Here is a 63,859-nt window from a genome sequence, read left to right as displayed (position 1 = left end):
GCAGAGCTGCGGGGCCGGGAGCGAGCGCCGGGCACACACCTAGGCGGGCGGGACGGCTGGGCCAGCGCGTGGTCGCCTTTGGTCTTCGCCACATTCTCGAAGGGAACCGGTTTGCCGATGCGGACGTTGAGGTTCAGAGAACGGAATCGATTTTCCAGGTCTCTCACTCAAGGCTCCGAGCTCCTGAGAGCTGTTGAAGGGGGGCTTACAGGAAACCGTGGCCTGTTACTACACCAAGCACTTCGCACGAATAGGCGTGCAATCCCAGTTGATTTACTTTTAGTAAAGAGCGTCTAGACAACGCGATTTCAAGGGAGGGACTTTTCAAAGAGACAAAGTCCCCTAGGTGTGTTCTGGGCAACTAGTGCGCTCTATTGACCCGTAACAAAGTTGCCAGAATCGCAGGAAGTGCCATATATGGACAAGGTAAACAAGATGCGAGAGACGGATAAAGAGGTAGATAAGATGTTTGTCATTATCCAATCTGCATACAGTTTAGGCAAACAAAAATGCAGCTTTACGGCCTGTGTTTCCCTGCCTTCTGTTAACACTTCTCCCACAGTCGCAGGGTAGAGCTAAAAGCTCATTATGCTTTCTCCAGCAAACTCCTCTGTTTGTTAACCCGTTACAGAGAGGAAATACTGTGTTGATAGAGAGGGAAAGCTGGGTCTGTTTATCAGACTTGTTTTTGACCAACTACCTGATTCTTTGAATGCCTTTTTTGGTTTGTGTCCTAAGGAAGCCAGGCTCTGAGCCCTTGCAGCCATCCCTTGCGGCCAGAGACCTTTCTTGGGGTCACAGTCTTCAGAATAGATCCCTCTTCCTAGAGCCCCTTGACATGTCCACCTGCTCAGGCTGAGCTCAAGACTCTCTCCTGGGCTGGATTCAAGGCTGCCTCTCCCAGCCTTAGTCAGTGACATAAAAGGACAGGCCTAGATCGTTTCTATGGCCCCTTGCAGCTCAGACTTTGATTCTAGTGAAATATCCAAGAATACAAACTATGTTGAGTCAACAGAGCAGTAGATCCTGAATCCAGCTCTGTTTCTCTTTGAGGCGATTGTCACTGAGTTCCTGGATCTGAATCAATCCATTCAGAGGCTGCAATGCCTTGAGTAATCCCCATTCTTCTTTCAGGCCAGTCAGTATTTCTCCCTCTGCTTTGTTCCCATATTCAAGAAGTCTCTTCTCTGTAAACCAGACTAAACGTCTTTCTTTCTCTGCTTACCTGAGTGCCGGCCCCTGTTCTTACCTCAGCTGTTTCTTACCTGAAAATCTTTCATTTCTTAACCTCGTTGTTTTCTTACCTTCCTAGATGTCTGGGCCTTTTCTTGTTTCCTCAACACCTGAGTCAGGCCACTTCTGGAGGTTACTGGATTGCATTTCATTTATCATTAACAAGTAATACGTGGCTAGGGACGAGGAACATAAATAAGTCAGAGCTCCAGCACTTCCAAGGCTCTGTTGGTTGGATGAAGCAGACAAGAGCTGATAATGATACAGTGATGGAGATGTGCACAGAGGCTAGGAATAGGACCATTCTACCTGGGAGGAGAGAGATGGGAAGAGCTTAGAAGAGTCACAGAATATCTTGATCTAGGGCTTTAGAGGCAAGTTTAAGTTCAAGTTTGTTGGGCAAAGAGGTGGGGAAGGGCATTGTAGACAGAGGGAACAGCATGTGCAAAGGCAGGAAAGTGAATGCATTTCCTAGTGCAGTTTTCAGTGTAAGTGCAGTCATGTAGCTGCTGGATCTTCTCTCCTTACACCCTACTCCATTAAAAGTTGACAGAGATGATAAAAGATATTTGCCCACTTAAAAATCATCACCCACAATTTTGTGCTAAGGCTGTAGGCAAGCCCTTATATTGAACTTAAGATGTATCTTGATACCCTTTCATTCTGTATCAGATGTGTCAAAAATTCTGTCAGCCCTCTGTATCCATGGGTTCTGCATCCGTGGATTCAACCAATCTCTGATCGAAAATACCATAATTCAAAAAGAGTCATGTACCACAATGTTCATTGCAGCTCTATTTACAATAGCCAGGACATGGAAGCAACCTCAGTGTCCATAGACAGATGAATGGATAAAGAAGATATGGCACATATACGCAATGGAATATTACTCAGCCATAAAAAGAAACGAAATTGAGTTATTTGTAGTGAGGTGGATGGACCTAGAGTCTGTCATACAGAGTGAAGTAAGTCAGAAAGGGAAAAACAAATACCGTATGCTAACACATAGATATGGAATCTTAAAAAAAAAAAAAAAAATGGTTCTGAAGAACCAAGGGGCAGGACAGGAATAAAGACACAGACGTAGAGAATGGACTTGAGGACACAGGGAGGGGGAAGGGTAAACTGGGACAAAGTGAGAGAGTGGCATAGACATATATACACTACCAAATGTAAAACAGATAGCTAGTGGGAAGCAGCCGCATAGCACAGGGAGATCAGTTCGGTGCTCTGTGACCACCGAGAGGGGTGGGATAGGGAGGGTGGGAGGGAGACGCAAGAGGGAGGAGATATGGGGATATATGTATATGTATAGCTGATTCACTGTGTTATAAAGCAGAAACTAACACACCATTGTAAAGCAATTATACTCCAATAAAGATGTTAAAAAATAAATAAAGTATACGGGAGGATATGCGTAGATTATATGCAAATACTACGTCATTTTATATAAGGGACTTGAGCATCTGAAAATTTTGGTATCTGCAGGAGGTCCTGGAACCGATCACCCACAGATAGGGAGGGATGACTATACTAAAGATATCTGGAACAAATAGATGGGAAATGTCAGACAATTCTGCTGAGGCAGAGATGAAATTCAGTGTCTCTGCAAGTATCCTCTTTTTGCGATGACTTTACAAAATGTAGTTTTGACCCTGCTTTCTGTGTAGGATTTAGTAGCTGATTTTATTGCCCCCAGATGTATCACTTCCCTGAGTCAGTGTTATTGGGCATTTGAAAGGTTTTCCAGTGGGGGAAAAAAATCTCTTTGGATCTGGCTGCAGCAGTTCTTAACCTCTTCTTGAGTCCCAAACCTCTTTGGGAATCTGTTGGCAGCAATGGAGCCTTTCGCCAGAAAATTTCATATAGGCAAATACACACCGAATTTTGCATCCCATTTCAGTGGGTTCATGATCTCCTGAAGCCAATTTGTGGATCCTGTAAGGTCCCGTCACCCCTAGATTAAGAACTCCTAACCTAAAGGCAACGACCAAGCAAACAGCATTGGGACTATCCAATATGTATGTGTTCAGCAGAGCAGTAGCTCCTTTTGAAGGCAGTGGGTGTGCTGAAAAGAGGACAGCTATAATCCACACAGACCTACAATTTACCCTAGCTTCATCCTATTACCAGCTGGTGCCAGAGCAAGTTAATTAAATCCTCCAAATCTCACTTTGCTCATCTGTAAAATGGAGATAAAAATACCTTTCACTCAAAGTTATCATGAGGCTTAAATTAAATCTTGGGTGTAGATTTAGCAGTCTAATACAGCAGGCACTCGGTAAATGGTAGTTCTTATTAGTACATGTAAAATGCATGTGCTAGTCTTTGCTCCAAAACCTGCAAGTTCTATTACCCTAGGGAAATCTGTTTGGAATACTGTGCAGGGGATCCCTTGTGGGAGAAGAGACAGCTATAAAAAATGCCTCTTGAGGACACGTCTGGACCTGAGCTGTTGCCTCTGAGGCCAGTGGCTAGATCAGACTAGACTTTAAGGTCTTTCGTAGATCTGGCATCTAGTATTCTTTCACTTTTCACCTAAACATCAGATTTTTAAAACAACTGGGTGTATAAAATCATGTTTAATTAGCACATTTATTTATTCTTTTATGCCCAGAAGCCTTTAGGATCTTTCTCTAAATCACAACCTAAACTTGATGCAAGTCTTAGTACATTATTATCATTGGTAAGGTTTTTTACTTGTTTTTTCTAATTGAAATTTTTATTGAGATAATTGTAGATTCACATGCAGTTGTAAGAAAAAATACAGAGAGATCCTTTGGACACTTTGCCAGTTTCCCCTGATGGTAACATTTTGCAAAATCGTAGTATTCAATATAATATCACCACCGGGGTACTGACATTGATACAATCCAGTGATATTTAGATTTTCCCAGTTTTACTTATACTGATGTGTGTGTGTGTGTGTATTAAATTCTATATAGTTTTAACATGTGTAGGTTCAAGTATCCACCACCATGGTCAAAATGCTGAACAGTTCCAATGCCACATGAATCCCTCATGTTGCCCTTTTATACCCACACCTTTTGTCCCACTCTCAACACCTGGCAACCACTAATCTGTCCTCCATTTTTAAATGTTGTCAATTTTAAAACGTTACATAAATGGAATCATATAGATTGTAATCTTCAGGGATAGTTTCTTTTCATGCAGCATAATTCCCTGGGGAGTCATCCAGGTAGTTCCGTGTATCAATAGTTCCCTCCTTTTTATTACTATGTAGTGTTCTACAGTACGGATGTATCACAGTTTGTTTAACCAATCACCCTTTGAAGGACACCTGAGCCAACTCCAATTTTTGGCCATTACAAATAAACTACTATGAACATTTGTGTACAGGTATTTATGTGAACAGAAGTTTTCATTCCTCTGGGATAGCTACCCTAGAGTATAATTGCTGAGTGATAAAGAAATTACATGTTCAGTTTTATAAGAAACTGCCAAACTCTTTTCCAGAGTGGCTGTAGCATTTCACTTACCTACCAGCAATGCTACTCAGCAGTTTTGCCAGCATTTGGTGTTATTTTTCCTTTTAGCCATCCTGATAGGTGTGTAGTTGTTTTATGGCTGTGGAATTATCTGAGATATAGATTATTTCTTCAAATAGATGCAGCCAAGTAATTAGGGGCAACTGCAGAAAAATAATTCCAAAGTCTTTCTTTAAAGATCATAGCTGAACCCCACAGTCTGTGTTCAGAAACAGGTAAGGTCATGAGTGAAAAGGAGAAAATAATTGAACTGCTATTATTCATTTAAAAAGGTAATTTTGTTTATAGAGTAGCTCCCACTTAGATGAGCAATGTTCTAATCAATTAAATTGATTACCCAAATAAAAGTAATTAAGACACTATTAAGAATATAATAAGCTCAATTAAAAAAATTCAGACATGACAATTTTATTAGAAATAAAAGAGATGTCCAAGGTTCTGGACTACTACTCCTTCAAGATTTTATGATTTCTATTGGTCCAGAAAAATAAGATTAAAAATTCTCTAAATTTGTTGTATCTCATCTATAATATACAGGCAACAATAACCAGAGAAATCAGCAAACCAAAGGAAATCCCAAGTAAGACCCTGAATCACTGTTTATTGGCTAAATATTTTTGCTTGTCTTATGACAAGCTTGGGGGAAGCTCTACTATATTCTAGGCCAGTCTTTCTCAAAAGTGTGGTCACCCGAGCAGCAGGGTCACCTGGGGACTGTTAGAAATGCAAACTCTCAGGCACCACCCGCCTTAAATGGCATCAAACTCAGGAGGTGAGCCCAACAGTCTGTGTTTGAACAAGTTCTCCAGGTGATCCTGATGCAAGCTCTTGTTTGAGAACCGCTGTGAAAGGCATCCGTTTACTTTCTATTGTCCTAACTAAAGGTAGAGGGCAGTGAGGTGCAAAAGTCCAAAACAGAGGTATGTTGGCCAGAATGTCCAAAACAACGCTAGGTAACATAAGCAAAAATGAGATTTATTACAAGAACTTCAGGGAGTCATAAAATCCTTGCTAGATTTTGTGATTAAACAATGGGCCATGATCAACGCATCTGAGCAGCCAAGGAGCAGATTCTTTTGTCAGAAACAGTGTGGCCAGCATGCCAGCCCTGCTCCCCTAGGAATTAATGCCATCTGTCCTTATTCTCAAGAATATGCGCTCTAAGAGAGTAACAGATGCAGAAAGCAAATGTATGGTTACCAGGGGGCAGGGATAAATTGGGAGATTAGGATTGAAATATACACACTACTATATGTAAAATAGATAACTAATAAGGACCTACTGTATAGCACAGGGAACTCTACTCAATACTCCGTAATGGCCTATATGGGAAAAGAATCTTAAAAAGAGGAGATATATGTATGTGTATAATGGATTCACTTTGCTGCACACCTGAAACTAACATAACATTGTAAATCAACCATACTCCAATAAAAAATTTTTTAAAAAGATGATAAGCTCTAGAAGGAGTTCCCAACTGGTTGAGTCTAAAGCAGGCCCCCTGCCCTGACTGTCTGGGGACAGTGAGAAGGAAAAACGAAGCCCGTTTTACCTGCATAGTGGGAACTGGAGTGCTGCCTCCTGCCCAAACTATACACAGTAGGTTCTTTCTCCCTAATAGGAAGAGAACTGAACAGCCCCCAAAAGCCTAATGTCTGCCTCAGGAACACGAGGGGGAAGGAGAGCCAAAGATTAACATTCCCTCTTATTTGATTAAACGGATACCAATAATTTAGAGTTCGCTTTTTGATTCCCCAAGCACACACTGACTCATGGGAAGATGGAGACAGCCTAACAAGAAGAAAGGAAGTCCGTGATTTAAAACAAACTGGAGGGCTTCCCTGGTGGCGCGGTGGTTAAGAATCCCCCTGCCAGTACAGGGGACACGGGTTCGAGCCCTGGTCCGGGAAGTTGCTGCAGGGCAACTAAGCCCATGCGCCACAACTACTGAGCCCGCGAGCCACAACAATTGAAGCCCGCGCGCCTAGAGCCTGTGCTCCGCAACAAGAGAAGCCACCACAATGAGAAGCCCGCGCAGCGCAACGAAGAGTAGCCCCCGCTCTCCGCAACTAGAGAAAGCCTGCGTGCAGCAACAAAGACTCAACACAGCCAAAAATAAATAAATAAATTTATTTTTTAAAAAAACTGGAAAATTCACGAATCACAGACTCTTGTGCTAATTATCAAAAAAGAGCTATAGCGGTGCCCTTCTGTGGCAAATATTAACCACATTTTCTGCTGGCAAGGAGGTGACCCAGTTCCCCAGTCCTACAGATGTGCTTGACCAGTCACCAGATCATTGCTGTGTCCATTCTACACAGTGTTTAAATGAAACTCATCGGGAGATCTGGCGAGCCTCTAATGTTACCCTGATTGGGCAAAAATAGAAACAAGTGCAGATGAATGTGAGAAAGATTCCCTGAGTACCAAGAAAGGGGTGGGAGCTCTGCCTCATTATTTAAAGGCATTAATATAAACAAATTAAGTTAATTTAGGGTTCTGGTTTGTGTGAGAGAGGGATGCTATATAATTACTAGCTCCTATTCCTGCTTAGCGAACGTGATAAAGATTTTCAAGGATCGATATTTCAAACCCAGCTTCATCCCTTTTCGGGTGCCTGTCACAGCACTGTAGTATGCTGCAAACCAATACTGCATCCATCTACCTGTGCCTCAAGCCTACATCAAGCCTCTATCTGCCTAAGACCTCCCTGGATGAATGGGGCTTAGCCCACATAATTGTTGTAAGACTTCCATTTTTCCTTCCCCGGAACTATATTTTAAAAACACTCTTGTCACTTGTATGCATCAATTTATAATTTTAGTTCACTTTTCCTCTTTATTGTACTGTAGAATTGTAAGCATTTTTGTTTTATTTTTTAATTTTTTTACAATGTGTTGATTTCTACTGTACAGCAAAGTGACTCAGTTATAAATATATATATTCTTTTTCATATTCTTTTCGATTATGGTTTAGCACAAGATATTGAATATAGTTCCCTGTGCTATACAGTAGGCCCTTGTTTATCCATTCTATATCTTATAGTTTAAGCAAACATTTATTAAGCCCCTCAGTGTACTAGGAAATGTGGTAATGTGCAAGGAATTTCTTTTTTTTTTTTTTTTGCTGTTAAAAACATTTCTACTGTGAAATATGACACATTTATGGAAAAATGAAACTCCTATGTCATCACCACTAAATGAAGAAATAGAACATTGCCAGGCCCCAGAAGACACCTGAATTCACCCTCCCAATCCCAATCTCTCCCAGGCCCACTCCCCAGCTAACCACTCTCATGACTCTTAGGGTAATCATTTCTTTTTTTTCTTTTATTCAGTTTTATCAATTAAGTATGAATCCCTCAGCATACAGTTTTCTTTTGCCTCTTTTTGGCCTTTCTGTAAATGGAATCATCCAGTATGTACTATTTTGCATCTGTTTTTTTAATTCAACATCATGTTTTTGAGATTAATCCATCTTATTGTGTTATGGCTATAGTTCATTTATCTTTAGTGTTTGTATAGTATTTTGTTAGATGACTATATCTCAATTTATCCATTCATGGACATTCGGATTGTTTTAAGTTGGGGCTAATATGAACATTATGTTAAATTGCATTTTGACTAATATGAACATTATATTAAATTGCACTTCCTGATTACTAATAGGTATTTCTTTGGCTATTTGGAATCCCTTTAGTGATGGGCATATTCAAGGTTGCGGGGGATTGGGGGGGGTTTGTCCATTTTTTCTTTGGGATTTTCTGTCTTTCTTACTGATTTATAGGCATTCTTTATGTTATTTGGATATGAGTTCTCTGTCAGTTTTCTTTTTTCCAATCTTTTTGTTGTGGCAAAATACACATAAGATGTACCATCTTAACCACTTTTAAGTGTGAAGTCAGAATATTGTGTTACATCACCATCCGCCATCTCTGGGGATCTTTTCATCTTGGAAAACTGAAACTGTATCCATTAAACAGTAAGTCCCTCATTTCCTCCCTCTCCCCCAGCTCGGCACCCACCATTCTACTTTCTGTCTCTGCGAATTTGACTATTCTAGTTATCTCATTTAAGTGGAATCATACAATATTTGTCTTTTTGTATTTAGCCTATTTCACTTAATGTCCTCAAGAAGGAGAACAGTATGGAGGTTCCTCAAAAAACTAAAAATAGAGCTACCATATGATCCTGCAATCTCACTCCTGGGCATGTATCTGGAGAAAACCATAATTGGAAAAGATACATGCACCCCAAGGTTCATAGCAGCACTATTGACAATAGCCAAGACATGGAAGTAACCTAAATGTCCATCAACAGAGGAATGGATAAAGAAGATGTGGTATATATATACATACATACAATGGAACATTGCTCAGCCATAAAAAAAGAATGAAATAATGCCATTTGCAGCAACATGGATAGTAAGTCAGACAGAGAAAGACAAATATCATATGATATCACTTATAGGTGGAATCTAAAAAAATGATACAAATGAACTTATTTACTAAACGGAAACAGACTCACAGACATAGAAAACAAACTTACAGTTACCGAAGGGGAAAGGTGGGGAGGGGAGAGGGACAAACTAGGAATGTGGGAGTAACATATACACACTACTATATATAAAATAGATAAACAAGGACCTACTGTATAGCACAGGGAACTATACTCAATATTTTGTAATAACATATATATCTGTAAATAACTGAATCACTTTGCTGTACACCTGAAGTTAATACATTGTAAATCAATTATACTTCAATCAATCAATCAATAAAAAACAAAAAAAATTCATCTATGTTGTAGCATGTGCTGGAATTTCCTTCCTTTTTAAGGCTGAATCATATTCCATTGTATGGATAGACCACACTTTGCTTATCCATTCATTTGTCCGTGGACACTTGGGTTGCTTCCACGTTTTAGCTACTGTGAATAATGCTGCTATGAACATGGGTGTACAAATATCTCTTCAAGATCCTTTTTTCAATTCTTTTGGGTAGATACCCAGAAGGGGAATTGCTGGATCATATGATAATTCTATTTTTAATTTTTGAGGAACCACCATACTGTTTTCTGTAGCAGCTGTACCTTTTTACATTACCACCAACAGTGCCCAAGGGTTTCAATTTCTCTACATCCTGGCCATCACTTGTTATTTTCTGGGTTTTTGATAGGAGCCATCCTAGTGGGTGTGATGTGGTATCTCAGTGTGGTTTTGATTTGCATTTCCCTGGTGACTCATGACATTTACCATCTTTCCATGTGCTTGTTGACCATTTGTATATCTTCTTTGGAGAAATGTCTATTCAAGTCCTTTGTCTGTTTTTGAATCGGGTTGTTTGGCAAGGGATTTTAAAAGGTCCATTAGCTATGGTCCCTGCATTTTGTGGCTCACCTCTAGTAGTGGAGACCGTCACAGAAGCGAATCATTCCAACAATGTATAAATGAGACAGAAGAGCCAGACTGAAGGCTTCCCTTTCTCGAGGACACCAGTATGCTGTGGTTTTCAGTGGGGAAAGGGAAAGGTCAGCTGCTTCACCTGGATGCACGTGGAGGGTGACTTGTGTGTTTTTACCTCGTATCTTAAGTAGCAAGTTTCTAAAGAGGCTCAAAAATTGTCAGTGATTAATTCAGAAGCATCATCAATTTAAATAAACTTGGGAGGTATGGTTGGTAACTTTCTCATAACGCAGCCCCCCAACATTTGCTTCTTTTTAAAAGGCTTGAGCAGCTTTCTCAACAAGCCACATCTATTTCTGCCGTGAATTTTCATCTCAGGTTGTTGCTTAGAGGTATAATCAATGTAGACGTTGCAATTTGCTCAGAGAGCAAAGTCTGTGATGTCTTAACTGAGCACAGGACAAGGCTGTCATACTTCTCTTTTAAAAGTGAGAGTCCTTGGAATCAAATGGGAAAACAGTTTGATTTTCGCTCTGGAAAGTACTCGCTGCAAAGAAAACAGACTGCCCTTACTGCAGTTGAATTTATGGATTCTGGTTAGATTCTCAACTCATGGATGAAAATTAAGAGACTTGAATGTTATCCTAAATAAACCACATTGCATCCAGATGGAATGTTTTGATAATAATGGGCTGGTCTTAGGAGAAGCTTGTGTTGGAAAAAGGGTGAGGCTAAGTATCATTAGAGATGTTTCATGGAACCCATCTGGCTGACACATCCTTTCCCTGAAGGAGTTTCCACCCCATGAATGCAATCCTTTGCAGAATACTTCGTATCTAAGTGGGTGGGATAAGAGGGTGAGAGGGGATGGGTGCCAACAGTGAATGACTTAGGAAAGCTATGAACCTGCCATTGGCCTGGAATATGGTATTTGGGTAGCACTAGATTGTTTTGCCAAAGAGCTATTTCTCTTCTACTGGGAAGACCTGGTCTGGAAGCTCAAAGAAAGAGCTACTGCTTTGGCCCCTGATCACTCAGATGAGAAAACTCCTGTGTTTTTTTTTGTTGTTGTTGCTGTTTTGGTTTTTTGTTTGTTCGTTTGGCTGCACACAGCTTGCGGGATCTTAGTTCCCTGATCAGGTATTGAACCCGGGCCCTCAGCAGTGAAAGAGCCAAGTTCTAACCACTGGATCGCCAGGGAATTCCCACTCCTCGGGTTTTGATAGAAGAGTACTTTTAGTTCAGAAGCCAGATTTATGGCCATGGGCAAAGAGAAAGCCCATGTCTACAGTCTACCAGGGTTATTAGGGTGGCTATGCTCCTCAGAAATCCTTCTAGAGAAGTCCCATGAAAATCACTTTCTAGCCTCCTTTGGATTCTAATTTCTTGATCACCCCAACATTTCTTTCCCCACCTTTCCTCAAAACTAGAGACTTGCCACGAATTGTTTAACAATCATCAGAGTTTCCTTCCCTCAAAATGCGTGGAGAACTAAAAACCCAAGGCATATAAGAACCAGGATAAACCCCAGGGCAATTAAGTCCCTGGCAATCACCACGTTAGGCAGATGAGCTGGATCAGACTTGGTATCAGCAGAGTGGGTTTAAATATTCCCCTGTTTGCTGGCTGTGGGATCCTGGGTGATTCCCTTAAATCTCTGAGCTTCAACTTCTTCATCTATAAAATAGATATAACACCAATATCATACTGTTATTATCAGCATTACCGGTATGGAAGATGTCTATAAAAATACTCTGTTAAGGTGTCCTGTGATTGTTCTTAATCTAGGGGTATTTGTGTCTAAACCTGCAAGCTTCCAGAGAGGGGTTTTGGTTTCCTAAGTGTATTTATTTAACTGAATGTGCAGGTAATGACCAGGACTTTATAAACAATAAAAATTCCCCTAATTTTTAATAATTGTTAAATGTTATGATTCTCTGCCCCCTCCCCCCACCACACACAAAGAAAACCATTTTAAAGGTTTTCTAAACAATCACATTTTTCAAAGACAAGCAAATCAGGGATTTGGAATATTTTCCCAATTATGATTCACCCAAACTGAGTGAAAGGGTGTTTACTTTGGAGGAGAGACGCTTACACTCTAAAGTGCCTTTTTATTACTGGTAACTCCCAACTTGTTCATCAGGCTTTCGTTGTATGTAGTTGTGCCTCAGGAATCTAGGACTCAAATCCATATTCATGCGACACACCAGGAGATCACACAATTCTAATGTCTTTGAGGTTTTTAAATTTTTAATTATTACTAAAAAAACTGCCCATGACAAAATTGGGACTCCTGTCTATCTCCCACCAGAGGTTAGCAGTTTGGTGACTAGTCTCCCAGAATTTTTTTCTATACTTATGCTACCAGATATATAATATTCTTACAAATAATAACATATATATATATATATATATATATATATATATATATATATACACACACTGGTATTTCTTGATTCACCACCAGTTTAAGACTTCATCTTGTCCATCAACAGATGAATGGATAAAGAAGATGTAGTACACACAGGCATGCGTGCGCGTGTGTGTGCTCGCAATGGAATACTACTCAGCCATAAAAAATGAAATTTTGCCATTTGCAGAAACACAGATGGACTTGGAGGGCATTATGCTAAGTGAAATAAGTTAGCCAGAGAAAGAAAAATACTGTACGACATCACTTATATGTAGAATCTAAAAAATACAACAAACTAGTGAATATAACAAAAAAGAAGCAGACTCACAGATACAGAGAACAAACTGGGGGGGGGAGGGGGCAAATAGGGGTGGGGGAGTCAGAGGTGTAAACTACTGGGTGTAAGATAGGCTACAAGGATGTGTTGTACAACATGGGGAACAGAGCCAATATTTTGTAATAACTGTAAATGGAGTATAACCTTTAAAAATTGTACAAAAAATTTTAAAATTTTTTTAAAAAGACTTCATCTGTTGACTCCCGATCATGAAAGATGAGGAGCTAGGTAGCTAGCACTTCCCTCCTCCTGCCCCCACTTTTGTAGTTACTGTTTTCAGTTCTTCTATTTGTCCTTTGAAATATATTTTTTTGAACCTGTCTTTGCTTTTCAATCAGTCAGCCTGAAACACGTGATCCCTCCAAGTTAGATGAAGGAAGATGTTGGTACTCTACCGTATGCTCCACTCCTCTACATCCCCACCTGCATCTTTTTTTAAAAATTAATTAATTAATTTATTTTTGGCCACACCCCGCAGCATGTGGAACTTCCCACGACAAGGGATCGAACCCCTGTCCCCTGCACTGGAAGCACAAAGTCTTAACCACTGGACCACCAGGGAAGTCCCCCAACTGCATCTTTTGTCTCCTGAACTTTGATAGTGTCAAGGACAACATTCACCATCTCTTCTGCATGCAGAGTTACTTGCCTGTTTTGTCTGTTGGTTTCATGAGTTGTTTCAGAATCAAGATCAAAATCACACCACATCTTGTTTGCTTCACATTTGGCCATGAGTTTCTTACACAATTTTTCCCCTGTTGTTTCTAACTGCCTTACTTACTTTCTTCTTATTGATGAGAAACAGACATATTTTCTTCATCATGTCATTAACATCATCTGGCTTCTTAGTCATCCTGTCTATTACGTGGATCTATTTCATTCCTCTTGTTGAAGCCATTCTACCTGAAGGTCTCTGCCTTTCTGTTCTAATATGGCACAAAGAGCTTTCCAGCTTCACTCCATTAACTCTTATCCTGGGATTCCTTTTAATTGGAATTCTGGGTTGGTTCCACCATTTTTTTGTATCTTATGTCTTGCTCTTTTTCTGGTGGGGGTTGGAGATAGATTGTTTTCATCCTTTTCTGAAAGAGTACATTCTCAAACAGCTTTGTTAGTATTTGAAAGGTAATCCCGAGACAGATTGTTTTCATCCTTCTCTGAAAGAGTACATTCTCAAATAGCTTTGTTAGTATTTGAAAGGTAATCCCTCTGAGTTTATATCTGAAAATATGATTATGCTTTATATGGCTACAGAATTCTCGATTCTAAGTAATTTTCCCTCAGAACTTTGAAGGCATTTTCCCATAATCTTCTAGCATTCTGTGTTCCCAGAGAGAAATCTGATGTTAGTCTGATTCTCATTCTTTTGAAGGTAACATTTTTCCTTTCTGGAAATTTTTAGGATCTTCTGTTTATTCTCGGCGCTCTGAAATTTCACAGCATTGAATGGAGGTATTTGGTCTTTTTCTTATTTATTCTGCTTGGCATCCAATGAGCCCTTCAACCTAGAGATTCCTTCAATTCTGATAAGTTTTCTTTTATGATATCTCTGGTAATGTCTTTCCGTGTGTTTTCTCCTTTGTCTTTTTTTTTGGAACTCCAGGTACTCAGATGATGGGCCTCCTGAATTGATCCTGTCTCTTATTTTTCTGCCAACTTTTTCATCTCTCTGTAACTTTCTGGTCAGTATTCTGAAAGATTTCCTTATCTTTATCTTCAAACCATTCTCTTGAATTTTTTTTCCTGGCAATCATTCAATTTCTCAGATTGTTCCTGGTTCATAGCATCTTCTTGTTTTATGGCTGCAATATCTAGCTTCTCAAACCTGTTGAGAATATAAATTAGAGATTTAATTCCCCCTACCTTCTCTGAATTATATGTCTTCTAGCAAAAGTTGTTGTTTCATTCACCTTGGCCTTTCTCTTTCATCATGCTGATTTTCTTCTTGTGCTTGATCATGCAAATTTAAGAACAGGAGCCTGGGTTAATTTTTCTGAAGAGTTGGTTCAGATTTCTTATATATATACATCTATGTGTTCCCATTAGGATTCTCCCATGAATAGATTAGCTGACTGGGTGTGATAAAAGGGTTCATGACCAGCAGGTGAGTAAGAAGAAAGTCATTCTGATTCTTGATCTTTTGTACATGATTTATTTTTACTCTCTGGAAATTTGTAGGATCTTTTCTTTTACCAGAGTTTTGAAATTTCACAGTGATGTGCTTTAGGCATAGGTTAGTTTTCATGCATTTTTCTGGACCCCTCGCTGGATCCTTTAAGTTTGGAAATGTTTTCTTCTGCTTTGGGAAATACTCGAATTATTTCTGTGATAATTTTCTTTTCTCTATTTTTTCATTCTCTACTTCTGGAATAGCTCTATTCAGATTTTGGACCTCCTGGATTCCAAGATTTATATAACCTTTTTTATTTTATCTTCATCATTTTGCCCTACTTTATGAGAGATTTCCTCAACTTCATCTTCCAACCCTACTGTTGAGTTTTTCATTTCTACTATGTATTTTTAATTTCTAAGAGTACTTTTTGTTCTTGGGTTTTTAAAAATAGCATCCTATTTTTGCTTCTTGGAAGCAATAGCTAATCTCTTGAGTATACTAATGATACCAGGATTGTTTAATTTTTTTTCTTTGTATGACTTTTCTTCCAAATCTCCTACCAGTGCTATTTGTTTTGCCTCTATTATGTCAAAGACCTTCCTCAAATGTTTGATGATTCCTGGTGGCCCTTGGCCTGTTCATTTAAGAGTGAGGTACTAAAAAGCTGATCGGAAGCTCTGAGACCCTGGGATAATCTGACTGGTTGTTTCCTTGTGGAGCCCCCAACATCAGTGTCTTTAGGTCTTTTCTCTTGGGGTGGTCAGATTTCCCAGAGAAGGATCTTCTAGTCTCCTACCTGGAGGATCTACACCTGGCTGAGAGCATTCCATTTACCCAGTGGGGTGTGGGGATGAGGGGGTGCTCACTGTTCCCTATGTAATTTATTTAATTCCCCTGCATTCAGCATGATAAATCTGCTTTCAACATTGCCCAGTGTATTCTAGTACAAAGACCTTTTTTACCCAATTGAGAAAACTTCCAATTTACTGCCAGGGGAAGGGGCAGATGATCAGCCCCCTGGAGTAAGAGGACATAATGGTTTCTTTTTAACTTTTAATTATGGAGAACTTCAAATATCCACACAGGGCAAAAAAAACCCAGAATAGTATAATAACTACCCTTACCATGGACCCATCACCAGCCATCACCACATTGCCAGATGCACAAAATATATTTCTTTTCTACTTCCCTTATCCCATATTACTTTGAAACAAATTCCAAAAATCATTGCATCTGTAATCATTCAGTACATATCTCTTTAAAATGACATTTTAAATTAACATAACCCTAATATTAAACCTAAAAAATTAACAATTCTTTAATATCAAACCTCAATTCAATGTTCAAGTTTCCAATGTCTCAAATGTCCAATGTGTTTTATTTTTGCATTTGTTGTAATCAGAATACAAATAATACAAATACACATTCCAGCTGGTCAATATGTCTTTTATAGGTTCCCTCAACGTGCAATTTTTTTTTTAATAAATTTATTTATTTTTTATTTATTTATTTATGGCTGCGTTGGGTCTTCGTTGCTGCACGCAGGCTCTAGTTGCGGCGAGCGGGGGCTGCTCTTCATTGCGGTGCGCGGGCTTCTCATTGCAGTGGCTCCTCTTGTTGCAGAGCACGGGCTCTAGGCACACGGGCTTCAGTAGTTGCAACATGCGGGCTCAGTAGTTGTGGCTCGCGGGCTCTAGAGCGCATGCTCAGTGGTTGTGGCGCACGGGCTTAGTTGCTCCGCGGCATGTGGGATCTTCCTGGACCAGGGCTCGAACCCGTGTCCCCTGCACTGGCAGGCGGATTCTTAACCACTGCGCCACCAGGGAAGCCCTCAATGTGCAATTTTTTATTTGAAATTTATTAAATGAGGAAACTGAGTTGTCTGTCCTGCAGAGTTTCTTCCAGTCTGGATTTTGCCGATGGCATATCTGAAGTGCAGCTTCACATTTTCCTCTGTCCTCTGGATTTCCTGTAAATTGGTAGTTGGATCTAGATGCTTCTTTCTAATGTTCTCTCTTCAAGTCTACCGGTTCTTTTCTCTGTCTCCTCCATTCTGCTGTTGAGCCCATCGAGTAAAGTTTTAGTTTCAGTTATCGTATTTTTCAGTTCTAAAATTTCCATTTGGTTCTTCTTCATCTCTTCTATTTCTTTGCTGAGACTTCATGGGCTCTAGGCTATCATCTAAATGAGGTCTTTTAAAATGCGAACACATGGTAGCGTGGCAGAGCGTGGTAGCCAGCCTCCAAGGTGGCATCTGGTGATCCCTGTCTCCTGGTCTTCACACACCTGTGTAGCCCCTCCCACTTTCTATGAGGGTTCGTTTGTATAACCAACAGCAGATGGCAGGAGGGATGCTATATCCCTTCTGAGATTAGGTTATAGAGGTCTGTAGCTTCTGTCTTGGGCATTCTCTCTTTTTTTCTCCCATGCACACACCCTCAGATCACTTGTTCTGGAAGAAGCAAGCTGCCCTGCGGTCAGGTGGTACCCGAGGCCCTGCTCTGCCCCTTACTAAAAGATGCAAGACAAATTAGATAACCTTGTGAGCTCCAGTTTCTTTACTTGGAAATTGATCATTTTTGCCTCACCTACTTCTCAGGTCATGAGTCTCATGTAAAATAAAATACATGAAAACATTATATGACTATTAACTTATCTAATCCTTATTTCACAGATGAAAACATGAAGACCAAAGGAACGAGAAGAATTGACGGGTGAGGCACAAAGAGAGCAGAGGATTTAGAAAAGGAGCCAGGTCTGGAGTCCAGAGCTTGTGACTTCAAGTCCAGTTATCGTCTCTGCTATGCCTAAAGGGTCACGTGCTATTATGGTTAAACAGTCACTCCACGTGTCAGAAAAACAGCAGATGAATTATGGATTGTACGTGGTTAACCACGAGACTGACATTTCTTCTACGGTATATAACAAATTGGGGGTAAATGCATGAGGGTCAGAGTTTTTCCGTTTAGCTTTTACATCGTGAAATTGACAGAGCCAGTTACTCCTTCCTTCCTGTCTGTTTCTCTGCCAGTCACCGCAACATGCCTAGTCCAAGCATGCGGGCATCCAGCCGGAAGGTGACTAACACCATCTCTTTGCACCCAAACCATGTACAATAGGCAAATAACTCCTGTATTTAAAACCCTGCTAGACAAGTTGGTATCAGTATCTTTAAATTATAAATACTCCTTTGTTGTGCAATTTTAGTAAAGAATAGCTGAGAGAAAAGAGGCTAACAGTTAAGAGCCAGCAAGGCCAGACCCTTTGGGCCACAGTGACTAACCTTGACAGGGCTTCAAACTATTTTTAATTAAATTTTTTTTCTCTCAAAGAAGTATTTTTGTAAGCCACCTCACCTTCTGCCTTCCTCTCTGATAGGGGGAAAAAGTGATGTTTTAAAATGCTGAAAAAATCTGATCCAAATCAGGTTAAAAAAAAAAAAAAAGGGAGGGGTATGTTGACTCAAACTGGAAGGGAAACCGCAAACATAAAACTAGTTGTGCTGGGGACCCTGGTCGGGGAACTAAGATCCCACATGCCGCGTGGTGTGGCAAAAAAAAAAAAGTTGTGCTGGAGTGGAAGGATTATCTTTTTTCCCATTCTTAGTTTTGTCTTTCATTTTTTAAAGTATATTTATATATAATAGATAAGATATTATATATACACTAGTACTATATTTGATATATAATTTATATATTTTTTGCATATTTTTAACTTAAAAATTCAAATTTTATACACTATCTTGACAGAATGAGATGTAATAGAGCTTTTGGATTTAAATAATAACTAGTTATGGTTTAGTTTTTCACTCTTCATGTGTGTCAGTTAAGATTCTTTCAGTTGCAAGCAACAGAAACTAACTATAGCTACTTTAAAAAAGACAATCTAGGGAATTCCCTGGTGATCCAGTGGTTAGGACTCAGCGTTTTCACTGCCGTGGCCGGGGTTCAATCCCTGGTCAGGGAACTAAGATCCTGAAAGCCGCGTGGCGCAGCCAAGATATATATCTCTCTCTATACAAGACAATCTATGGGAGGAATATGGGAGAATGTATAGGACCAAAGGGCGGCCTTGGAGAAGCAGGAAGCAGGCAACCACTGAGGACATCCACTCCACTGAGTGTGAAGCCTGGCCGCTGAAGCAAACACTTCCCAACTCTCTGTTTCTTCTGGGCTCAATCCCTGGGTCTCAGATTCAAGGTCCTCAGAGAGTGAGATTCTGCTTAGCCAAAGACGTGCCCAACTAGGAGGTCCTGAGCTGATGAACAAAAGAGGGAGTTGAGAGGAATCTCCCAGGTCCCCTCCATTTCCATGTGGGAGAGCAGAACCCTTAGAGGATCCCATCCCCCCAACACGGCCCTCAGCAGCTGGCGGAGTCACCCCAAAAGGAGACGAGGATACTGAGTGGAAAGCCCAGTGTCCACTGAATCATAGATTTGTTCTCACCACTGGATGAGAAGCTGGTGAGACCACGAACTGCCTTCCAGCCATATTTTGGATGGACACCCACACATCTTTCCTCCTTACCTCTCAAGGACCAGCAAAGGCCATGCTTTGGGCATGACATTTCCGTGTGACGCTTCAGAGCAAAATATAACTTGATTTAATCTCTACACTCACATCATACAGATCGAGTCCAATCCTCCTTTAAACATACCCCACATCCATTCCCACACCACCTAGTACTGTGTTTCTAGGTCTTTCCCATCCCAGTCACTCTCTCCCTTTGACCACTGCCCACCCAGCTCTCCTTGAAGAATGTCCTATATTAACAGGCATTACATGACAAGGAAAAGGGAAGGGGGCCCACAGTCAAATAAATATAAGAAATACTGGTTAAACTGCAACTCAAAGTTTGTCTAGGTAGCTATAGACCATCCTACTCTGAAGATTTTCCTTGAAGATCCTGAAAGGCAACCACTAAACCACATGTTCTTAGGAGATGGAGTCCACGTGGCTTTAAAGTACAAGTGGTTTAACTGCATTTTTGATAGATGGAGGTGAAAGTGTGGAAAATTTTATTATCATTCAAGTTTTAAAAGCTTTATACCTGTGGTACACCAAGGGGAAGGGGTTCTTAAAGAAGTGACTCTTTGGGTCTGGTCCCTGGTTTAGGAGTTGTGGAGCTTTGGTATGTGTTTGTTAAGTGCTTTAAGAATTCATGATCTTCGTCCCGGACTGGTAAGGTTGTGCCAGTTTCTTCTTCCTTCAGGGGAGAAGAGACACTGTTATACCTCCAGGCTCTCAGCACATTATTCCTGCACAATTGACTCCTTCACATCTTCTGTGGATTAGAATTTGCTCTGTTAGACTTGAGGCTCCCTCAGAGAAGAGATCAAAGGAGAGAAGCATTGAACTATTGCTCAGGATGGACCTTAAATGCAGTTTGTGCGTGTGGTGAAACATACATCCCGTAAAATTTACCCTTTTTCACCACGAAGTAGACAATTCAGTGGCATTACTTCGCCACCACCACCATCTGTCTCCAGAGCTTTATCATCATTTCAAACCAAAACTCTGTACCCATTAAACAACTCCCCGTTCCCATCTCCCTCCCAGCCTCTGGCAACCACCCTTTTACTTCCTGTCTCTATGAATTTGACCACTCCAGGTCCCTCATGTAAGTGGAATCATACAGTATTTGTCCTTTTATGTCTGGCTTTTTTTTTTTGGCCACACCGCGTGGCATGTGGGATCCAGTTCCCCCAACCAGGGATCAAACCTGCGCCCCTTGCCTTGGAAGGGCAGAGTCTTAACCACTGGACCTCCAGGGAAGTCCCCTGTGTCTGGCTTATTTTTAAAAGCAGTTTCGCTATAGAGAACATTAACCTTACATTGAGTTAAGGGTATGATAGGTGTAGCAATTGCTTCTAGATCAGAAGTCTTTAACTTGGAGCCCTTGGAGGAGTCCTCAGGAGCCGTCTCCCTTTTAAGGGATGAGTTTCCTAATTACAAGGTTTTCTTAGGAGCCTTTAATCCAGAAGATGCTAATCACTGTTCTGGGTCTCCTCTGCTCTGAGAGCCTCCTCTTGGTCCCAAACTAAGATTAGCTGCCGCTCACTAGGAAGAGCTACCAATCTGGTCATATTTACTGTATGGCTCTGGATTTTGCTAATGACTCAAGTTTGATACCTAACAGAGTGTAAACCCCTAGTCCCATGTTTACCTGGCCACTTAGGAACTTTGATCTCACCTTCCTCATATGAAAAATATCTAATGGAAAACTACAAAGAGTCAATGAATCTACGACAAAGGAGGCGAGACTATACAATGGGGAAAAGACAGCCTCTTCAATAAATGGTGTTGGGAAAACTGGACAGTTACATACAAAAGAATCAAACTGTACTACTTTCTCAAACCATATACAAAAATAAACTCAAAATGGATTAAAGACTTAAATATAAAACCTGAAACCATAAAACTTCTGGAAGAAAACATAGACACCAGTCTTAGTAATATTTTTTTTGGATAGGTCTCCTCCGGCAAGGGCAACAAAAGCAAAAATAAACAAATGGTACTATAGAAAATGAAAAAGCTTTTTGCGTAGCAAAGAAAACTACCAACAAAATGAAAAGGTCTGCCTACTGGATGGGAAAAGATATTTGTAAATGATATATCTGATATGGGGTTAATATCCAAAATATACAAAGAACTCATACAACTCAGCATCAAAAAAAAAAACCTGATTAAAAATGGGCAGAGGAACTGAGCAGACATTTTCCCAAAGAAGACATACAGATGGGCAACAGGCACACGAAAAGATGCTCAGCATCACCAATCATCAAGGAAGTGCAAATCAAAACCACAGTGAGGTATCACCTCACACCTGTCACAGTGACTATTACTAAAAATACAACAAATAAAAAGTGTTGGCGAGGGTGTGGAGAAAAGGGAACCCTCGTGCACTGCTGGTGGGAATGTAAGATGGTGCAGCCACTGTGGAAAAGGGTATGGAGGTTCCTCAAAAAAATTAAAAACAGAACTACCATATGATACAGTAACTCCACTCCTGGGTATATACCCAAAGAAAATGAAGACACTAATATGAAAAGATACATGCATCCCAATGTTTATAGCAGCATTATTTACAATAGAAAAAATATGGAAGCAACCTAAGTGCCCACTGATAGATGAATGGATAAATAAGATATGACATATATATATATATGTACACACAATGGAACATTACTCAGCCATAAAAAGAATGCAGTCTTGCCATTTGCAACAACATGGATGGACCTAGAGGGCACTGTGCTAAGTGAAGTAAGTCAGACAAACACAAATACTGTGTGATTTCACTTATATATGGAATCTAAAAAGCAAAACAAACACAACAGAAACAGAGTCATAGGTAGAGAGAACAAACAGGTGGTTGCCAGAGGGAAGGGGGGTGAAAGAAATAGGTGAGGGAGATTAGGAGGTACAGACTTCTAGTTATAATATAAATGAGTCATGGGTATGAAATATACAGTATGGGGAATATAGTAATATGTAATATCTTTGTATGGCAACATATGGTAACTAGACTTACCTTGATCATTTCCTATACATTTAAAAAGGTATAGAAATATCAAATCACTATACTGTGTATCAGGAACTAACGTAGTGTTATAGGTTAATTATACTTCAAAACCAAGCAGACTCATAGTAAAAGAGATCAGATTTGTGGTAACCAGAGGTGCGGGGGTTGGAGGGGAAGGCAAATTGGATGAAGGCGGTCAAAGGGTAAAAACTTCTAGTTACAAGATAAATAGTTATCAGGGATGTAATGTGCAACATGAGTAATATAATTAACACTGCTGGGACTTCCCTGGTGGTGCAGTGGTTAAGAATCCGCCTGCCAATGCAGGGGACACGGGTTTGATACCTGGTCCGGGAAGATCCCACATGCCGCACAGCAACTAAGCCTGTGCACCACAACTACTGAGCCTGCGCTCTAGAGCTCACAAGCCACAACTACTGAAGCCCGTGCGCCTACAGCCCGTGCTCCGCAGCAAGAGAAGCCACCACAATGAGAAGACCGTGCACCACAACAAAGAGTAGCCCTCGCTCGCCACAACTAGAGAAAGCCTGTGCGCAGCAACAAAGACCCAATGCAGCCAAAAATACATATATTAATAAATTAATAAATTAATTAACTAACTAATTAATTAAAAAGACACTGCTGTATGTTATATACGAAAGTTGTTAGAGTAAATCTTATGAGTTCTCATCACAAGGAAAAAAATTTTTTTCTTCCATTTCTTTTATTTTATACCTATGATATGATGGATGTTCACTAAACTAATTGTGCTAATCATTTCATGATGTATGTACATCAAATCATTATGCTGTACACCTTAAACTTATACAGTGCTCTATGTCAATTATATCTCAATAAAACTGGAAGAGAAAAACCACAGTGGGATACCACTTCATACCCATTAAAATGGCTATGATCAAAAAACAAAACACAAGAAAACAAACAAACAAAACAACAACAACAAAAAGAAACAGAAAGCAAGCGTTGGTGAAGATGTTGAAAAATGGGAACCTTTGTGTGTTGATGTAAAATGGTACATACACTATGGATAACAATATGGTGGTTCCTCAAAAATGAAAAACAAAATTACCATATTATCCAACAATTCCACTTCTGGGTATCTACCCCAAAGAGATAAAAGGAGGAATTCGGACATATCTGTACTCCCATATTCATAGCAGCATTATTCATAATAGCCAAAAGGACAACCCAAGTGTCCATCAATGAATAGATGAATAAAATGTAGTATATCCATACAATAGAGTATTATTTAGGCTTAAGGGGGGAAATTTTGACAAATGCTACAGCACAGATGAAACTTGAAGACATTATGCTAAGTGAAAAAAGCCAGTCACAAATGGACAAATACCATACAATTCCTCTTATGAGGCACTTAGTAGTCAAATTCACAGAGACAGAAAGTAAGATGGTGGTTACCAGGGCCTGGCGGGGTGTTGGGGGGGTGGGGTGGGAAATGGGGCATTTATTGTTTAATGGGGACAGAGTTTTCATTTGGAAAAGTTCTGGAGATGGATGGTGGTGATGGTTGCACAACAGTGTGAAATGTACCTAATGCCAGTGAACTGTACACTTAAAAATGATTTACACAGTAGGGACTTCCCCAGCCAAAGAAATTAACACATTGTAAATCATCTATATGTCAATAAAAAAATTAATTAAATTAATAAATTAATTAAAATTAATCTAGTGATTAAGACTCTGTCTTCCAGTGCAGGGGCTGCGGTGTGATCCCTGGTCAGGGAACTAAGATCCCACATGCTGTGGGGTGTGGCCAAAAATTAAAAAAAAAAAGATTTACATGGTAAATTTTATGTTACATATGTTTTACTATAATAAAAAGTTTTTAAAAAGTATCTAATGCTCTCTGATCATTATTCCCTGCTCCTGCAGGAATTTTGGGAGACTTTTATAGAGTTCATTCCCAATCAACATATTCTGGAAAGAGACAAAATGCAGTAAGTAGCAAAAAGGTTGTTCAAAAGCTGGGCCTGCCTTCATTGTTTGTATTTCTCAGTACAAAGTCACTACAGCATCATACTCCTTTCTTCCCCCTCTCCCTCCCCCAAGAGAGGCGAGTAGGGGAAAACAAAAACAAAAACAAGAGTGAAATTCTACACCAGAGGCAGCACGACAAACTTCTATGAGATTAATGGGTCTAGAACAGCTTCCAGGAGCCAGGAAGCTGCCACTCAAAGGTGGTCTGGATAACATGGATGGGGAGAAACTCAGGGCCAAGTCATGAGAGAAGTCCGCCTGTCCATCACCCACCTCCCAGGATCAGCTCAGGTACCTGCCAGGTGATCACCTGCCCAGGAGGTCTGGGCACTTACCTCACAGAAGTGTCTCTCAGTAATGTTCAGAGCAGTCAGGGCAATCTGACGGTTCTCGTGAAGTTGCAAAGCCTCAATTCTATCAATCCCGCCGAGTCCTTCTATCAGCAGACACATGTTTTCCTTCTGAGAAATCTTCTCTGCTGCCTGTGGGACGTAGAAGAGTGAGACTCTGCACCAAAGCCCTTAGGACGTGGGGCTTCACCTCAGCGGAATCGGACGAAAGCCACCCGTTCCAGAATGGGCAGTTGCAGTGTTATTTTCCCAGACTGATTTAAAATTGCATTGTCTTCCTCTCATTTTGGATATTTGTCATCTGTCTATTGAGGTTTATCTTCACTGCACAAAATACAGTTTTTTGTTTTTTTTTTTGGCTCAATATGCCATCATCTATATATCCATCCCTGAACACTATTTGGTAGGTATCTCCCTTCTAATTGATGGAGATTGTTTTAAAAACAGAGAAAAGAATGTTCAAGCGATGCTATGTAAATGCAGATGCTCTGGCCCTGCGCACCCTGGAAAGCCTTGAGGGGTCGGGCAGGAGACCCTGGGCGACACAAGCCACACCATGGCAACTGATGAGGTCCCTGGGAACAAATGATGTGATTTGATTTAATCCAATGCTGATCACTGGATTTCTCGTGCATGGGTATTCACTCACTCAACATTTGTACATCTACTACAGGCAAGGCACACAAAACTAGAAATAAAGGTAGGATTTAGAGACAGCCTTCTCATAACTCACACTATCGGGGGAGACAATAATTGCTGTAGTATAGAAAGTATAATATCCTGGGATAAACCATACTGGAAAAGAATATTAAAAAGAACGTATATATGTATATAACTGAATCACTTCGCTGTTCAGCAGAAATTAACACATTGTAAATCATCTATACTTCAATAAAAAAATTAATTAAAAAAAGAAAGTATAATAAATGATCAGAGTTTTAATTTATAGGAAGAAGATGTGCACAAGAGGCTTGGAAAGTATCAAGTTCTTCATGGATATTACGGTGCCAGGGTCCATCACAGGGTAACAGCATCCCCAAGAGAAGGAATGGCCAGGACAAAGTTGTGAGGGAATAAGTGTTGCATGTTTAGAGAAAAGGGAGTAGTCCAGCTAAATAGAATATTTGGGGGAAGTGGAGAGAGAGAAAGAAACAACTTTGGCATCCTGTAGGGTTCTGCTGACTATTTTGTGAACAGTAATAAAAACAAACGAACAAAAAACCCAAACCTTCCTATGGATCAAATTAAATATTGTTTAGGCCAGAATTTATCTGATGAGAGTTTGCACTTTTATCTAAGCCTTGATACCTTCTAGTCCTATCTGTACATCCAAAATGAGCTCTTGGCTTTCAGTGAAAAAAATGGAGGTAAGAACCAATGTGCTAGGTGAGCCTCCAAGAAAACTGGGAAGTGAGGGATGCCCCAGGCCAGGGCAGCAGGAGCCCTGGAGAAGGATTCTGGACTTTGACAGAATGGCAGATGGCCCCCAAGTTACTTCAAAGAACCACAACTGCACTCTGCTGCCCACTTGAAACTGTTTTCTATCTCATCTTGATTTTTCTTAGTGTCCCACGTGCCACTATCTGATATAGGGGCTTCACTGGTCCATCAGATGGGATTTGCCCAGACTCTCCCAAGAAAAAAAATCCCAAGTGTTTAATTCAAATGAATGAGATGAACTTAAATTTCTATAGCCCCCCAAGTGTGCTTTCACACATTTTTTATGTCCGACTTTGCCTCTGGTTGCCAAGTGTGTACTCTGTGTCTGTGATTTGCTCAAGGTCTAAGCGTCTAATTGGGCTGTTTCCAATCTGTTCTTGACTCAGGTCAGTTCTTTCCAGGACAGTTACATGAAAAGGATGCTTTAAGTGAACTTTTACAAGGAGTCCTCTGGGGACTTCCCTGGTGGTCCAGTCGTTAAGCATCTGCCTGCCAATGCAGGAGACACGGGTTCGAGCCCTGGTGCAGGAAGGTCCCACATGCCACGGAGCAACTAAGCCCATGTACCACAACTATTGAGCCCGTGCTCTAGAGTCCCCAAGCTGCAACTACTGAGCCCCCAAGCCACAACTACTGAGCCCACGTGCTGCAACTACTGAGCCCACATGCTCTGGGGCCCGTGTGCTGCAACTACTGAAGCTCTCACGCCTAGAACCCATGCTCTGCAACAAGAGAAGCCACCGCAATGAGAAGTCCACGCACCACAACGAAGAGTAGCCACAACTAGAGAAAGCCTGCATGCAGCAGTGAAGACCCAGCACAGCCAAAAATAAATAAATAAAAATAAATAAAAGGAGTCCTCCGGTGTTACTTTGAAACTTTTCAAATGGCTTAGTCACATATGAAAAGACCTTAACCAAATGAATATTGCCAGCCTCCACGATGGCCTGAGATGATCCCAGCCTCTGGGTATTTATGCCCCTGTGTAGCCCCCTCCCATGTTGAAATGGACTGATCTGTGTAACCAATAGGATGCTGTTGAAATAACCTCCTTCACAGGTCATAAAAGACACTGGGGCTTCCACTTTGCTTTCTAAGGTCACTTGCTTCAGGGGAAGCCAGTTGCCATGATGTGAGGGCACTCAAGCAGTCCCAGGGAATCCATGTGGTGAGAATAACTTTCCAGGCATGTGAGTGGGTCAACTTGGAAGCTGATCCTCCAGTCTCCACCAAGCCTTCAGATGAAACTGCAGCCCCAGTTTCCATCTTGAACTTCATGAAAGACCCTGAGCCAGAACCATCCAACTATGCTGCCTCCAGATTCCTAACCCCAGAAATCATGTGAGATAATAAATGTTTGTTTTAAGCCACCAAGGAGTAATTTGTTGTTCAGTATACAACCGACACAAATAGTATGTAAATATTGGCTTAACTTACACTTCAGAAATAAGACTTTTCTAGAATTCTAATTCAAGGCTTTGTAGTCCATTTTCCCAGCCACATAGCCAAATGGAAAAGGAACTCTAGTATGGTCCCTCGAGATCTATCATTGCTAACGTCCTGCTGCTTCCTTCAAGTATATTCTATGTTTCAGTCTTCCGAAAGAGCCAGCCACGTGGCTCATTGACTATTTTTTTCCTTGCTTCAGACCTTTGATTCGTTTCTCCATCTCACTCAGAGCAAGTCCACGTTCTCACAGACCTTCCGTGATCTGGCCCCTGGGTCCCTTGAGCCTGTTTCCCACCACCTTTCATCCCTTTGTTCTGCTCTGGCCACATCCCCCCTCCTTGCTTTTTAAGGTTTCCTTCACCTAGAGTGCTCTTTCCCAGGTATCCACAGGACTCACTCACTTCTTTCAGGTCTTTGCTCAAACATCCTTCCTCAGTGAAGTTTCTCCTAACTACTACATATAAGAGATCACCATCCCCTCTCCACTCTGGGCCATCAGTAACTACCCCTCTATCAGATATATTTTACCCGTAAATCTCTATCTGATGCGTCTGTTCCCCTCCCCCCTAATACATAAGCTCTATAGAACAAGGACTTTGCTTTGTCATTTCCTGAGCATCTAAAACAGTGCTGGGCACACAAACACTTATCTGAGAAAATGAAGATGATGGACCTTCTTTGAAAGGCCTCTTCTCTTGTCATCCACAGGATGTGTGGACAAAGGGAGGGGTTGAGGAAGTGGAGAGGAAAAGAGAATCCTAGTTAGGTTTTAAGGACCAAATTAAACATCTTAACTTAGAGACTGCTATTTAGAAACCCACCTGTTCAGAACAGCTCACCTGGAGGATAAAAAAGAGGATGTCGAGAATGATGAGAACAATTTTGGTGTCTGGGATGGTGAGAAGATTTATTAGTGGCTCCAAGACTCCAGCCTGGACCAGCTGGATTAACTGGTCCACGGTGCCCCCAGTTGTGAAGTTAGCCACTGTCCAGACAGCCTCTTTCTGGACTTTAAATTCTCCCTGCAGAGAGAGAACATTTCCATTCTTGACAGATCCTGAAGAATTTAAATATAGTGATGCAAACATGGTTCAATTTCTAGGTAGGCTGGACTACCTAATTCCCAGGACTGTATGTGCAATTTACACAGAATCCCTTGGCAACCTGCCTTTAGTTTTTGAGCAGAAGACAGGATCTTTGAGAAGTCAAGGAGGAGGAAAGGCAGACTCATGTGGGGTCTTAAGAGGGAGGTTCTAAGTCCAAACAGACTCACTTTCTTAAGTCAGGTTATCGGAAAAAGAAAACCAACATCACCCAATCAATACAAATTAGGGATTTTAGGTTATAGTGACCCATGTCTACATTTCTAGTCTTTCTGCTCCAGTAAAACTTTGGACGAGAAGCTCCAAAGCTCCAAAGCTGAGCACACAGCCTGGAGGGGACGGAGGAAAGCCACTGAAATATCGCTCAATGCATCCCTTACATTTATAAAAAGCACTTGGCCCAGAGAGAAGGGAGTCATTCACAGATTCTTCTATCCCTTTGCAGGAGGAGTTATTCCCATTTTATGGCTGGGGAAAACTGACTCAGTTTGAAATAAAGTTAAAAAAAAACAAACAAAAACAAAAAACGTATGGCTCCAAGCAAGCTATAGTTCAAAAGGCGCAGTTTGAAAAAAGATTACTCCTTGATTCTGACTAGATGTTTCTGATTAGAATATGTACAGACTCACAGCAGGATAGGAAGTGTCCCATAGACCGGAAGATGCCATGATTTGGGTAGTACACCTGGGCTAGCTTTTCCTACCTAATGTACACCTGGGAACCCACCATCCAACCTGAGAGCAGGACACAGCCAGTGTCTCCTTTTCCCCATCCTACTCAGGAACCTCTGTCCGCAACCCCAGGTCACCACTCCTGACTTGTTTCACAAGTCAATGGTTTAAACATAGCTCATCCACTAAAAGGTGACAAAAAGAAATGCTGACAGTCGTAATTGTCCTGGGGAAAGGAAGTGGGAATCAGGAGGAAGAAGGAAGCTTTACTGTATTTCTACTGTTATATCTGGATTTTCTGTATATATTACCCCTTTCATCAATGTGATTTTTACACTGCAAAGGCCACCTTTCTTCAGTGTAGAATATCACTGTAACCCGATACGTTTTTCCTCCTCAAACAAAACCAAACCAAACCTCATCCCTTTTTGCCAAGGAGAGTAGATGTCAGATTCTTTTAACGCTAGAGATAAGCCAGTATTTACCAGCTCAAGATTCTTCTGGATATTTGAGCTGTGGGATCACCTTTTCACGGGCCAATGCTTGTTGAGTCTTCTAAATTTTTAATGGATTGTCCAAAATGGGATGCCCCTTTCTTTTTTTCAGAGAGAGTTAGGAAACTAATGTTTCATAGGTTCATCGTGATCTCAATTAGTTTTGCTTCTCAGCGTGCCTCTGAAGAGTTAAAGGAGTTCAACACAGGGCCCGCTGGAGGGTAACCTTTTGTCACGTGGGCCACTTACGTTTTCTAGAACAGCCACCAAGGGAGGCAGCGCACCACAAGCGATCAGCTGCTGGATATGCTGGCGGGGCCCCGCGGCCACGTTGCTTAGCGCCCAGGCTGCCTCCTTCTGGATGGAGGAGCGGGGGTGTGTGAGGAGCTGGGGCAGCACAGCCAGGATGCCCGCGTCCAGGGCCAGCTGGGTCTGGTGGTCCGTCCCTGTGACAATGTTCCCCACCGTGCGCAGAGAGGGGGTCTGGAAGAACAAGGTGAGAAAGCGTCACCAAGTACCGTGAGTTCATCACCGTGGAAGGCGACCATCGCCCCAAGCTCCGCGCCCTCCCAAACATCCGTCGTGCTGTGCTGATGGTTTTCTGGAAGCCTGTGAACAATGATTATACCCACGATCCTTATTGATTCTGTGCATCCATGGCTGTTTACATAGTTTAAAGGTACTCGCCAGCCTCCCAGTACTTCCAGCTCAAGTGGGATAGAGGTCAAGAGATATATTATCAAATGATGCTGTCCTTTTCATATCCTTACATTGGGAAAATTGGTAAATTGATGGCTGTCTTTACAATGTAATAACTTCTACTGAATTTGTATTTAGCACGAGTATCAAGTTTCTGTTGTCGAGACTTCCCTGGTGGCGCAGTGGTTAAGAATCCACCTGCCAACGCAGGGGACACGGGTTCCAGCCCTAGCGTGGGAAGATCCCACATGCCGCGGAGCAACTAAGCCCGTGCGCCACAACTACTGAGCCAGCACTCTAGAGCCCACGAGCCACAGCTACTGAGCCCGCGAGCCACAACTACTGAAGCCCGCGTGCCTAGAGCCTGTGCTCCGCAACAAGTGAAGCCACCGCAATGAGAAGCCCGTGCACCGCAACGAAGAGTAGCCCCTGCTCGCTGCAACTAGAGAAAGCTCGCGCGAAGCAACAAAGACCTAATGCAGCCAAAAATAAAATATAAATAAATTTATTTAAATAAATAAATAAATAAATAAATAGTCAACAACCACAAACCACTTTGGGAATGAGGCTGGTCCCTATAATTAACCTCATTTTTAAAAAAAAGTTTCTGTTGTATATGTTATTAGAGCTAGTGAAATCTCAGTGGCATTTTTGTTTTGGTGTATTCATAAAGCTTCTCTCAATAACTTTGAAGGTCCCCAGGATGGGTCTATGATTGGGCTTAAGACAACTGTCCTAGGAGAGCTGACTGTGGATTTATTTTGGTTTCTCTGTATGGTAGTGGCAGCCCCAGCACAGCCCATCAACAGTTCTAGAGTTTTCCTAGTCTATCATGCTAGGTATCTGCTACTCGAGTGAGAGATGTTAGAAGTGCCATAGGCCAATCACAGCCTTGCCAGGACTGCCGCAGTTGGGCCCCAAGCCCCCACGATAAACAGCTTCTTGAAGATGTTGTCTTCACACCTTCCATGCCCCCAGCACTATCCCCAAACTAACCTTGACTCCTGAGGAATGTTACCCTCATCTCAGAACAGATGATTGCTAAGACTGCATAATATACAATATTAGGCATAGAAATCAAAAGGGGTACCCATGCTTCAAACTACATTTTCAAGAAGTATATTATGTAAGTGACATATGTCTCAGAGTCAAGTATTTGACCTTGGTTTTACTTACTTTTCTCCTATATCTGAAGTAGTCTAAGAGAACCAGCTGGGGAGAGGATAAGGGGGAACTATCTTTTATACTTGAGTAAGAAATTCAAATGTTACGAGCTTCACGTTAAAATACACACACAGACACACAAACATGCACACCAACTTGTTAACATCTACATGCATAGACCAGTAGAATGAAAGGCCACAAAAGAATAGTTCACTGGGTGGAGGGATTATAAGCAATTTTAATTGGTGCTCTTCTATCTTTTCTAGTTATCAGACCAAGAAAAAGTAAGTCACTGAATACCCACTAGGATTTTGGATCAAAGTCGATTCAAGTCTTTGGCTACAGAGTAGCAGAGACCAGGGAAATGCAGATGAACAGCTTTGTTCCAGGTAAAGGATGAACGTCAGCTGTGAAAGGCTTGGGGGTGGGAGAGAACAGAACCTGCTCGAGTGACGATGACCCACAGACTCTAATCTGAAGGCCCCTACAGAGACCAACACGACCCAGGACACTTACCAAGACATTGAGTTCTGAGCTGCTCATGAGCTCAACCAGCCTGGGCAGGACCCCCGTGTCCACCACTTGGCCGATGCGTGTATCACAGCCGTCGGTGAGGTAGGACAGAGCCCAGCAGGTGTCTGAGAGAACCTCTCCGTCTGGGTGCCACAGGAGGTGGAAGAGGGCGGGCAACATCTGCTTCACTGCGTGATCAGAAGGGTATGGGTTCTTGTTCCGGCACAGATTGGACAAGGTCCATGCGATGTTCCGCAGGAATGTGACCTGTAACAAAGAGACTGTCTCCAGCACAGGATGCAAAAAAGGAAAACACCAGTGGCAATGTGTCCTGACCATCTTTGATCAATAGGATTGACCCGCATGAACCCAAGCCTTTGAGCTTCAAACAGGAATTTATTCTAGGTAATAAGTATAGGAGGAACGCAGAGAATGAGCTTTGTTTTATATGCAAACGTCAGATGGAGATTTCCTTATATTCTTCAAAATGTCCTTCCCCACTTGACTCGATTGATGACCTAATTTCATTTCTCACTGATGAAACAAAGATCAAGCAGGAGTTACTTGGTCTTCCCACCAGCCTGTGAACTCTACCAACATGTCCTAACCACGTTTTTGACCTTCTGTTTGAAGATCAGTCTTCCCATCCGTCCCCAGGATCACCTCTCTCCTCTGGATCAGTCCCACCAGTATAGAAACACACTCTGCGACATTCAACCCCTACCCTTGTGCCTCTCCAGCCATCACCCCACTTCTATTTTTCAGAATCCATCCTCAAGCAGGCATCCATATTCACTGCCTATCTTCTTCTTCTACCCCTTCTAGTCTGGTTTCTCCCCCTACTTCTTTGGAGTTAGTGATGAAATCAGCTCCTTCCAAGTCACCAAATCCAAGCTTTTTGAAAAAGCTCTTTTTGCCATCTGTGACACCAAGCCTGGTTTTGTATTGCCAAATGGGCTGTTCCCTCTCATTCTTCTTGGCAGGTTCTACTGAGTTCTGAATTTCAGAGCCCTCAGGACTTGGTCCTGGTTTTCCTCACACTCTAGAGCAGAGGTCAGCCAACTTTTTCTGTAAAAGGCCAGATAGTAAAGTTTTTCAACTTTGCAGGCCAGGTGGTCTCTGTTGCAACTTATCCATTCTGCCCTCGTAACACTGCAAAATCCACAGACAATATGTATGTAAATGAATGGGCATGGCTGTTTACTTCAAATAAATAAAACTTTATTTAAAAAAACAAGCAGTTGGCCAGGTTAGATTGGCTGATCCCTGCTCTGGCTGACCTTGCCCAGCTGGATGACACATACATGCACAATCATCTAGATAGACCTGCATATCTATCTGTCTGTTGTTGCTGCAATGGTGCCTCTCACTGGCTTCAACTTAATAGGTACAACTAAGGCTCCGATTCCCTCTTCCCTCTATCCTCCCCACATCTCTAGGAGGACAGTGCTCTAAACTAACTAACCTGAAACCCGAGGGCATCCTTGCTTCTTTCTGTCTCCCCCTTCTATGCCCATCACAGCAGCAACCCAGGTCCATCTGCTTCTCCATCTCCCTCTGCTATAATCCTACAGCAAGCAGCCAGAATGGTCTTTCTGGAAAATCAGGCCACTTTACTTCCTGCCTTGAAATCCTCCAAAGCCTTCCTTTTGCCACCAAGATGATGTCTAAGTCCCTCGTCCTACTTGTCATCTTATATTGCTCTCTCCTTGTAAGCTCCCTTGGTCATGCCAGCCTTTTTCCGGTTCAACCATATCAGGTTCTCTCTCACCTTGAAGGCAGGGCATGTATTCCCTTGACTTTTGGAAGCTGCTTTCTCTTCATTTTTGTTTGAGGCAAATCTAGAACCCAAATTTCATTCCTAACCCAGGGAGTCCTCTAGTGTTGCCACAGCAATCAACTTGGACCCTAAGCTTCCAACTTAGACCCTATTTATTACCCAGGAACAGAACTGGTGAGCCACTAATTCTGTCTGTGCCCCTGGAACAGAGAGCTCAGTCATCTACTTTTGCAGGATTGTAAGCTTAGAAAAACTTGAATGGATCTCTTCTAATCCCCACTGCCCCCCCCCCAAAGAAAGATCAGCACTACTGCCCTTGAGGACAAATTTGGATCAACTTCTACCCAAAGTAATATTCAGTCCTAGGCCTTGTTCATCATTGCTATCGTTAGGGGGCCGGGCAGCAACCACGTGGCCTAGCATTGATTTGGAATTACATCCCCCATTTCCCAACTTTGGGAACCTGTTACCTAACTAGGTTACCTCATTAAAAAGACACACACTGGGGACCTCCCTGGTGGTCCAGTGGTTAAGAATCTGCCTTCCAATGCAGGGAACATGGGTTCAATCCCTGGTCAGTGAACTAAGAGCCCACATGCCATGGGGCAACTAAGCTGCACACTGCACCTTCTGAGCCCACGCACCACAACTAGAGAGAAGCCTGCGTACCGCAACGAAGAGCCCGCATGCCACAACTAAGACCCGACGCAGCCAAATAAATAAACGAATAAATAAAATTAATTTTAAAAAGACATTCACTGGTATACTTGATGAAACCAGGGTCAGCAGATGTGGAATGGCATCACCCAAGATAACGTTGTCTCTGAATTTTGGTCCATCACCTACAAATGGACAAGAACATGACACTCAAAGAGGGAACAGAGAGTCCTGGGGTGGGTGAGTAATTCTTCACAAGTCTCTGCAAAGGGGGAGAGGCCAAAACTCATTCCTGGGTTGGGCAAGTAGATAGTATAGCCATGAACTAGACCCTGGGTCTCTGACATGTTGGTTGAGTAGATGGCCTGACGTGGAAATCAGGCACCACACAGCAGGGATTGCTATAAGCAGAGTCTCTGGACCCATCAAGAAGTCAGCCAACTGGGCCCAGGCAGCACGTTCTAAATGCTGGTGGAATTTCACAGCATGGTTCTCAGGAGACAAAGGCCACTATGGACCAAATTGTCTTCCCAGAAGGCTTTGGCATGGGGCAGTAACTTCCAAATGCAACTCAGAACAAAGTCTGGGAGATGGATAGATTCTAGCCATCAGTTGTCTGCTACTTTGGCTAGAATACCAATTTTAGACCCTAGACGTCTCAGTCTGTAATTCTTCAATCATCAGGCAAGGTATAAGTTACACTACACCACCCGATTTTGCCTGTTCCTTACTGCACTAAGCAAAATGAGAGACGAAATCTCTGTAATAGTTGCTTTATTTCTGCAAGCTTTTAAAAAGTAGACTTATTTTATATTCTGTGTTTGCTAATTCCATCCTCTGAAGTCCTTGGAGGTCTAATCACATTGTTTGCTTCTGCTGACTCAGTCATAGTGGATTGTTGACTTTCTGAACTTGAAATTGCTAATATTTGGCTGATCTTAATTTGTCAGAATCCTGAGGGGCCCGACTGAGTTTGTTTCCCCCAGAGAGCGTCACATTTATATTCAGCCAGGGATCCTGGAGTTCCCAACCTGACAGCATTCATTCCCCAGCTTGTGTTTTCCTGGACCACGCAGGGAATACAACATCCAGTCCCAAATCTATGAGGCCAGTCTTAGGATTCTGTTTTCAGGGGAGACTTTTATCCTAAACTAAGCAGGCATTTTCGTGTGTATTCCCTGGGCAACTTTCACTGAAGGTAGAATTCTTTTAGGGTACTGGGTGATGTAAGGGTCTGTCATAAAATCCCCACGATGCATGAGCCAAAGACTTGTCTTTTGTTCCTGAAGCCACTAAGCCCTGAGGCTGTAGGACCCCAGTCTTGGCAGGTGTCCCTAGGCAGCCTGGAGCTTCAGAACATACCATGTCTTCTAGCTTCAGCTTCAATTTTTGGCCTCTGAACTTGACTCTGAATTTTGGAAAGGCCCATTCTACTCTTCCCAGCATTGCTAGGTATTTATACTTAAAGTGTCTGATCTACAATACTACCCAAAGAATTCCCATTGCATGCCACTCACAAGGCCCACCGTTTTCTTTGCCCCCTGCCCCCCACCGAGGGGAGAGGCTCACCTGCTATATTACCAAGGGCCCACACTGCCTGTTCACACACAGTCATATGAGGGGAAGACAGGAGCTCAACCAAGGGCTGGATGGCCCCTCCGTCCACGACAGCACGAGTCAGCTCCGAAGTACCAGAGGCAATATTGGTCAGAGCCCAGGCTGCCTCGAGCTGCAAGCGGGGATGAAGGGATGACTTCAGGAACTCCACCAGCCTGGGAATGAGCCCTGCGTCAACAATCAGCTTCAGAGGAGGGTTCTTTTCCCGGGACAGCATTTTCCTTCGCAGTGTAAGAGAAAAGACAAGAACATGTCCTGTGAGGCAGGTAAGAAGAACCTCCTTTATGGATGTTCTTGGCATTCCTAACTATCAAATGAAACAAACCACTGGGCCAGAGCTCCTTCATATCCTAGAGTTCAGCCTGTAACACTCTGCAGTGATGAAGCAATATTTTTCCCTTTAGTTATTATCTATGAGCCGCCATTCCTGTTGAGGCCAATTTAAATTAAGCTATTCGTCTCTGACCACACTTGCATATCTTAAAGTTGTTCTCAAGGACAGTGTAGAGGAGCAATTTCATCTCACTTTTGGATGGACTGGCCTTTTCTTATATTGTGTGGGCATTCTGCCACTGCCAAGAAACCAAATAGGCTGCTGGAACCCATTTCTAGCTATGCATCTGTCAACAATACAAGTCTGTTTGGCGATACCTGGCTGCCTGGGTGGCCTGGAAACATAGTTCTGGATCTGAGGCATTGACACCATTGATTATTTCTTGCAGGGTGAGGCTGACCTGCAAGGAGACATACATTCAAGTCAGAGTCTCTGCCAAAAGGAACCATAGGTCATCTAGTCTAGCCATCTATCTGATTAGAAGAAGCTGGCTTGAACACTATGTCTCAATGTGTATGCTGGTCTGTATTAGGGGAAGGAAGAACATTTGGTGGTCTCAAAGATTTGTGGGACACTCCCCATGCTCTGGAGGATAGGTAATTCCTATCATCACTTGGATCCCCAGCACCTTTTTATCCCATGCAGTAAGAACATGCTAGTGGGTGGCAGCAAAAATGGGAGAACAAGGACCTCAAAATTCTCTCCTCCATAAAAGCAACAAGAAACCTGAAAAATAGAATCAACTTTTTTAGAACTCTGGAAACTGACCAAAGGTTTGCAGCAATTTGTTTTATTCAAGCTGAAAAGGGTTTATTCAAGAAAAATGTCTAAATCTCAGTAAGAACAGCAAGGTTTATGGCATTTTGCCTTGCCTTATTCCCACTCCTCCTCCCACAGCTCCGTGGTAGCTTTGAAAACCAACAGCCCAGCAGCCACTGGAGGAGGCAGAACAGGTTGGTGCTCCCTTAAAGCCTCACTCCCAGAGAATTATTATTATTCGATGCTTCTAGTGGTTTCCTGGGAGATTCCATTTGTAAGATTCTATTTTATTTGACTCAGAGCTCACACAATGCAAAAAGTCTTTTCCCTGGAGGTATTTGTTAAAAACAGTTAGAGGAAGTGGTTCAACTTCACAGCTGCTTGGGGTGGGGGGTGGGGGGGTTAGATAACAGCTGGGGGCAAACAATAGACTAACCAAAAAACTTAAAAGGCAAAGCTGGGAATGAGATGTTCATTAGGGCTTTGAGAGCTCCAACATGTTCCTGAAAATCTAGAAGGTCACATGCCTCTATAGAACTGTTGCACATGCTCACAGAAAATGGAGGAGACCCTGAGGTCTCACCTCTGGCTGACTTTGAGGCTCTGTGCAAGCAGGAAGTGAAGGTTTAAGGCAGCATTGTCAACTTCCTGGTTGAATGTTGAAGGCATGCCCCAACATGCACACAGAATGCCTTGGCAAAGATTGGGTGAATTTTTGCTTCCAAGTGTGTAAGGAAATCTCTGTCCAATCATTAGCTGACCACTAAGCTAACTGAGCAGAGAATTCAGTGCCTACACATGACAAAGAATACAAACTTTACAAAATCAACTCAAAAGTCACTGAATGAACAAACAGTGAGCAACAACAAGAAACCCTGGGCAAGGGGTGGGGGGCGCAGATCTTATATCCAAAGTTGCCGCATTATTTTAAATGACTAGTTGTTAAAGAAATTACAAGACATTCAAAGTATAGCACATATACAAGCAAAAAACAAGGCAATTAATAGAAACTGTCCCTGAGGAGCCCAGACATTGGACTTACTAGATAAAGACTTTAAATATGTTCAAAGAACTAAAGGAAAGCATGTCTAAAGAACTAAAGGAAAGTCTAAGACTGATGTCTTAGAGACATAAGAATGATGTCTTAGACACAGAACAAATCATCAGTGAACTTAAGATGGGTCCATTGAGATTAACCAGCATGAGGGAAAAAAAGAATGAATAGAACTTAGCCAAAAGGCCAAGAAGCAAGCGTAGTAGCTATTCCTATCAGTTTAATATCGGATGCATCCTCTATCCAAGGACAATATATTAAATGGATTTTTGGAACTAGGAGATGGAATAGAACTTGCTCCATCCACTCCATGCATTGACCCAGGTATTACAGTACTTCCAGGAATAGTGCACCCCCTTTGAGGGAAATAAAGACTTTTTTTTTTTTTTTAAAGGCAAAAAAAAAAAAAAAATGAAGATTAAACTTAACAGAGCCTTACAGATCAGCAACATATGGATAATAGAATGGAAAAGAGAGAGAAAGGGGCAGAAAGTATATTTGAAGAAATGATTTCCAAAAACATCGCAAATTTGATGAAGAAATTAATCTACACCTCTGAGAAGCTTAATGAACTTCAAACAGGAAAAACTCCAAGAGATCCACACTTAGACACATCATAAAATGTTGGAAGCCAAAAACAAAAAGAGAATCTTGAAATCAGCAAAAGAGAAGCAACTCACCATACACAAGTCCTCAACAAGATCAAGAGCTGATTTATCCCCAGAATGCATAAATGACATATTTAAAATGCTGACAGCAAGTTTGTCAAGCTAGAATTCTATACATGGCAAATTATAATAAAATGGAGAAATTAAGACAGTCTCAGATAAACAAAACCTGAGAGAATCCATTGTCAGCAAACTCACTCTACAAGAAGAGAGTTCTTCAGGTACTAGAAACTAGATAATAACCAAAGACATGAAGAAATCAACAACACCAGAAAGGCAAATATAATGGTAAATATAAAAGACAATATAGTAGATAGCCTCATCCACCAGCAGGCAGACAGCAGAAGCAAGAAGAACTACAATCCTGTAGCCTGTGGAACAAAAACCACATTCACAGAAAGATAGACAAGATGAAAAGGCAGAGGGCTATGTACCAGATGAAGGAACAAGATAAAACCCCAGAAAAACAACTAAATGAAGTGGAGATAGGCAACCTTCCAGAAAAAGAATTCAGAATAATGATGGTGAAGATGATCCAGGACCTCGGAAAAAGAATGGAGGCAAAGCTCGAGAAGATGCAAGAAATGTTTAACAAAGACCTAGAAGAATTAAAGAACAAACAAACAGAGATGAACAATACAATAACTGAAATGAAAACTACACTAGAAAGAATCAATAGCAGAATGACTGAGGCAGAAGAACGGATAAGTGACCTGGAAGACAGAATGGTGGAATCCACTGCTGCGGAACAGATTAAAGAAAAAAGAATGAAAAGAAATGAAGACAGCCGAAGAGACCTCTGGGACAACATTAAATGCAACAACATTCCCATTATAGGGGTCCCAGAAGGAGAAGAGAGAGAGAAAGGACCCAAGAAAATATTTGAAGAGATTATAGTCGAAAACTTCCCTAACATGGGAAAGGAAATAGCCACCCAAGTCCAGGAAGCGCAGAGAGTCCCATACAGGATAAACCCAAGGAGAAACACGCCGAGACACATAGTAATCAAAGTGGCAAAAATTAAAGACAAAGAAAAATTATTGAAAGCAGCAAGGGAAAAACGACAAATAACATACACGGGAACTCCCATAAGGTTAACAGCTGATTTCTCAGCAGAAACTCTACAAGCCAGAAGGGAGTGGAATGATATACTTAAAGTGATGAAAGGGAAGAACCTACAACCAAGATTACTCTACCCGGCAAGGATCTTATTCAGATTTGATGGAGAAATCAAAAGCTTTACAGACAAGCAAAAGCTAAGAGAATTCAGCACCACCAAACCAGCTCTACAACAAATGCTAAAGGAACTTCTCTAAGTGGGAAACACAAGAGAAGAAAAGGACCTACAAAAACAAACCCAAAACAATTAAGAAAATGGTCATAGGAACATACATATCGATAATTACCTTAAACGTGAATGGATTAAATGCTCCAACCAAAAGACACAGGCTTGCTGAATGGAAACAAAAACAAGACCCATATGTATGCTGACTACAAGAGACCCACTTCAGACCTAGGGACACATACAGGCTGAAAGTTAGGGGATGGAAAAAGATATTCCATGCAAATGGAAATCAAAAGAAAGCTGGAGTAGCAATACTCATATCAGAGAAAATAGACTTTAAAATAAAGAATGTTACAAGAGACAAGGAAGGACACTACATAATGATCAAGGGATCAATCCAAGAAGAAGATATAACAATTATAAATATATATGCACCCAACATAGGAGCACCTCAATACATAAGGCAACTGCTAACAGCTATAAAAGAGGAAATCGACAGTAACCCAATAATAGTGGGGGATTTTAACACCTCACTTACACCAATGGACAGATCATCCAAAATGAAAATAAATAAGGAAACAGAAGCTTCAAATGACACAACAGACCAGACAGATTTAATTGATATTTATAGGACATTCCATCCAAAAACAGATTACACTTTCTTCTCAAGTGCACATGGAACATTCTCCAGGATAGATCACATCTTGGGTCACAAATCAAGCCTCAGTAAATTTAAGAAAACTGAAATCATATCAAGCATCTTTTCTGACCACAACGCTATGAGATTAGAAATGAATTACAAGGAAAAAAACGTAAAAAACACAAACACATGGAGGCTAAACAATACGTTACTAAATAACCAAGAGATCACTGAAGAAATCAAAGAGTAAATAAAAAAATACCTACAGACAAATGACAATGAAAACACGATGATCCAAAACCTATGGGATGCAGCAAAAGCAGCTCTAAGAGGGAAGTTTATAGCTATACAAGCCTACCTCAAGAAACAAGAAAAATCTCAAATAAACAATCTAACCTTACACCTGAAGGAACTAGAGAAAGAAGAACAAACAAAACCTAAAGTTAGCAGAAGGAAAGAAATCATAAAGATGAGAGCAGAAATAAATGAAATACAAACAAAGAAAACAATAGCAAAGATCAATAAAACTAAAAGCTGGTTCTTTGAGAAGATAAACAAAATTGATAAACCACTAGCCAGACTCATCAAAAAAAAGAGGGAGAGGACTCAAATCAATAAAATTAGAAACGAAAATGAAGAAGTTACAACAGACACCGCAGAAATACAAAGCATCCTAAGAGACTACTACAAGCAACTCTATGCCAATAAAATGGACAACCTGGAAAAATGGACAACTTCTTAGAAAGGTATAACGTTCCAAGACAGAACCAGGAAGAAATAGAAGATATGAACAGACCAATCACAAGTAGTGAAATTGAAACTGTGATTAAAAATCTTCCAACAAACAAAAGTCCAGGACCAGATGGCCTCACAGGTGAATTCTATCAAACATTTAGAGAAAAGCTAACACCCATCCTTCTCAAACTCTTCCAAAAAATTACGGAGGAAAGAACACTCCCAAACTCATTCTATGAGGCCACCATCAACCTGATACCAAAACCAGACAAAGATACTACAAAAAAAGAAAATTGCAGACCAATATCACTGATGAATATAGATGCAAAAATCCTCAACAAAATATTAGCAAACAGAATCCAACAACACATTAAAAGGATCATACACCATGATCAAGTGGGATTTATCCAGGGATGCAAGGATTCTTCAATATACGCAAATCAATCAATGTGATACACCATATTAACAAATTGAAGGATAAAAACCATATGATCATCTCAATAGACGCAGAAAAAGCTTTTGACAAAATTCAACACCCATTTCTGATAAAAACTCTCCAGAAAGTTGGCATAGAGGGAACCAACCTCAACATAATAAAGGCCATATATGAGAAACCCACAGCAAACATCATTCTCAATGGTGAAAAACTGAAAGCATTTCCTCTAAGATCAGGAAGAAGACAAGTATATCCACTCTCACCACTATTATTCAACATAGTTTTGGAAGTCCTAGCCATGGCAATCAGAGAAGAAAAAGAAATAAAAGGAATACAAATTGGAAAAGAAGAAGTAAAACTGTCACTGTTTGCAGATGACATGATACTATACATAGACAATCCTAAAGATGCCACCAGAAAACTACTAGAGCTAATCAATGAATTTGGTAAAGTTGCAGGATACAAAATTAATGCACAGAAATCTCTTGCATTCCTATACGCTAATGATGAAAAATGTGAAAGAGAAATTAAGGAAACACTCCCATTTACCACTGCAACAAAAAGAATAAAATACCCAGGAATAAACCTACCTAGGGAGACAAAAGACCTGTATGCAGAAAACTATAAGACACTGATGAAAGAAATTAAAGATGATACCAACAGGTGGAGAGATATACCATGTTCTTGGATTGGAAGAATCAATGTTGTGAAAATGACTATACTACCCAAAGCAATCTGCAGATGCAATGCAATCCCTATCAAATTACCAATGGCATTTTTTATGGAACTAGAACAGAAAATCTTTAAATTTGTATGGAGACACAAAAGACCCCGAATAGCCAAAGCAGTCTTGAGGGAAAAAAGCGGAGATGGAGGAATCAAGACTCCCTGACTTCAGACTATACTACAAAGCTACAGTAATCAAGACAATATGGTACTGGCACAAAAACAGAAATATAGATCAATGGAACAAGATAGAAAGCCCAGAGATAAACCCACGCACCTATGGTCAACTAATCTATGACAAAGGAGGAAACGATACACAATGGAGAAAAGACAGTCTCTTCAATAAGTGGTGCTGGGAAAACTGGACAGCTACATGTAAAAGAATGAAATTAGAACACTCCCTAACACCATGCACAAAAATAAACTCAAAATGGATTAAAGACCTAAATGTAAGGCCAGACACTATAAAACTATTAGAGGAAAACATAGGCAGAACACTCTATGACATAAATCACAGCAAGATCCTTTTTGACTCACCTCCTAGAGAAATGGAAATAAAAACAAAAATAAACAAATGGGACCTAATGAAACTTCAAAGCTTTTGCACAACAAAGGAAACCATAAACAAGACGAAAAGACAATCCTCAGAATGGGAGAAAATATTTGCAAGTGAAGCAACTGACAAAGGATTAATCTCCAAAATTTACCAGCAGCTCATGCAGCTTAATATCAAAAAAACAAACAACCCAATCCAAAAAGGGGCAGAAGACCTAATAGACATTTCTCCAAAGAAGATATACAGATTGCCAACAAACACATGAAAGAATGCTCAACATCACTAATCATTAGAGAAATGCAAATCAAAACTACAATGAGGTATCACCTCACACCAGTCAGAATGGCCATCATCAGAAAATCTACAAACAACAAATGCTGGAGAGGGTGTGGAGAAAAGGGAACCCTCTTGCACTGCTGGTGGGAATATAAATTGATACAGGCACTATGGAGAACAGTATGGAGGTTCCTTAAAAAACTAAAAATAGAATTACCATATGACCCAGAAATCCCACTACTGGCCATATACCCAGAGAAAACCATAATTCAAAAAGACACATGCACCCCAATGTTCATTGCAGCACTATTTACGATGGCCAGGTCATGGAAGCAACCTAAATGCCCATCGACAGACAAATGGATAAAGAAGATGTCGTACATATATACAATGGAATATTACTCAGCCATAAAAAGGAACGAAATTGGGTCATTTGTCAAGACGTGGATGGATCTAGAGAGTGTCATAGTGTGTGAAGTAAGTCAGAAAGAGAAAAACAAATATCGTATACTAACACATATATGTGGAACCTAGAAAAATGGTACAGATGAACCAGTTTGCAGGGCAGAAATTGAGACACAGATGTAGAGAACAAATGTATGGACACCAAGAGGGGAAAGCGGCAGGGGGTGGGGGTGTGATGAATTGGGCAATTGGGATTGACATGTATACACTGATGTGGATAAAACTGATGACTAATAAGAGCCTGCTGTATAGAAAAATAAATTAAATAAAATTCAAAAATCAAAAAAAAAAAAAAAGAAAAATGAGGACATGCATAGAACAGACCTGACCTAACACACAGCTTGGAACCAAAAATAAAATAAAATAAAATAAAAATAAAAAATAAAAAAATAAGACAGTATAAATGTAGTTGTTATTGTAAGTCTTTCTTCTGACTTAAAAGACAACTGCATAAAGCAATAATTATAAACCTATATTAATGGGTACATGATGTGTAAAGAGGTAACTTGGATGATAATGAGAGCAAAAGCAGAGAGGGAATAAAGTTATATAGGAGTATTGTTTTATATACTATTGAAATTAAAATGGTATTACTCCAAACTAAATAACCAATGGATAAAAAGAAGAAAATTCCAGGGAACTTAGAAAATACTTTGAGATGAATGGAAAAAATACATACAATATACCAAAACCAATGAGATGTAACTAAAGCAGAGCACAGAGGGAAATATGTAGCCATAAATGCAAGTATTGAAAAAGTAGAAAGCTCTCAAATCCATGACCTAACTTCCTACTTTAAAATATTAGAAATGAAAGAAAATTAAACCCAAAAAAAAAAATCAGAAGAAAGGAAATATTAAATACTAGAGTGGAAATAAATGAAACAGAATGAAAAAATTAGAGAGGAAAAAAATAATCAATGAAACTAAAAGTTGGCTCAAAAGAGCAACATAAATGACAGATCTTTAGCTAGACTGACCAAGAGAAAAATAGATGAGACTCAAGTTACTAAAACCAGGAATAAAATTGGGAACATTACTACTGAATTAACAGAAATAAACAAGATTAGAGACACTATGAAAAAAGTATACAAACAAATTAAATAATCTAGATGAAAGGGACAAATTCCTAGAAACACAAACCAAAAGTGGCTAAAAAATAGAAAATCTGAATAGAACTATAACAAGAGATTGAATTATTAATTTTTTTAAAATTCCACAAAGAGAAGCCCAGATACAAAAGGCTCCACTGGTGAATCTTCACAAACATTTAAAGAAGAAATAACAGCAATCCCTCACAAATGCTTCCAAAAAATAGAAGAGGGAACTTTCTAGCTCATTCTATGAGTCCAGTATTACCCCAATATCAAACTGGACAAAGATATTACAAGAGGAAGTACAGACCAGTATCCCTCATGAATATATCTTAAAATCCTCAACAAATTCTAGAAAACAAAATGCATCAACACATGAATAGGATTATACATCATAACCAATTGGGATTTAACCCAGGAATGCAAGGGTGGCTCAACCTATGAAAATCAATGTAGCACACCATATCAATAGAATATATGGGGAAAAAAACACGATCATCTCCACAACTGCAGGAAAAGATTTGACAAGATCCAGCACCCTTTCATGATTAAAAAAAAAGAAAAGCATTCAACACAAACTAGGAATAAAAGGGAACTTCCTCAATCTAACAAAGGCATCTACAAAAAACTCACAGCTAGCGTCATACTCAATGGTAAGTGAATGAAAACTTCCCCCCTAAGATCAGGAACAGCATAGGATATCCACTCTTGCCACTTTTATTCAACACAGTATTGAAGTTCAAGACAGGTTAATTAAGCAAGAAAAAGAAATTAAAGGCATCTAGATTGGAAAGAAAGTAGTAAAACTCTGTCTGTGTGCAGATGACATGATCTTGAATATAGAAAATCTTAAGGAATCCACACACCAAAATTTAGAGCTAATAGACAAGGTTCAGCTAGGTTTCAGGATAACATAGAAAGATCAGTTCTTTTTCTGTACACTAGCAATGAACAATACAAAATTGAAATTAAGAAAATAAGTTTATTTACAGTAGCATCAAAAAGAATAAAATACTTAGGAGTAAATTGAACAAAAGAAGCACAATGCTTATATGCTGAAAACTATTTTTAAAAATTAGAGAAGACTTAAATACATTGAAAAATATCCTATGTTCATAAACTGGAAGACTTAACATTGTTAAGATAGCAATACTCGGGCTTCCCTGGTGGCGCAGTGGTTGGGAATCCACCTGCCAATGCAGGGGACACGGGTTCGAGCCCTGGTCTGGGAGGATCCCACATGCCGCGGAGCAGCTGGGCCCGTGAGCCACAATTACTGAGCCTGTGCGTCTGGAGCCTGTGCTCTGTAACAAGAGAGGCTGTGATAGTGAGAGGCCCGCACACTGCGATGAAGAGTGGCCCCCGCTTGCCGCAACTAGAGAAAGCCCGTGCACAGAAACGAAGACCCAACACAGCCAAAAATAAATAAATAAATTAATTAATTAAAAAAAAAAAAAGATAGCAATACTCCACAAACTGATCAATGCAACCTCCATCAAAATCTGAGCTTCCTTTAGTGAAAAAATTGACAAGCCAATTCTAAAATTCATATAGAAATGCAAGGGATCCCAAAGAGCCAAAATAATCTTGGGGGAAAAAAAGAACAAAACTGGAGGACCCACACTTTCCAATTTCAAAACCTACTACAAAGCTACAGTAATCAAGTCTGTTGTGCTGGCATAAGGATAAACATATAGATCAATGGTAGAAAATCCATAGTCCACAAATAAACTCTCACATTTATGGTCAACTGATGTTTGACAAGAGTGTTAAGACCATTCAATGGAGAAAGAATAGCCTTTATGGTGCTGGGACAACAGGACATCTATATGTAAAACAATGAAGTTGGATCCCTACTCATACCACTTACAAAGACTAACTCAAAATGGCTGAAAGACCTAAACATAAGAGCTAAAACTATAAAACTTTTAGAAGGAAACATAGGCATAAATCTTGGTGACTTTGGATTAGGCAATGGATTTTTAGATATGATACCTAAAGCACAAGCAAACCAAAGACAAAATATAGATAAATTGGACTGTTTCATAATTTAAAACATTTGTGTTTCAAAGAGTCTATCAAGAAAGTAAAAGGACAGCCCACAGAATGGGAGAAAAGATTTGCAAATCACATAACTGGTAAGGGTCTAATGTTCAGAATATATAAAGAGCTCTTTCAACTCAATAAAAAGACAAATTACTTGATTTTAAAAATTGTCAAAGGGTTTGAATAGACATTTCTCGAAAGGAGAGATACAAATAGCCAGTAAGCACGTGAAAAACTGCTCATCATCATTAGTCATTAGGAAAACATCAAAATTACAGTACAACCTTTCACACCCATAAAATGGCTCTAATCCAAAAATGGAGAATAACAAGTGTTGGTAAGGATGTAAGAATGTACAGTGATGCAGCTGCTTTGGAAACAAGTTTGGCAGCATATCTGTTTCCTATTGCTACTGTAAAAAATTACCAGAAATTTATTAGCTTAAAACAAAGTTACAGCCTATGGTTCTAGGGGTCAGAAATTCATGATCAGTTTCATTGGACTAAAGTCAAGATGTTGGCAGAGCTGTTTCCTCCTGGAGGCTCTGAGAGGAGAGTCTATTTCCTTGCCTTTTTCAGCCTCTAGTGGGGCTTCCTGTGTTGCTTGGCCTTTGACCCGTCCCATCTTCAAGGCGCTACATGCTCATCTCTGCTTTTGCTCTGCCTTGTCTTTCATCCTTCTTATTATTATAAGGACAGATGTGATTACATTGGGCCCATCCAGATAATCCAGGATAATTTCCACATCTCAAGATCCTTAATCTGGGAACTTCCCTGGTGGCGCAGTGGTTAAGAATCCGCCTGCCAATGCAGGGGACACGGGTTCAAGCCCTGGTCGGGGAAGATCCCACATGCCACGGAGCAACTAAGCCCATGCGCCACAACTACTGAGCTTGTGCTCTAGAGCCTGTGAGCCACAACTACTGAGCCCGCGTGCCAAGAGCCCATGCTCCACAACAAGAGAAGCCATCGCCATGAGAAGCCCGGGCACCACAACAAAGAGTAGCCCCCGCTCGCCACAACTAGAGAAAGCTTGCACACAGCAACAAAGACCCAGCACAGCCAAAAAAAAGAGAAAGATCCTTAATCTAACCACATCTACAAAATCCCTTTTGTCATATAAGGTAACATTCACAGGTTCTGGGGATTAGGATAGGGAGATATTGGGGTTGGGGGGACATTATTCAGCTCACCACAAGCACTGCCTCAAAGAGTTAAAGTTAGAATTATCATACGACCCAGCAATTCTACTGCTACATATACCTGACACAACTGAAAATATATCCAGACAAAAACCTGTGCATAAAACGTTCATAGTGGGGAGCTGGTGGTCCAGTGGTAAAGAATCCACCTTCCAACGCAGGGGACGAGGCTTCGATCCCTGGTCAGGGGACTAAGATTCAACATGCCACAGGGCAACTAAGCCCATGCGCCACAACTACTAAGCTGGTGCACCTCAACGAGAGAGGCTGTGTGCCGCAAACTACAGAGCCCACGCGCCCTGGAGCCTGCACGCCACAACTAGAGAGAGAAAACCCACACACCACAACTAGAGAGAAGCCTGTGCACCGCAACAAAGAGCCCGCGTGTCACAACGAAAGATCCCACATGCCTCAAGGAAGGTCCTGCATGCCACAACTAAGGCCCGATGCAGCCAAAAATAAAAAAAACTAAAAAATAAAAATAAATTTTTTTGAGAAAAAAAAAAAAAAGACGTTCATAGTGGCATTACTTATAACACCCCAAAAATGGAAACAATCCAAATGTCCATCAACTAATGAATGAACAAACAAAATGTGGTATACAATGAAATATTATTCACCCACAAAAAGGAAAGTACTGGGCTTCCCTGGTGGCGCAGTGGTTGAGAATCTGCCTGCTAATGCAGGGGACGCGGGATCTAGCCCTGGTCTGGGAAGATCCCACATGCCGCGGAGCAACTAGGCCCGTGAGCCACAACTACTGAGCCTGCGCGTCTGAAGCCTGTGCTCCGCAACAAGAGAAGCCGCGATAGTGAGAGGCCTGCACACCGCGATGAAGAGTGGCCCCCGCTCGCTGCAACTAGAGAAAGCCCTCGCACAGAAACGAAGACCCAACACAGCCAAAAATAAATAAATAAATAAAAATAGTAAAAGCTCTGTTTAAAAAAAAGGAAAGTACTGACACATGCTACAACATCAATGAACCTTGCAAACATTTTGCTGACGGAAAGAAGCCAGGCACAAAAAGCTACGTATTATATGATTCCATTTATACGAAATATCCAGAATAGGTAAATCCACAGAGACAAAGTAGATTCGTGGTCACCAGAGGCTGGGGGAAGGAGGAGTGAGGAGTGACTGCTTCGTGGGTGTGGGGTTTCTACTGAGGTGATGAGTATATTCTGAAATTAGTAAGCGGTGATGGTCTCACCACCTTGTGAACATACTAGAAACCACTGATTATAGTCTTTAAAAGGGTGAATTCTGTGGTATATGAATTAGAATTTTAAAAGGAACATGCTAATATAGGATAAAAAAGAAAACTGTTTCATAGTTTTGTTTCATAGTTTCGTCTTCCTTGGGTGGCAGGAATCCTAAGGAATCCTCTAGACGGATGAAGCTGGGTAGAGTAGGGTTCAGAGCCCTACGGCAATTCAAAGAATGATCACAGCCATCCCATTTGGTGGACAGTAGAACATCATGGGATCCACTTGCCCAGACTGAACCAATCTCTGCCCTCTAAGAGCCTTAATCCTAGCAGGATGCAAGGATGCATATGGATAGTTAACATAACAGATCATAAAAGACATGAAGACACAACACCATCAGAGTTCTAACCCTCCTAAGTCAGGGCATTCTGCAAAAGATTCACCACAACAATATTGGCCTGGAAGTACCCCAGGATTTGCCTTGAGTGAGGCTGGGGCGGATGGAGAATGGAAGCTAGATGACAGCATTCAAGTCCTAGGTAAGACGTGACACGTCGAGTGACCATATGCCTCCAGTGAGGGAGAACCTCCATGACCCCTCATTTCCTGCTTCCGGCTGAATGGCAGCAAGTGAATTTTCAATGAGACGCAGCATCTTCTCCACCCCCTGTTAGAACATAGATCCCAGACTCACGGCCACAAAGCTAATGACACTTAGCTTTCTGAAAACACCAGTTTAGTTCTAATCACCATCTCTCTACCCCTTTCCTTAAAGGGCCTCCATTAGAGCTTGCAAGTTCTGAATCAAACATTTTCAAGGCAGAGAAACTTACTAAGGACGTATTTTATACCCAACTGCTCTAAATGCCATGTTCCCGACGTACCCCTTTGGTCTGTTGCTCAGAAGGGTCAGGGGAGACATCCGTGATGTTTCTCCTCTTCAAGGACTGCTCATCCTTCTTGGCTTTCCGGAGCTCCAGGCTGACTGCTATCCTCTGCTGCCGCCTCATCTAATGAGGAAAAGAATGGGAGCCCTTAGAGCTGGGAAGTCAGGTTGTCACCCTGTTTAGCCTTTAGAGCACACTTCAAAGCATCCAATTTCACTTTTACAGATGCAACAGGCTGGAAGAGTTCAGATCACACAGCTAGTCAATAGTCAGCTCAGCTAGCCTCCTCTGCTTCTTTCTCCTCCTCCACCACCTCTAGCGAGATCGTCAATCTTCCTCCCAAAGTGAAGGAAGACCATGCACACCCACTGGCCAGCCAGGATTCTCAGGTGTAGAGACATCTGAGCAAAGCATCCCATTGCCCTGAATCTGAGCACATCTTCATTGGTGCCGATTGCTTCCAGAGAAGCAGGCCTGTGCCTTCTAGCTGTGGGCACCCGGGTGGGGCAGGGGACTGAAGGGAGCACCCCGGCCCCAGATGTCCTTGACCATTTCCACTGCTGGGAATCAGCCTATAGGTCATGCAAACCTTGATCCAATCCCAAGAGTTTTACTTGGACACCAGACTGTGGAAGATGGAAATTCTACAAACAAACAAACCCCCCTTTTCTTCTCTTATCAGGCAAAACTCAGACCTTACCGTATTGAGAATCCTGGGGAAATGATCTAATCTTTATGGATAGATGAGTTTTGGGTTGAAGACTTTAAAATATTAATTATAAGGAAGTCAGTGTGTATTAGATACTTCTGGTTCCTTAAAGAAGCTATTTGAGCCTTGCTTGAAACTAGGGTCAATGGGAATTCCCTGGTGGTCCAGCGGTTAGCACTTGGCGCTTTCACTGCTGGGGACCGGGGTTCAATCCCTGGTCGGGGAACTAAGATCCCGCAAGCCGTGCGGCACAGCCAAAAAAAAAAAAAAAAAGAAAATAGGGTCATTGTGGTGTTATCTGGAAAGGCGAGGACACGCTGGGGACCTATGGAGCCAGTTGTCGTGTTGCTCCCATCACTAAGCGGCCCTTCCCCATAGAGAATTTGGTACCTTTGGCTTCTACCTTCTCATCTCCTGGACCTTCCCGCTGCTGTCCCCATAGAGGGTTTGATTTCTTTGTTCTAATTGGTTTCCTTTAATCTGTGGTGGTCTTGGAAGCCAGACAAGCCAAGCTTGTTGGAAAGGGCGTAAGTAAGCGGGATTTGGCTTTGGATGGTGTTCAACTGGGCGGCTATGCCCTTGTGTTCTCCTTATCCTCAGCTGCCTTTCAGATTCCCAAGGCGTAGCCAGCTTGATATGTCAGTCAAGATACATAGATATAGGACACAGCGCTAGACAGAAAACCTGGAGACCAGAGAAGCTGAATGAGAGATTCACGAACAGCACAGCCTCCCTGGCCCAGCGCTCGTGCTCATCCCAGTAGAGAGAGCAGTCTGGGCTTTTCACTTCTGAGTCCTATTTCTCTTCAAGGCATGCTGGTTGGTACCTGTATTCCCAACATCTTAGCTCCTTGGTAAGCCCCCTTGACATGCAGAGCTGCAGGTAAGCATCTATATACCAGGCACTTGATGATGCTACCCAGGTCCTAAGAGGTAGGTATCAGCCCTGTTTTATAGATGAAGAAACTGAGGCTCTGAAGTTCAATAGTTTCAAGATCACATGGAGACCTTGATTTGAGTCTACAGTTGTCCGACTAAGTCCGTGAGGTTTGATCCTCCCCACCTTCAATATTTTACTATGAAATTTTCAGATATACAGAAAAGTTAAAAGGATTATTCAATGACCATCCATGCACTTACCCACAATGAACATTCTGCTATACTTGCTCGTTCACCCCATCTAGCCCACTCTCCACTAGTTTTAATGCATTTCAACCATGTGCTTTTTACCGCACCCATCCTTGATAGAGTAAGGTATCGCTTCATACTCACAGATGCATCTTTGCCACGATACTTAAATTTTCTCAGCCTCTCTTCCGGAGCTTCTAAAGTCGGCATATTGACTAGAAGAAGTAAAGCACCTGTAGGTAGGACAGTTCCAAAGAGATTTTCAGTGCCCAGTATGTGGTTACCATGTTAAAGCCATCCGGGCTGTAAGCCCTTAAAGGACCCACAGTGGAACAGAGAGCAGCATCCACAGGCGTCACATGCCAGTTCAATAGGCAATGAGCATCATGGGAACTCAGAGGGGACCAGCCCTGGGCTACAGGAGTAAGGGATATCTTTTTAGGGGCAGTTTGGCTTGAACTGGGCTTTTGATGGCTAGCGTAGGCTGGAAGGAAAGCACAGACCCCTTCCACGTGGCTGGGTCCAAGGAGTTCTGTACGAGCATACGTACAGGATGCTGAGGAGCCCAACGAGGCGATGATAGGAAGATGGTCCTCTTCTCCCACATCCGATCCACCAGCACATCAGTACAGGACTGTCTCAAGCATGTCCCACTCCTAATTTTTTAGAGGACTTCCTCCACCCTGGTCCAGCCCACCATCATCTTTCACCCACACTATGGCAACTGTCTCCGAACTCTACTCCCTGCTTCTACCATTGCCTTATCCCAATCTGTCCTCTACACAAAGCCATGTGATCTTTTAAAAAGAAACTGACCATGTAATTTCCCCCACTTTTTTCCCGCCCTCTACTGGCTGGTTGATCTTAGAAGAAAACTCAAGTTCACCATGATGCCCACCCTACGTGAGCTGGCCTCAGCCCACTTTTACCCAACAATTCTTTCCTATCTAAGAAGCTAAGTATCTTCCCAATCTGGCTGCTTCGTTTTCTCCATAGCTTTTACCACAACTCAATATTTTCTTGTTTGTGCATCTTCCCCTCCATACTCCCAAGGACAATGGGACCATGCGTGTCTTAGTTATGATTCCTCAGCCCCTTCACAATGCATGGCATGTAGTAAGTAGGTACTCAAATGTTTGTTAGAAGAGGGTGGTAAGCGATAAGCTCACAAAGGGAGTTGGCCCTCCATTAGAGGAGGTTATTCAGATCAGGGCAAGTTTGGATTTCCTACAGGGCAGCAGGGAATAACCTTTCTTACAAGTATGCAATGAATATTCGTCTGTTTCTAAGTATACAGGATGGGCCAGACTACATTATACCAAAGAGAAAACTGGATAAAGATGACCAACAGACTCTCTTCTTGAGAGTAGAACAGCTGGGAATAATTTTGGTAGGAAAGACTAATTTAGACATATCAGTTTGGATGGGATGGTGTAGACAACTTGGAGAATTCTGTCAGTGAGGAGAGAGCCAAGGAGAGAGAAGACGAACTCTATCTGAGAAAAGAACAAGAATTGAGTCTTGGTGACCTGTGTATTAGGGTCCAAGAAAACAAAGAGCCAGCAAGGGACCGGGGAAAGGAGGGAATCTGAGACAGAACAACAGAAGCACAGCCTCAGAGGCACTACCGGTTAACAGCGGCTACCATGCCAGGGACAAATCCATAAAAAGAAGCACCACCAGCCCCAGACAGATAGGAGAGCAAGTCAGCTGAGTCTCAGAGCTGAGGCTTCACTGCCGTGACTTTGCTTTTTCTAAGGCATTTGTCTCTTTAGGAGCTTGAGCAAGAATAGCTGACAATGTGTACAAATCTGAGTGGGAAATGCAAATTACTTCCCAGAATTGACCAGCTGCTCCCTCCCCCCAGCACATCTCAATCTGGAGAGGTGGAGAGTGACACAGTGGGTCACACAATGGGTCACAGGAACATTTGCGAAGCTCTAAACATTCCGTTAACAAAGTCACACTGGTCTCCTCCACCACCCCAACCCCCAGAGAGTCAAGGAGCCCCGGTGACATCCATGGCCCTTCCATTGCTGTGTATTTACCAGGAGAAGCACCACGTGTAAGTTGGCTTGAGACAATCACAGGCTTTAGATTAATTCAGTTAAAAGTTCAAGCTGGAGGTAGATTGACCTCCAGCAATACACCAGAAGCCAGCACATCAGGAAGAGGAGAGAATGATGCTGCAGGACAATCTCAGCCCTGGAGGCTCAGGCCAGAGAGTAACCATGTCCCATCCCTTCATCTACTTTAAAGTCATCTCCAATCCTGCCCCATCAGGAAAGAAAGAGTTGCTTTTTATGACCCAGTGACCCACCGGTAAATCATTGCTATTCATCATGACACCCTTGAAAACACCATCGCAAAAGAGTTTTCCAGTTGCTGTAATAGCAAGGTCAAAAGGATGATCAGTTGCAACCCGAGATTTGGGTTTAAATAAGGAGCTATATGCTACATCTCCAAGAGGTAAGACATATGGCAATATAAATTAGGAGCAGGATAGTATTATGGGCCTATTTCAGACAGCAATGGCCAAAATGTGTTTATTACATACCAGGAATATTGGACACTTAGGATTAAATGAAGCAACATTATGAGGTATCACCCCACACCAGTCAGAATGGCCATGATCAAAAGTCTACAAGCAATAAATGCTAGAGAGGGTGTGGAGAAAAGGGAACCCTCCTATGCTGTTGGTGGGAATGTAAATTGATACAGCCACTATGGAGAACAGTATGGAGGTTCCTTAAAGAACTAAAAATAGAACTACCATATGAACCAGCAATCTCACTCCTGGGCATATATCTGGGCAAAACTGTAATTCAAAAAGCTACATGCACCCCAGAGTTCATTGCAACACTATTTACGATAGCCAAGACATGGAAGCAACCTAAATGTCCATCAACAGAGGAATGGATAAAGAAGATGTGGTATGTATATACAATGGAATATTACTCAGTCATTAAAAACAACACGAAATAATACCATTTGCAGCAACATGGATGGACCTAGAAATTCACTTCACACTAAGTGAAGTCAGGCAGAGAAGGACAAATATCATATGATATCACTCATATGTGGAATCTAATTTAAAAAATGATACAAATGAACTTATTTACAAAACAGAAACAGACTTACAGATATCAAAGACAAACTTATGGTTACCAAAGGAGAAACGTGGAGGGGAGGGATAAATCAGGAGCTTGGGATTAAAATACACACACTACTATATATAAGATAGATAACCAACAGGGACCTACTGTATAGCACAGGGAACTCTACTCAGTATTCTGTGATAACCAATATGAGAAAAGAATCTGAAAAAGAATGAATATATGTATATGTATAACAATCACTTTGCTGTACACCTGAAACTAACACAACATTGTAAATCAATTACACTCCGATAAAATTTTTTTAAATAAATTAATAAAAAACTCAAAAAACATGAAGCAACATTAACAGTAAGGGAGAGAGAGCCCCATTTTGCAAGTGAGGAAACCTTTGCAGATGCCATTTGCCAAAGTTCCCACAGCTGTTAAGCCCCAGAGCCAGGAATCAGCCTACGTCTGACTCCTGCGTCATGCTTTGGATCACTAAACTTCACAGCCGATAATCTGTAACAAGGTCAGATTAGGAAACACCAAGTCTCCACCGTGGGTGGCACTTAACACATGGGTGAGATGTTGGAAAACAGGAAAGCGCACCGTTTTAGGCAATGGAAACAACAGAGGCCACTTTGGAAACACTCTGTTGCCACCTCATTGCTGAGTCTCACTCACTGTGAGGGGCCCGACCAACTCAGCTCATGAGACTGTCTGAATGTGCACAGAGGCCGGTTTGGTACACGGGGATGAAATGCTTTTGCTCCTTGGGAGACCCAAGGCAGGGCCTAGTTCTAGGACTGTTGCCATGGGAACCATGCATGCTTCTGCCACATCTCAGATGGTATGGCCATAAAGAACCTGGGAAGTGGATCCAGGGGTTCAGAGGGCCGCCACTTTCCTTCAAATCAAATATCAATGGGAATTCCCTGGAGGTCCAGTGGTTAGGACTCGGTGCTTTCACTGCCATGGGCCCGGGGTTCAACCACTGGTCGGGGAACTAGGATCCCACAAGCCGCGCGGTGCAGCCAAAAACAAAACACCAAAAACCAAAAACCGAAAATCAAGTGGAAGGCCTTTATCAGGTGGCATAAGCAGAGAAAGCTTGACTTCAGTTCAGAGTCCTCCCTTGTCCCTGAAAGCAGTTTGAAAGTCACAGGTTTGGCCACACCACTTCATCTGGGGACATCCTGCAAAGCCAGCTGCAAAGCAGATCCTTCTGGCTTTCACAAGCTTCTCTACTCAGCTCAAATGTGATTCCTTCCCCTCACATGGCTATTTCTAGCACCAGGAGAGCTGGCTACCCCATCATCCTTTACCAGTAGAATAATGAGAACGCTAATTTGGAGGCTTTGAGTTATGCACCAAAATCAAAGTCAGTACCTTTCCTCATTGATTCTCTAAATTTGAGATCCAGAGAAAGCCAGACTAGTTACTTAGGCAAACATCATCAACGTAGGGGCTGACACCGCCCCCCCACAGCTCTGCTGCTCCCCACACTATGAGACCCCTTGCCCTGGGTGGCAGGTGGCAGAAGCCCACCCAAGGGACCCTCCCTGGCCGCGTCTTATTAATGGCACTGGGTCACTTTCTCTGGTGGGAGCATTACAGGCCATTTGGTTTTTTCTATCCTTCCCTAGGTCTAGCCAAACTTTGACTGTGAGCATCTTTCATGAACCCAGAACGGTTTTAAATTAAGATATGTCTCATCACCCCAGAGTTGGCTTCCATAAAGCAGGATTTTTCTGATTTTAACACATGCTCGCGGCTTAAGGAAACGAAATACTTGAGAAGCGCACTGAGCATTAACTCCCTATAACCCCACTCCTCCTCCAAGTTAACCTCTGAAATCGCACACCACCCTCTACAGGACCCAGCCGCTCTGCACGTGCCCCAAGGTGCTGATTGCAGGAGGGGAGCCGATCATAGACAGGGTCTGGCAGCATGCGTCTCCACTTTGCCTGTACCGGGGACATCTTTCCATGTGTGTTCAGATCTACATCACTAACAGCCCCTTGTTCAAACAAAGTGGGATTTGTTTTAAGCTAAAACCATGCATTGGGTTGGAGTGAGTGAGGCTTATTCGGAAGGACTGAGCCGATCTCAGCTCCAAGGTCAGCAAGCAGACACCGCTGGGGCTGGAGTGGGCCCCCGGGGAAGGGGGGTGGTCTCCAGTTCCAGGGCCCCCGCCCCCTTCATCGGCATTCTTTGGCTCCCTGCACGGCTCTACCAAATAGACGTGTCCTGACACCACCTTGGAGGCAGGGAGACACACAGCCATGCCTCCCTCCCCGGCCCAGGCTGGCCAAGATGAGAGGCACGTGTCAAAGCAAGAAGGAAGCAAGCAACCAGGCCTTCTCCCCGTGACCGACCTCCAAGGCTTGGAAAGGCTTTGCTCCCCAGGTGAGGACGTCCCGAGGGATATTTCAGGGAGTAGGACACCAGCAAAGATGCAGGGCACACGGATCTACAGGCTGCAGCTGCCGTGTGGGTAACGCAGCCCCAGGCCCCCTGCCATCCCCCCCACCCCGCCTGGGCTCTGGAGGGTGAAGGGTCCCCACCAAATACCACCCCCTCCTCACCCATCCTGAAAACAAGCCAAGCGCCCCTTAGCACAGCTTCTGTCAACCAAGACTGAAGTTCAACAGGGAAAGGCCCAGCCTGGGCCTCCTGGGAGCCACTGCTCCAGGCAGGCCACCAGCTTTGGGGAGAGCATGACCGCAGCAACCTCTCTGGGGCCCCCAAACAGCTTCTAAGGTCCCTGGCACCCTCCACCCACCCGTCACTCACCTGGCAGGGAGCCGCAGTCTCCAGCCCCCTGGTTGGCCTTAAATGCCCTCAGCAGGTGGCATGTCTTTGGGGGTATTTGGCCCATCCCCACGGGGCTGGTTTCTGACCAATGTCAATGGTTCTTGGAATCACGTGGGGAGCTCCGCCCACCCTGCCGCCAGAGCCCCACCCCAGAGACTGATTGAGCTGGTCTGTGGGGTGGGGAGGGAGGCCTAGGTCTCCAGGTGACTCTCATGTACCGACAAGGTACAGATGGGAGACTCAGAGGCATTGCGGACCTTCAGGCTCTGCAGCTGCAGCCTTGGAGACACTCAGATGGATGATCAAGAGGCGAGGGGCGGCGGCATCTACCTCCAGGGAAGGGTTTGTGTTCTGGGTGTTTAAGGCTTCCGGGATTCAGCTAGATTGAGTGGCCTCTTCCTAAAATTGAAGGATTAGGCTTAAAGCTGCTGTCGAACAGTTAACAAATGTTTCTTCCCAAGGCAGGCAAAAGATTGGGTGGTGGCGAGAATGGGTCTGCCTCATATTGAAATGGAAATAGGAACAAAATTTCATTTATCTCTTCAACAAATATTTATTGTTCCCACTGTGTTTCAGGCCCTGGCGTGCAACAAGATGACCTGGTTCCCGCCCTCCCATCAGGAGCAGAGATGGGCCTAGAGTGGGAACAGGAGAGTAATTGCGACAACACAGGGCAGGGGAGGTCAGGGAGGGCTTCCTGGAAGAGGTGATGCTAGAGCCACATCTGTAAGAAAAGGAGTCAGCAGGTGAAAAATTGTGAGAAAAATGCTCCAGGCAGAGGGAACAGCATAGGAAAAGGCACCAAGGCAAGAAAACCCAGCCATGGTTCACTTGGGAACAGAGGCTGTTCAGGATTGTTAGAGGGACGATGGGGTCAGGTGTATGGGGGAGCGCCGAGGGAGCCATCCACTCTGGTCCAGGCAGTAGGGAGTTGCACTGTCTGTAGGGGATTTTATTTTTTTTTAATTAATTTTTTAAAAATAAATTTATTTCATTTATTTATGTTTGGCTGTTGAGTCTTTGCTGTTCACGGGCTTTCCCTAGTTGTAGCGAGCGGGGGCTACTCTTTGTTGCGGGGCGCAGGCTTCTCATCGTGGTGGCTTCCCTAGTTGCAGAGCACGGGCTCTAGGCGCACAGGCTTCAGTAGTTATGGATTGCGGGCTCAGTAGTTGTGGCTCGTGGGCTCAGTAGTTGTGGCTCGTGGGCTCTAGGGCACAGGCTCAGTAGCTGTGGCACACGGGCTCAGTTGCTCTGCAGCACGTGGGATCTTCCCGGACCAGGGCTCGAACCCGTGTCCCCTGCATTGGCAGGCAGATTCTTAACCACTGAGCCACCAGGGAAGCCCTGTAGGGGATTTTAAATCAATGATAAAACCGATTACGTCTGTTTGCTCTTTGGGTCAGGAATTCCGAAGAGTGTCAGGGGGCTGCACCCACCTGTCACTCACTCTTTGAAGGTGTTGGGACTTTGTCCGGAGAGCAGCAGGCAGTCCCTGAAGGTCCCAGCAGGGTTGTGTTCCTATTTGCCTTATTTTTACTTTTTTTTTTTATTATGGAAAGTTCCAAATTTGTAAAAGTGGAGAGAAGAGTACAAACGAATCCTTGAGGACACCGAGGTTCAACAGTTACCAACTCCACCTTTTTTTCTCCCCCCACCTTTTTTATTATGTATTTATTGATTTTGGTTGGTGTGTTATCACCAAAGGAAATCGCAGGCATATCATTTCATCCATAAAGTTTCAGAATGAATCTCTAACAGATAGACTTAAAAACTAAAACCAAAATACCATAATCACACCTACCAAAAGCAACATTCTTAGTGGGTCATTTTAGAACATTTAGGCTAGCCTGGAGGGAAGGGGTAAGAGGAGGATTCTTTCCCAGGTGGGGCTAGAAAGAGGAGGTGTCTGACCCCAGGACACCCTGGTTACGGCAGGAGATGTGGGCGGAGAAGCCGGGGTTCTGAGTTGGTGAAGTGTGGGGTTCAGGGTTGGACCTGCACATCCAGGTGCCTGGAGAACATCAGGGTGGGGATACAGCAAAGGCCAGTCGGCTCAGAACTGGGGTGGGACCCGGTGACCCGCTCGAGGCAGTGGTGGGTGATAATGACACAGAGATATAAGTTAAAGCTGTGGTTTCAAGCTGAGGTGGCTGGTAAGGGATGGTGTCAGAAAAGGGGGATTCAGGATGACTTACAGGAGGCCTGATTCCCACAGGATCCAAAGCCAGCAGAGAGATTGCCCTAGGCCTCCCTGTTCTGCCCAAGGCATTTGAGACAACCCACCTCTCTCCACCTCCACTTGGGACCCAGGCCCGACGGCGACCCTCTCACCTCATCACAGCCGTCACTGCTTTGGCCTGTGCCCCTTCGGGCTTTTAAACACACACACACACACACGCGCAGATCCTTTAAACATTTAAGTCAAGTTACACCACTTTGCTGCTCAAACGCTCCAGCGCTCCCAACATCCCTACAATCGCCTGTGAGGCCCTCATGCTCTGCCTTGCCTCCCATCCTCGTCCTCTGACCTTACTCCCTCCACTCTGGCTCCAGCCACCCTGGCCTCCTCTCGGTCCTGCAAACACATCAGGACCATGCTGGCCTCAGGGCCTTTGCACCTGCTGTTCCCTGTGCCTCCCTCACTTCCTTCAGGTGTCAGTTTTGAGAGACCATTCCTGGTCACCCTGTCTAAAATCGAACCTCACCCCATCCTTGCATCCCCACCTGACTCACTTCATTCTGATGTTCTCCCAGGCAGCACTTGCTAATATCTGAAATGCAATGCATTCACTTGCTAGTTTATTTCCCATCCCCACCCCTGAAATAGAACATAAGCTCTACGAGGGTAGGGGCATTGTCTGTTTGACTCGATGCTTTATCCCCACGGCCAGGAAGAGTCACTGCTCATTATATTTGTGGAATGCATAAGTGGGCGTGCTGGCCCCGAGCCAGGCTCTCCCCCTGCCCACGCTGTGTTCCGGGCGTCCCCCCTCCATCACCCAGGAAGTACCCAGGGTGTACGGTGGGCGCGCTCAATACCCTTCCCGAGCCAAGCATTGAGCTGGCGTCCTTTGAGTAAATCGAATCAGCTCACCACACAGAGCCCACAGTCGCCACCCAGAGGACTCAGAAAAGCAGCAGGAAGATCACTCCAGATGGAATCCGAGTCCTCAAGTGGAGGTCACTTCATCCTCTCCGACTCCTAAGCCCCGATCACGGGCAAGCGCCACACCGTCCACCCAGGCTGGGAGCATGACCTCAGCTCCCCGCTTCCATCTCCTTCCTCCATCAGCCCTACCCTCCACTGAGCCCCTTTCCTCGACCCTCCCGACCTCTGCTTGGGGCTGACCCCTGGGGACCACTTGCCCACTGGTCTGACGGCAGGTTTCTACACCTTTCCAACAAACTCTTACGTTAAATTCTCGAGATTGAATTACCTGGATGGGTTTGTTTACCTGGTTTGTTTAACCTGCCTTGACTCCTTTGATGCAGTAGGAATTACCAGTCCCATTTCACAGAGTGGGAAACTGAGGCTGCGGACCTCGATGTGAATTGCCTGAGGTTACATGATGGGAAGACCAGGTCTGTGTGGCCGCATCTTTGCCTCAGTGTGCTACTGCCTGTGCTAGGGTGGCAATTGTTTCCCTTCCTTCCTCCCTCCCTCCTTTCCCCCCTCCCTTCTCTCTCCCTCTCTCTCTGTCTCTCTCTCTCTTTCTTTTTTTATGGTAGTAAAATACCATAACATAAAATTGACTATTTTAACCACTTTTGAGTGTACAGAGTGGCATTAAGTACATTCACACTGTTGTGCAGCCATCGCCACCGTCCATCTCTGGAACTCTTTTCATCTTTCCAAACTGAAACTCTGTCCCCATTAAACACTGACTCCCCAGCCCCTGGCACCCACCCTTCTACCTTCTGTCTGTGTGAATGTCATGACTCTAGGGACCTCATATAAGTGGAATCACACAGTAGTTGCCCTTCTGGGACCGTCTTATTTCACTCAGCATGACGTCCTCAAGGTCCATCATGTTGTAGCAGGGGTCAGAATTTCCTTCCTTCTGATTTCTTTCTTTAAAACAAGAACATGTTTTTCATGTTCATGTAGCATCATTAATACTGTTATTTACAGTGGACGCCCAAGTGGTGGGGGAGGGGGAGGAGTATTTACCGTTGACACGGTTTATACCGGCCAGCGCAGGGCTCTAGTAAACGCAAACTGATTTCCACTTGGTTTTCACTGTCTTTAAATCCTCTGCAGTCAGGGCCCCTCCTTGTTACCATGTCCCCGGCCACCTGCTCTATCAGGCCCCCAACTCCGTGCATCACTGGTTATTTATAAATGCCCGTTCATTTATATTAATAATGTAAAAGGGGTTAAAAAAAGAACCCCAGAATTGGAGGGTTGATGTCACAATTCTTCAGGGGATCCAGGGAAGGTTTTGTCCTTGAGGTCAGTCTTTGAGAATCCACGGCTCCGTGGGAATCCATGGCTCCTGACAAATGCAGCTGTCACCGTCCTTGGCCTCTGCACATGCGAGCTTGTGTGTATGTGTGTACATGTCTGTGTGTGTGTCTGTGTGGGTACGTGTGTATATGTGTGTGTGTGTGTGGGTATGCCTGTGTGTGTCTCTGTGTCTGTGTGTATGTGTGCATCTGTGTATGTCTGTGTGTGTGTCTGTGTATCTGTGTGTATTTGTGTGTGTCTGTGTGTCTCTGTGTCCATGTGTCTGTCTGTGTGTGTCCCTGTGTGTCTGTGTGTGTGAACACATGTGTCAGAATGTCCCCAGATCCTGGGGGGACTCTAATTTCCCAGGATGCTGACGCTTAAGGAGTTCATTTCAGATTCTTGGGAAATGCTATTTGGCCCAGAACCAGGAGAAGAGGAGGAAAGGGGATATTAAGGAAGACAGAAAAAGGAAACCACATTGATTACTTATCAAGTCTGAGGCTCGCCAGTAAAATCAGGCCTGAATCCTTCCACACAGCAGTTATTTCCTCAAAGCATGTTGTATTTTCTGGGCTGTTCGGCACCATCCCTCCCAAGTTTCTCATCCACCTGATTGTCCTAAGCATTTGCTTTTCTGGGGGTGAATTTTCTCCTCACTGGGGCCACTGAATAGCAGAGGCACAAGTCGCACGCAGGGTCCAGGGTTGTGCGTGGCTTTCCCCTGACACCACGTGACCTCAGCAGCTGGGCCGTGGACACGGCTCCTTTGGGAGCAGCTCCTGGGCGCCTACTCTGTGCTGG

General features: G+C 42.7%; 1 protein-coding gene and 1 non-coding gene across 2 annotated transcripts; one reads left to right on the top strand and one right to left on the bottom strand.

Moving 5' to 3' along the window:
- Window positions 1–20,087: 20,087 nt before the first annotated feature.
- KPNA7 (karyopherin subunit alpha 7) lies at window positions 20,088–52,900 on the bottom strand. Its single transcript, XM_059897805.1, has 10 exons — window positions 52,835–52,900; window positions 50,852–50,977; window positions 37,137–37,219; window positions 36,438–36,706; window positions 34,971–35,053; window positions 32,435–32,698; window positions 30,305–30,538; window positions 28,627–28,809; window positions 24,884–25,030; window positions 20,088–20,216 (listed from the first exon to the last, which is right to left on the bottom strand). The coding sequence occupies exons 1-10, from the start codon at window positions 52,898–52,900 to the stop codon at window positions 20,088–20,090; spliced, it is 1,584 nt and encodes a 527-aa protein (XP_059753788.1).
- Window positions 38,800–38,990, top strand: LOC132350061 (U2 spliceosomal RNA). The gene has a single exon (XR_009497817.1). It is a non-coding gene; the product is annotated as a U2 spliceosomal RNA (small nuclear RNA).
- Window positions 52,901–63,859: the final 10,959 nt, after the last annotated feature.

This window comes from Balaenoptera ricei, chromosome 15 (assembly GCF_028023285.1).
Source record: "Balaenoptera ricei isolate mBalRic1 chromosome 15, mBalRic1.hap2, whole genome shotgun sequence".
Lineage (NCBI taxonomy): Eukaryota > Metazoa > Chordata > Mammalia > Artiodactyla > Balaenopteridae > Balaenoptera > Balaenoptera ricei.
This window is presented reverse-complemented; position numbering and strand designations above follow the sequence as displayed.

Excerpts from the sequence above, each read along its gene's own strand:
- KPNA7 (XM_059897805.1), bottom strand. The coding sequence starts at position 52,900 with ATGCCGACTTTAGAAGCTCCGGAAGAGAGGCTGAGAAAATTTAAGTAT. Across the intron at positions 37,220-50,851 it reads CTGAGCAACAGACCAAAGGG|GTCAGCCTCACCCTGCAAGA; the intron begins GTACGTCGGGAA and ends GTCTCCTTGCAG. Across the intron at positions 36,707-37,136 it reads CAGGCCACCCAGGCAGCCAG|GAAAATGCTGTCCCGGGAAA; the intron begins GTATCGCCAAAC and ends TACACTGCGAAG.